Source organism: Hyperolius riggenbachi, chromosome 8 (assembly GCF_040937935.1).
Source record: "Hyperolius riggenbachi isolate aHypRig1 chromosome 8, aHypRig1.pri, whole genome shotgun sequence".
Taxonomy (NCBI): domain Eukaryota; kingdom Metazoa; phylum Chordata; class Amphibia; order Anura; family Hyperoliidae; genus Hyperolius; species Hyperolius riggenbachi.
In genome coordinates this window covers 38,811,034-38,883,122 of record NC_090653.1, presented here as the reverse complement: position 1 = coordinate 38,883,122, position 72,089 = coordinate 38,811,034, and the positions used below count along the sequence as shown (strand labels likewise).

Genomic DNA, 72,089 nt, shown 5'->3' with positions numbered 1-72,089 from the left:
TGAATATTAATCCCAGTCACCCAGTAACCAACTGTGCAAAGTTTGAGAACCCTTCCATTAACAGAGAAGAAGGGCTGCAGTTTACATTTTCCCAGGGAAATCTGTTTGTGACTCCACCCACTTTTTGTAACCTTGACACACAGTCACTCAATGCCCAAGTTTGTGAGCTTTTGGGTTCCTGGCATCAAAATTGTGTGAATGTAAGCAGTTTATCCAGCAAATAAATCTGATTGTCTGTTTTTGTCTCCATACCTTTAGTGAATTTTAACCCCAGTCACTTAACCAGCTGAGCGGTCTGGACGAGCTCAGCTCGTCCAACACCGCCAGCGGCTGCCGCTCAGGCCCTGCTGGGCCGATTTTAATGAAATAAAAAGCAGCACACGCAGCCGGCACTTTGCCAGCCGCGTGTGCTGCCTGATCGCCGCCGCTCTGCGGCGATTCGCCGCGAGCAGCGGCGAAAGAGGGTCCCCCCAGCCGCCTGAGCCCAGCGTAGCCGGAACAAAAAGTTCCGGCCAGCGCTAAGGGCTGGATCGGAGGCGGCTGACGTCACGACGTCGGCTGACGTCGATGACGTCACTCCGCTCGTCGCTATGGCGACGATATAAGCAAAACAAGGAAGGCCGCTCATTGCGGCCTTCCTTGTTTATTCTGGGCGCCGGAGGCGATCGGAAGATTGCCTCCGGAGCGCCCTCTAGTGGGCTTTCATGCAGCCAACTTTCAGTTGGCTGCATGAAATAGTTTTTTTTTTATTTAAAAAAAACCCTCCCGCAGCCACCCTGGCGATTTAATCAGAACGCCAGGGTGGTTAATGACCGACTGTAGCAAGTTTGAGGACTCTGCCATTAACAGTGTAGGATGGCAGAAGTTGAAATATTCCCCTTGAAAATCAATAGGTGAATTTTGATTGGATGTTGTAGGCTCCACCCACTAGTCTGAATATTAATTCCAGTCACCCAGTGACCAACTGTGTCAAGTTTGAGAACCCTGCCCTTAAAGAGGAACTGTAACGCCAAAACGGCCCCTGGGGGGTACTCACCTCGGGTGGGGGAAGCCTCAGGATCCTAATGAGGCTTCCCACGCCGTCCTGCGTCCCTCGGGGGTCTCGCTGTAGCCCTCCGTGCAGTCCGGGCAGCGGTGACGTCATTATTTACCTTCCTGGCTCCTGCGCAGGCGCTCTGATGCCTCTCGGCGCCGAAGTAGGCGGAAATACCCGATCGCCGTCGGGTCTGCTCTACTGCGCAGGCGCAAGTTTCCGGCGCCTGCGCAGTAGAGCGGACCCGACGGAGATCGGGTATTTCCGTCTATTTCCGTGCCGAAAGTCGCCACAGCGCCCCCGCTGGAGCCAGCAAAGGTAAATATTGAACTGACAGTCGGCACAGTCGCCGGCTGTTCGGAGGGCTGCGGCGAGACCCCCGTGGGACAGAGGACGGCGTGGGAAGCCTCATTAGGATCCGGAGGCTTCCCCCACCCGAGGTGAGTACCCCCCAGGGGAGGTTTTTGTTGTTACAGAGTCTCTTTAACAGTGTAAGAAGAGCTGCAGTTTATATTTTCCCATGTAAAAAAAGTCATACAGTCAAGGCTGACCAAGTTTATGAGGTTTGGGTTCCTTGGCATCGATAAGTTGCATTTTCTCATTGAAATTGAACAAATCTGATTGTGTGTTTGTGGCCCGCCCCCTTTTCAGAATTGAAACCTCAGTCTCCCAGTCACTGACTATACCAGATTTGAGGCCTCTGCCATTAAGAGTGTAAGAATGGCAGCAATGCAAATGTTCCCCTTGAAAATCAATAGGTGAATTTTGATTGGCTGTTGTAGGCTCCACCCACTTTCTTGAATATTAATCTTAGTCATCCAGTGACCAACTATGTCAAGTTTGAGAACCCTGCCAATAACAGAAAGGCTGAAATCAATCTAACAAATCTGATTGGCGGTTTGTGGCCCCACCCCCTTTAGTGAATTTGGACCCCAGTCACCCAAAGAATGACTGTATCAGGTTTGAGGCCTCTGCCATTAACAGTGTAAGAATGGTAGCAATGTAAATATTCCCCTTGACAATCAATAGGTGAATTTTGATTAGTTGTTGTATGCTCCATCCACATTTCTGAATATTAATCCCAGTCACCCAGCGGCCAACTGTGTCAAGTTTGGGAACCCTGCCATTAACAGTGTAAGAATGGTTGCAGTTTATATTTTCCCATGTAAAAAATGTAGTTGTTGGAGCTGCCACATACAGTCACTCAATTACCAAGTTTATGAGCCCTTGGGTCCTTGGTATCAATAATTTGTATTTTCACATTGAAATAAACAAATCTGATTGGCTGTTTGTGGCTCCACTCCTTTTCCTAAAATTAACCTCAGTCATCCAGTGACCAACTGTAACAGGTTTGAGGCTTGTGCCATTAGCAGTGCAAGAATGGCAGCAATTTTAATATTCCCCTTGAAAAATAAACAGGTGAATTTTGATTGGCTTTTTTAGGCTTCACCCACTTTTCTGAATATTAATCCCAATCACCCAATGACCAACTGTGCAAAGTTTGAGAACCCTGCCATTAACAATGTAAGAATGGCTGCAGTTTATATTTTTCCAGTGAAATTTGTTTTGACTCCACCCACTTTTTGCAACCTTGATACACAGTCACTCAATGACCAAGTTTGTGAGCTTTCGGGTTCCTGGCATCAAAAATGCGTACATGGAAGCAGTTTATCCTTCAATAAAATCTGATTGGCTGTCTGTGGCACAGCCCCTTTAGTGAATTTGGTACCCAGTCACCCAATGACTGACTGTAGCAAGTTTGAAGCCTCTGCCATTAACAGTGTGAGGATGGCAGAAGTTTAAATATTCCCCTTGATATTCAATAGGTGCATTTTGATTGGCTGTTGTAGGCTCCACCCACTTTCCTGAATCTTAATCTTAGTCACCCAATGACCAAGTGTGGCAAGTTTGAGAACCCTGTGATTAACATTGTAAGAATGGCTGCAGTTTAAATTTTCCCATTTTAAATGAATGTCTGAAATTTGATTGGTTGTTTAATGCTCCGCCTGCTTTTCCTGAATTTATAACCTTGTTCACCAAATGACCAACTGTGCCAAGTGTGGGGACTTTGGCTTGATTACTGTGAGAATGGCAGCCTTTTCCATTTTTTCCATTAACATGAATAGGTGGAATCTGATTAGCTGTTTGTATCTCCGCCCAGATGTGCAGGGGGGACGCGAGGCCCCCCGAACCTATCATGCCAGGTAGTAAGGGATCTGTATATCAAGTTTCATTCAAATCGGTCAAGCTGTTTTTGAGTGATCGCAACACGCACACGCACACACACACACACACACACACGCACGCACGCACGCACGCACGCACGCACGCACGCACGCATACACACACACACACACACACACACACTTTTCTATATATATATAGATTGTGTCATGGTTTTATACCGCTTTAATGCCAGGGTACTAAAACTTTGCACAGTTAGTCACTGGGTGACTGGGATTAATATTCAAAAAGTGGGTGGAGCCTACAAAGTCCAATCAAAATTCACCTTTGTATTTTCAAGGGGAATATTTAAATTGCTGTCATTGTTTGCACTGTTAATCGCACGAGCCTCAAAGGTGGTACACGAATTCAGAAAAGGGGGTGGAGCCACAAACAGCCAATCAGATTTGTTTCATTTCACTGGGAAAATACAAATTATTGATGCCAAACACCCAAAGCTCACAAACTTGGTCATTAAAGTGTACCAGAGCATGCGCAATAGACCCGGACCGACGTGACTGAGCCTATTACCGGGGCTGATCGCGGCTGTACGGCAGACCGCGGGAGGACAGAGTGGGACTCAGACGGGTTTATGTTGCAGGAGGAAGCTGCGGTGAGTATCAAATCTTTATTTTTAACAGCTTTGGTTTGGTTTACTTTAAAGGAATACTGTAGGGGGGGTTGGGGGAAAATGAGTTGAAGTTACCCGGGGCTTCTAATGGTCCGTCACAGACATCCTTTGCCCGCGCAGCCACTCCCCAATGCTCTGGCCTCGCCTCTGGTTCACGTCTGGAATTTCAGACTTTGAAGTCTAAAAATCACTGCGCCTGCATTGCCGTGTCCTCACTCCCACTGATGTCACCAGAAGCGCGTACTGCGCAGGCCCAGTATGGTCTGTGCCTGCGCCATGCGCTCCTGGTGACATCAGTGGGAGCGAGGACACGGCAACGCAGGCGCAGTGGTTTTCTGACTTTAAAGTCTGAAATTCCAGAAGTGAACCGGAGGCGGGGCCGGAGCATTGGGGAGTGGCTGCGTGGGCACAGCATGTCTGCAGGGGACCATTAGAAGCCCCGGGTAACTTCAACTCATTTTCCCCCGACCCTACAGTATCCCTTTAACCACTTCAGGACTCAGCCTTTACCCCCCCCCCCCCCCCTTAAGAATCAGTGCTGATTTAGAAGATCTGTGCTGGGTGGGCTCTACAGCCCCCAGCACAGATCAAACAACAGGCAGAGCGACCAGATCACCCCCCTTTTTTCCCCACTAGGGGGATGATGTGCTGGGGGGGTCTGATCGCTCCTGCCTGCGTGTGGGTGGCCGGGGGGGGGCACCTCAAAGCCCCCTCCCCCGCAGGATTCCCCCTCTCCCTCTTCTCCCTCCCTACCCCAGAGATCGGAGGCTACACAGGAACGGATCTGTCCTGTGCAGCCTCTAACAGGCTCCTGCGTGTCATGTGACAACGATCCCTGGCCACTGATTGACCGGGGATCGCTGATCTAGTACAACGCTGCTACTGTTAGCAGCGTTGTAAAAATGTACACAAAGCGGATTATTTCTACTTGTGTTTAGATTTAGCCTGCGAGCCGCGATCGGCGGCCCGCAGGCTATTCACGGAGTCCCCCGTCGTGAATTGACAGGAAGCAGCCGCTCGCGCGAGCGGCTGTTTCCTGATTAATTAACCTGCAGCCGGCGACGCAGATGTGCGTCGCTGGACCTCCAGCTACCACTTTGCCGACGCGCGTTATGAGTGCGCGGTCGGCAAGTGGTTAAGTGTTTGTGTGTTAGGGTTGGAAAAAGTAGGCAGAGCCAACCCCAGTCAAATACTGTACATACCAGGGCAACGCCAGGTCATCAGCTATTTTTATATATTTGTGTGTGTGTTTGTGTTTATATGTTTACATGGCAGCATACCATGGAAAGGCCATTACCCCACAGGATTTTGTAATTAGAATACATTTTGACAGGTGAGCCACCCCCTCCAGTATTTTTGTCCTCGTACTCACCTTATGCCTCACATAATGCTGTGATGCCTTATGCCATCCTTTTTTATTTTTCTTGTACCTTTATGTTGATAGTCTACCATGTGGGTTCAGCCTCTTCCACATGATGTTCTCCCATATGTTCCCTAAAGGATTCAGGTGTATAAACCCTACTGGAAAATAGGATGGCGTTAAGTGCAATGCTCCATAGCTAAGTTACGCCCTTGATGCTCTTTGCCATTGTGCTGGATAGACACTGGCTTGTTGGCAGCAGGGTTCAGTGCTCAATGTTCTTTCTCTCTTTCCATTTCTACCTGTTTCCAGGTTGGCACTATAGCAGGGCAGAGTGCGCTCCACTGCTTCAAGTGGTGGATGTGTGTCATGTGGCCGCTCCCCCCTAATGCACATTGGTTCCCAAGGCTGTCCATCATTTGATGCACGGCAGACTCCTCCCTCATTCTCTCCATTTGTCAGAATGGTTACAGGGAGGGATATTTAAACAGGGGACCAGACTTGCTCAGGTATTCATAGGCAGGTCGTGTTGTGGATGTCCTGCTGGAGCTTGTGTGCTAAGCAATTGTGTAGTAAGTGACGGGGGGGGGCGGGGGGAGAGTACGTACCAGATCATATATCTTTTCTGGTATTTAGTCAAGGTTTTTTTTCTTCTTGCAGTGATTAGCTGCCTGTATGAACCTTGTTATGCAAAAGGATGATCAGGACCAGATTGAAACTGAAAGGGTGTGTGGAAAAAAAAGGAAAAGGAAAATGTAGAAATAAATAAGGAGTGGAAATAATACTCTGTACTCTTTCAGCCCTCCAAGATGTTATGGAGGAAAATCTTCAGGATCATCATAGTGCTCTTCAAGACATCACTCCCCAACTCATCATTAACTACTTAATGACCGCGTCACGCCAATGGGCGTGAACGCGGCGGCAGCCCCAGGACCGCCTAACGCCAATTGGCGTCAGGTCCTGAAGCTGCAGTTTCCGTGGGTAGGACCGCACGCATGCGCGATCGTTCCTTGCCACTTCACGGTGCGGAGATTCGCGGCTAGCAGGCTGCTTGTAAACGAAAGGGGAAAGTATTCCCCTGCGGTCTCCAGCAGCGCTGTATGAGATTGGCGATCCCTGGCCTCTGATTGGTCGGGGATCGCCGTCCTCTCATAGGCTGATGTCAATGAGAGGTGGAGAACAGGACGAATCGCCGTCCTGCTCATTTCTACAGACGAAGGGGAGGGAGGAAGGAGAGGGAGTGGGACAGAGGGAGAGGGAGCCTCTATGAGGCTAAGGAAAAAAAGTGACAACAGCGATCGGACCCCTCCGGCAGCATGTCCTCTTAGGGACAAAAATAGGAAGCGAGTCCGATCACCATACTTCTTAGCTGGGCTGTGCAGGAGGCTGAAAAGCCTGCACAGCCCAGTGCTGCAAAAAAGAACCTGGTCTTTAGGGGGGGTTAACACTGCGGTCATCAAGTGGTTAATCATCACACAGAAGATATGAATATAGCAGATCACCGATAAGATATCACTCACACTCTAGATGTACTGCAATGAAGCAATACTGGGCAAGTGGGCATATGGCAATGAAGTGATTCCAGGAAAATTAGTAGGCCAGGAATTATATGACAGCACTTTAAAAGATCCTAAACCACCCACAGATATCTCAATACTAATTAGGCAGGCTGTTCAATAATCAATGAATGAATATGTTATGTAGCATCAATAGCTCCTCCTCCACCACATCAAACTGATATATACAGTAGATATACATACATACAGTAGATATATACAGTAGATATACAAATATACATCCACACTCTCTTTTAGATAGTGAATTAACAATTACCGTATATACTCACATATAAGCCGACCCGCATATAAGCCGACCCCCCAACATTTTCCTGAAAAAGCAGGAAAAAATGATTGACCCTCATATAAGCCGGGGGTAGGAAATGCTGGCCGTGTGATCCCCCCCAGTGTGTCCCAGTATAGTTAGTATAGTGCCCAGTATAGCTAGTATAGTGCCCAGTATAGATAATATAGTGCCCAGTATAGTGGGGTTCACTCAACACAAAATGTAGTTAGATGCAGTGAGGTGGGTTCACTCAACACAACAGCTAGGTAGATGCAGTGAGGTGGGTTCACTGAACACAAAAGGTAGGTATATGCAGTGAGGTGGGTTCACTGAACACAAAAGGTATATGCAGTGAGGTGGGGTCACTGAACACAACAGCTAAGTATATGCAGTGAGGTGGGTTCACTGAACACAAAATGTAGTTAGATGCAGTGAGGTGGGTTCACTCAACGCAAAATGTAGTTAGATGCAGTGAGGTGGGTTCACTCAACACAACAGCTAGGTAGATGCAGTGAGGTGGGTTCACTGAACACAAACGGTAGTTATATGCAGTGAGGTGGGTTCACTGAACACAAAAGGTAGGTATATGCAGGGAGGTGGGTTCACTCAACACAACAGCTTATGCAGTGAGGTGCGTTCACTCAACACAAAATGTAGTTAGATGCCGTGATGTGGAGTCGCTGGAGCGCACACGCAGGAGGCGGGGGAGTGTCTGTACTTCTGGCGTCATGATGCGACACCAGAAGCGAAGATTACAGGACATACTGCGCATGCGCGGCGCAGTATGTCTGGGTCAGGAGAGTCGGCCAGTACCGGGAGCTGTGGCTGATGAGCGGGACTCGACTGCAGGGAGCGAGGGAAGTGGTGAGTATGTACTTTTCTTTCCCTACACATTGCAGGTTTTATCTCTCAGCAGCCTTTCGGCTGCAGTATCCTTTAAGGTTCACTTAAAGTAAATTGTACCAGAATTTTAAAGTGCTTTTATTGTAGGTCACAGATATGTAAATGAGTTGGAGGAGTAAGCCAAGGTTTTAAAACCAAGCTACGGCCTCATACACCATAAGCCCTTGAAGAGAACCCAAGGTGAAAAGGAGGTATAAAAAGACATACTTACTCAAGAAGAGGCTTCCCACACTGTCCCCCAATCTTCTGACACAGCCTTGGACCTGCAAATCATGACCGTGCTCCTCTTCAAGCAAGAGCGAGGCTATACCCACACAGGCTCAGTACAGCTGTGCTCATGAATGAAGAGGAGGGTGGGTGCAAGCAGAAATCCAACAAGCTCTTGTTGGACCTCTTTGGGGGGGTCAATGAGTGGCAATGGTGGAACTGAGGATGGCAGTAGAAGCCTCTTCAGGATCCAAAAGGCTTCCCTCTTCTTAGGTAAGTATCAGATTTTTACCCGATGCTCGCCTCAGGTATACTTAACTATGGCAGGTGAAGAATCCAGGGAGGCAGATGTCTTACGTTACTGGAGTGAGAGCCAGTAGGAGGCAGGAGTAGACTGACATGATAAGGATCGATGGCGGACAAAGCCAACAGTGGGCTCCTGTGCAGAATAAATGTTGGGGGCCCCATGCAAGTGGGTGTGGTCATAACAGATCCAAAATGTGTGGATCCAAAAATTGTCAACATGTGCTGATGCCAACATGAATCAAGAGGATAATCTGGTCCTGACTGTGATGAAGCTGCATGTACCCGAAAAGGACACGGGGACCCTTCATGGGCCTGAGCCTATATCCTCCTCTGGTGAGGAATGGATGGTGTAGACAATATTAGTGCCAATGTGTGTTTCATATTCATGGCACAAGAATGAATACTACAGGAGGAACATTACATTTAGTCCCTCTCATGTGAGAACCTATAGAGACTCCCTCTGTGCACTGTGTGGAATGTTACGCTTTGCAATGCACTGCTAAGCTGCTGATCCTTATCACTCAAAATCTTACATCCTGTACAAAGTTGTTATTACAAAAACCAAACAAACCTGTTTCGCCTTCATGACAATCTATTTGTAAGTTTCAAGAGAAATTGATGCAAAAAGGGTCCTGACATCACACGGGGGAGGAGGGGCCTATTCACCACAATATCAGACACACAGATGTCCTTGATGATCTATTCAAGAAAAGAGTTCTCATGGGAAAGGGAGTATCAGCTACTGATGGTTACAGTTCCTCTTTAAAGAGACACTGAAGTGAAAACAAAATTATGTTATAATGATTTGTATGTGTAGTACAGCTAAGAAATAAAACATTAGGAGCAGACACATAAGTCAGATATTGTTTCCAGTACATCCAATTAGAAGAGATTGTGCTCCAAATGGAAAACCACTTAACCAGGGGCTCACAGCTCAAACAAAGTCACCGCTCTTTGATACACCAATGTTAGTTCAAACACACCACGCTCTTCGATCCCGTGACCCCCACTACAGAGGCCCACAGGTCAACCCTGGAATGTATTAAAAAAAACGCACATAGTGCTGAATAACGTTTTATAAAAAGGATCCTTTTCACCACTCCTTGCACTCCACCGGGACGTGCCCACCAATGGGATTGACAATCATACATCCCCCTCTGGGTATGCACTCACCATCAGAATACTTGTACTTTAGCTCATCAGTACTTAAAGTACTTCTCCACGTGTGTCCATTCAGTCCCGCAAAGTCCAGCTTCAGGTTCCAGTAAAAATGCTTTTTATTGTAAAAATGATCACCTGTGGGGGAGGAGCCTGGTGGCACGCTGATGTTCAGTGAGAGAGGAGACGATGCACGGCGATAGCAGGCTGTAATCCGCGGTACAGCCGCTGGCTGCTTGTTGCGTGCAAAACTTTACGCGTGCAAACGAATGACTTCACGCAAAATCATTAGTTTGCGTGCGTAAAGCTTTACGCGCATGATATCACGTGCAAAGAAGCTTTGTACAGGCGTGCTAAGTGTTAGCACGCTTTTGTGAATCAAGCCCTAGAGATCTGAAAGTCTGCACTGCAGGACCTTGAAAGTGATGGGCCACTCTGATATCCATGGAACGAAAAGACACAAGGGATATAACAATACCAGGAGCCAATAGTGTTGTATATGAACACACCAGAATTATTTAATAAAAGAGTATCACTCACAAATTTCAGGTTACAAGAAACTGCAACTACCGATATGGCTTAGGGGGGGTTCCCCACCTCCATTCAGGTCTGCCAGGATCCTCTGAAGGTCACTCTTTTGATAGTTTTAGGTAGATTCCAAATAAGAAATACTAAAATTACAATCTCTCAACAGAGGTGTAATAACAAAACTATGTGATGAAGGTGCCCAAAAATGTATAGAATCATTGAAAACAGTTTAAAAAGAATAGGTATGGTTGGCTTACCTCTCCTAAAGCTCTACAAATAGTTAAGGTGACTCGATAATCTTATAAAAGATTTATTGCACAGCAGGGTTGTCAAAAATGCTTGACAATGCGTTTTTGTGGGCTTTACCGCTTCCTCAGGTCAAATAGTAGCCACATAAATATAACAAAACATAGAGACCATACATGATTGCCTCATCAGCACCTATGAGGCAGTCATGCCAAATCTCTATGAATGTAGAAAGCTCTGGCTGGGATGGCATTTTGTTAGTCAGAAGAGGGCTGTGGAAGGCTGTGGTTCCATCCAGTCAGTCAGAAGAGGGCTGTGGCAGACTCGGGCTGTGGAAGGCTCGGGCCGAGGTTCCATACAGTCAGCCAGAAGATGGCTGTGGATTGGAAGGCTCTGGCTGGGGTGGCATTCAGTCAGTCAGAAGAGGACTGTGGAAGGCTCGGGCTGTGGGAGGCTCTGGCTGGGGTGGCATTCAGTCAGTCAGAAGAGGACTGTGGAAGGCTCGGGCTGTGGGAGGCTCTGGCTGGGGTGGCATTCAGTCAGTCAGAAGAGGACTGTGGAAGGCTCGGGATGTGGGAGGCTCTGGCTGGGGTAGCATTCAGTCAGCCCACCCCCATCGCTTTCTGCACAGGAAAACTGAGGACCAATGTGTTTTCCCCATGCAGATAAAAACACTTAGACTTAAAGGAAATGTCAGGCAATCTATGCTACCCCCAGATCTACTTACCCGGGTCTTTCTCCAGCCCCTTGCAGCTGACATGTCCCTCATTGCAGTTCTGCTCCCAGTACATACATACACACACACACACACACAGCCGTATTACTTTACTACATGAGAGCAATATGCTATATGGAGGAACAACTATGACATGCTGAACATAAGATATAGTATTTACTGTAACTTTGGCAAAACATTCAGAATATTACTGATTGATACTGTTATTACAAGAACTTGGACTCCATGTGAGACAACAAGCTCTCAATGAGGCAGCAACAGTCAGACATCAATCTCCACTCCACTGTGTTATAAAAGTAATCAGAGCCATAAGGTCATTTGCCTGTGTGTGATAAGAATCTAGGAATCCTTTTGGAGTGATTGCTGAAAAGGGATAGTCTACAACTTTTTTTTAAATGCGACTCCTTTGTTTGTAAGTGTCACAAGAATGACTACGTACCTGGGATAGGTGCGGCCGATTTGTAGAGGACAGCCTCCCCTGCGACTTACCACCCCCAGGCCCTGGAAGTGAAACAGGGACCAGTGGGAGACAAGGGGCAGGAGCGCTAGCGAGACAGCCGGTGTGACGTCGAGAAGCGTGACCAAACTGACTCTCAGGCACTCCCGCGGGGGTTGTGCAATGACCTTGCGGCAGGAGTGGTATATGCTGCAGGTCGTAACCCCAGAGGATGGTTGTTCAGTTGCAGGCTTCTTGGTCTGAGGTACACAGACTGAGTCCCTTAGTGAGGTAGATCCAGAAGCAGGCAGGAATCCAGTGCGGGAGCAAGTAGTTAGCCGGGCAGGGCTCGGTATTAAAGCGGATAGTCGGACAGGCAATGATTCAGCAACGGAGCGGGTAGTCAGCCAGGCAGGAGTCGGTATCAAAGCGGATAGTCGGACAGGCAAGGGTTCAGCAACGGAGCGGGTAGTCAGCCAGGCAGGAGTCGGTATCAAAGCGGATAGTCGGACAGGCAAGGGTTCAGCAACGGAGCGGGTAGTCAGCCAGGCCAGGTTCAGCATTCCAGGAGCAGGAGCAGATTCAGAGATCAAGCACAGGAGACACAACGAACGAACAAGCTGCAATACTACAGCACTGATCGTTGGTCTCTCCAGGTTTAAATAGGCCTTTGGACAGAAGTGACGTACGCGGCACGTGACGCACGCGTACGTCAGCATGCATCACGCCGCGCACGTTAATACACATGACGCCACGCATGCGCACGTCAACACGCATCACGCCACGCACGCGCACATCAACCAAAACACATGTACACGCGGACGCCCCGTACGGGCGCCCGCATGTCAGCACCCACATGGACGCGTCTCCACGCCCATGCCATGCTAACGCACATAGCGCCCGCGGGCACGGACAGCAAGACCCCCAGGAGCCCGGCCGCCCGCACCAGGACGCCCGCTGACACCAGTCTGTAGCCGCCGCCTTCCCTGGACACGTGAGTGACCGTGACAGTAAGGGTGTACATGAAGTCATCAGAACTTTGCTGCAGTGAGACAGATGTTTTTTTTTACAAACCCTAGGAAGCAGGGACAGTGTACAAATTCCAAAGTGTATATTGTTATATTGACTGCATGTGTCCACAACACAGATAAGGACTTTATCTGTGTTGTGGACACATGTAGTCAATATAACAATGGTGTGAGAGCAGAATACGTTTTTTCTCTCCATGCCCTTAGCTGTCAGTCTCTCAAACTTCTCCTCCCACGGGCCCCCTGTGGTTTCTGGGCCCCCCTGCGGAGGCATCCCTTGCAGGGTCTATTGTTACGCCCCTGCTAAGGACTAATGCTAGGTACACACTATACAATTGCCTGTTAGATTTTCTCTATGTGGCAGGTAAATCTAACAGAAAACTGTATAATGTGTACCTAGCATGACATCAATTCATCAAAGGCTGCTGGGTACACATTATATAATTTTCTTTTAGATTTACCTGCCAGATTTTTTCCAACATGTTGGAAAGGCAGGTAAATCTAATGCTGGGATTAATACACCATGACAGATAGATTTTCGATCATTTTTCTGATCAATTTCTCATAGAAGTGAATGGAATTTGATCAGAAAAACAATCGGGAAAACAAACGAACAGTAAATCTGTTAAAAAATCATTGTGTATTCCCAGCATAACAGAAAATCTAACAGGAAATTGTATGGTGTGTACTAGCATAAGAAGATACAATATTCTCTCAGGCTGCTTTGCATATGCAGACATCTCAACGCTACATAAAGCAAACAAAACTTTTTGTACTGCTTTTTTCCCTCTTGTCTTCAGTTTCAGATTTCAGTGATGCTATCATGACTCCTTTAACTCTATGCTGGCAGTGAGGAGACAAAGATGACAGGCTGTAAATATCCTGGAGAAGCTCCCATGTCCATAACAAAGCATCAGGAGGCGGTATTTTGGACATAACCTCTCAACTGCAAATAGTGTTGATTTTCCTAATAATGCATAAAGCTACTTGTAATAGACGGTGTAATATCCAAACAGCCCATGACAAAAAGAGTTGATTGCGGCAAAAAGCGTAGTTCAGCTAAGCATCTGTCTAATGCTGACTATCATAGCTGATGTGCAGCTGCCAAAATGAACGGCACTGTTCATCCTCCATTTAAAAATGAATATATTAGCAAATCTGCATTAATCAAAGCTCTGTGCATTGCATTCCTTTGTTTTTGCACTCAGGAGCATAATTAGAAACCACTGGGCCCTCCTGCGAAACTTTGCATGGGCCCCCCCTTCCGAACCAACCAAACAGAAATCATGCAGGCAAACCCCCACAAAATGGAAATCAGGCAGCCCCCCCCCCCCCCCCAAAAAAAAAAAAAATAAGCAGTCAATCACCCACCTATCCCCCACAAAGTTGAAATAACTCAGGCACCCCCTGACCCCCACCACTCCCAGTAACCATAAAACATATCAGGCAGGCACCAGACCCTGCACCCCCCTTCCCAAAATAGTAATCAGGACCAATCCCTTCTGCCTCAAAAAAATAAATGAGGCAGCCATGCAGTATATAGGTTAAAAAAAACACCACTGTCTCTAGTCCTGTAATCTCAGGCCAGCCTCTCCACCAGTCCTGTCCTCATCTCGACACAGCAGCAGCAGGCAGGCAGGCTGTGTCACAAGCCTGCACAGTGACACTGGCTGCAGGCAGGCTGAGTCTCACTTATGATGGCTTTCTTCCTCCCAGCCTGCACTGCGTGGTGTTGCAGGAGGGGTTATGTCATGCGTACTGTGTGATTGAGGGGGTGGCACCGGCGAGGATGGGGAAGCGAAGCGTCCAAGCTACCCCCTGTCCAGGAAGTACGCCTCCTCTTCCCAGGTCCTAGTGCCCCATTTCAGGCGGCATATCTTCTCTTCTTCTGGGCCCCCCTGCGCCTGCATGGCTTGCAGGCTCTATAGTTATGCCCCTGGGCTGTTGCGTTCAGTAGTCACAGAATAACTGAAACTAGGTTTATTTTAGGGATGGTTGGAAATGCCCATTTCCGATTCCACAGTCATTCCGATTTCCGCCAATGCCAATTTCTGTTTTCCTGATTTTTCCATTTTCCAATTTTTGAGGAGTCTTTTTATGCAACAGAGAATGTAAAAAATCCGAAAAAGGAAATTGGAAAAATGGAAATCGTAAATGTGATTGGTCTAAAATTACCGTGGTGATCCAATGTTCACAGAAAGGTTCTGCATTTTCTGATTGGTGCAATGTTTCCGAGGCCTGTGATTGGGCTAAAATTACTGGGTTGCATCAAATCGGATTTCCACTGAAGTCCAATTTCTGATTTCCATTTTCGGAATCTTGATCAGATATACTAATTTCCAATCGGAAATTTGGAAATTTCAATATCTCAGAATCTGAATGAGCATCCCTAGTTTATGTAGAGAGCTGGTGGATCCTGTAAATAAACAGTGGCTTTTCTCTGTGTCTCCAGCTAGGCAGAGCAGGAATCAACAACCCACAACAGTCTAGATAATCCTATGCAGTCTATTCTATACCTTTAATGGCAGCACCTATACTTGGCTACCTATACTGGCTGCACCTATACCTGGCTTCCTGTACTGGGAGCATCTATTCCAGGCTTCCTGTACTGGGGGCATCTATTCCAGGCTTCCTGTACTGGGGGCATCTATTCCAGGCTTCCTGTACTGGGGGCATCTATTCCAGGCTTCCTGTACTGGGGGCATCTATTCCAGGCTTCCTGTACTGGGGGCATCTATTCCAGGCTTCCTGTACTGGGGGCATCTATTCCAGGCTACCTGTACTGGCGGCACCTATTCCAGGCTACCTGTACTGGCAGCACCTATATCTGGCTACCTGTACTGGTGGCACCTATTCCAGGACAGAAAAAAATGGGATACCAATTAAGGATGCTCATTCGGATTCTGCGGAAATGCAATTTCCGAAATTCCGATCAGAAATTGCATTTCCGCATCGGAATGCGGAAATCGGTAATGCAAGTGCGGTAGGCAGATTTCCGCCAAAAATCTTGGACATTTCCACTGACATTAACATCGATTGCTCAAAAATTATACTTTTTTTTAAAAACTTTTTTTGCATCTTGTTCACAAGATTCTGTTTAATAAACCCTGAAAATTTGGTGTTTCTGGGACTTACTGGGGCTTTGCTATTAACCACTAAATTTGGCGGATTTTTACTGTAATTTAAAATGCAGAAAATCTGCATCTGCCTATTTTCTGCATTTTGCATTACAGTAAAAATCCGCCGAATTTAGCGGTTAATAGCAAAGCCCCCGTAAGTCCTAGAAACACCAAATTTTCAGGGTTTATTAAACAGAATCTTCTGAACAAGATGCAAAACAGTTTTCAAAAAGACCTTATCGTTTTTGAGAAAATCGATGTTAAAGTCAGGCGGAATTTCCACGATTTCCGGCGGAAATTCCGCATCTGAATGCGGAAATTGGTAGCGGAAAGTAGAATCGGTAATTGGCAATGGCGGAATGTGGATTTACCGCGGAATTGGAAATTGGAATCTCCGACCATCCCTAACTACATATCTGGTATCGTTGGGTTCAGCAGAATCAGGGCTTTTGCAAACAGTAACATTTTTGTCAGTAAATGGAAGTCTTCTTTGAAAAAACAAAAACAGCAGAAAAATAAATATTTTATTTCACCTTTAACATATTTCACCTAAAAAATGTTGTTATATTCCCATAAAAAGTAGCTGGCGATAGCAGGCCTTGTGTGTTGAAAAGTAGAAATCCGGCTCTGCTTGTCAGTATAATTAAAAAAAAATGCTTCCTATATCACATCTTTCATCCATTGTCCATGCACTGCAATAATCCATCAAACACCAAATAAAATACCGCATGAGGTAAAAAATCTTAGTGAATTGTCATGTGTTTTTTGGTAAATTACTGAACTGTTACCACAAGTGTGAAAATCTTAGTGATTTAAATAACTTACCATCATAATCAACCTTTGTAGGCTCTTTGCATACTCGAAATACATACTGATGATAAAGAGACTCAGAGCTAAGCCTTCCTGCCTTTTTTTTTACTTATCCGGGGCTTCCTCCAGCCCCATAAGCATGGATGTGTTCCTTGCCGACCTCCTGCGATCTCCCGTTCAGCCGCCATCAACTCCTGGTACGTGGCTCAGTCGGATTCAGTCTGACTGAGTGACATCAGCTGGGGCCTTCTGTGCTTGCGCAGAAGGCCCATCACTGAGCCGCTTACCGGGGAAGATTGCAACTGAACGGGAGATCGTAGGACGATGGCGAGGGACACACACATCCATGCTTATGGGGCTGGAGGAAGCCCCAGGTAAGCTCTGAGCCTCTTTAACCTCCCTGGCGTTCTATTAAGATCGCCAGGGAGGCTGCGGGAGGGTTTTTTTTAAATAAAAAAAAAACTGTTTCATGCAGCCAACTGAAAGTTGGCTGCATGAAAGCCCACTAGAGGGCGCTCCGGAGGCGTTCTTCCGATCGCCTCCGGCGCCCAGAATAAACAAGGAAGGCCGCAATGAGCAGCCTTCCTTGTTTTGCTTACATCGTCGCCATAGCGACGAGCGGAGTGACGTCATGGACGTCAGCCGAAGTCCTGACGTCAGCCGCCTCCGATCCAGCCCTTAGCGCTGGCCGGAACTTTTGTTCCGGCTGCGCAGGGCTCGGGCAGCTGGGGGGATCCTCTTACGCCGCTGCTCGCGGCGGATCGCCGCGGAGCGGCGGCGATCAGGCAGCACACACGGCTGGCAAAGTGCCGGCTGCGTGTGCTGCTTTTTATTTTGTAAAAATCGGCCCAGCAGGGCCTGAGCGGCGACCTCCGGCGGTGATGGACGGATATATTCGTCCATACCGCTGAGGAGGTTAAAAACAAGGATCAGATAAAAATGGTGCAGGACAAGTGCCTATAAAAATGGCGCAACAACAGGCGGTGATAGAACAAGCCGTGATTAGCGGCAAGAGGGTTAAATTACGGTTCCCGATAAATAGCAGGCGTCTTGTGCGGCAGGGAGTATGTAGAGGCAGGGGGGTTAGTGTCAGCGAGACCGAGTTTCTGAATCTGAGTGATTGACAGTAAAGATTTTATTTTATAGTCCATAACACCATTGTTTTCAGCAAAAAGGTAATACAGTATAAAACAGGGTTGTCTAACACCAGTCCTCTGCAGAAAAGCTAAAAGTAGAGTGGACCAATTTGGGTGTCCGCTATGCGAACTGCAGCTACTAGTAGTGGAAACCCACGCTATTAGTAGCTGCAGTTCACATAGAAGGCTGCCCCGGTGAGAGCCCAAATTAGCTCGGGGGTTAGGGTTAATTGAGGTAAGGTTAGTTGGCCAGGAAGTCAAGGTTAGTTGCCCCCATGGGGGAGGATGCAGGTTACAGTTAGGCACCACCAGGGTGTTTGAGGTTAGGCTCCACCAGGGGGAGGAGTTAAGGTCAGGCATCACAAGGGGGGCTGTCTGTGAGAGAAAGGTCAGGGCAAAGTTTGCGCTAGAGCTGCGGGCCGCAGGCTGATATCCTTAAATTCCTCCCTCCACCCTCCCTGCAGAGTCACGAGCGGGCAGAAATGGGAACTTGAAACTCACGTGATCAGCGAATCTAGTGTTGCGTCTCCATGGCAACAGTGTCACATGACGTCGGGACATGCCAACATAACACGCTAGCAGCCATCCTGTAATACGGCACATTCCACATCGTGTCATGTGATGCCCTGTTGCCATGGAGACGTGAGGCTGAATTCGGCGATCAGGTAAGTTAAGTTCCCCTGTTTCCGCCCGCTCGCGGCTCTGTAGGGAGGAAGGAGAGGAATCTAGCCGCTTGGTGGTGGGCTGGAGTAACAGAACATGCAGGCCATATTTGTCCCGGGGGCTGAAGTTTGCCCAGCGCTGGGTTAGGTCATGGAGAAATACAGTACCTGCAAATATTACCGATATTTCCCTATGTGATTTAAAGAGTAACTGTCGGGCATAAAATCAAAAATAAATTCTTTTTTTATCTGGTAAACAAGTCATAAGGATGCTAATCAGGCAATCCAAAAGTTAAAATCACTATTACTTTTCTTGTTGATAAATTATCATTCCCCAGTTTACATGACTTATTTGGTACACAGAAAATTTGATACACGAAAGAGAAGTTGCAGGGCATGCTGGGTTGTCTTTTTTTGCTTCCCTACTTCCCCTCAGACTTAACTAATGCAGCCCGATTGGCTGAAGCCTCTTTCACTCCTATTTTCCCCTTCCACACCTCTGTTCCTCTCTGATTGGCCAAAATTTCTCAGGCTGAAACAATGCACTTTCTATAGTGAAGGGTGGGCAAATCAGGCATAGCAGACTAAGGCCCGGTTCACATTGGCGGTCGCCGTCCGGAATCGCCGGGCCGGAGCCAGACCGCATGCGGAACGGACGGAACGGACGCACGGCATAGCAATGAAAGTCTATGCGTCCGTTCACATGCGTCCGTTCCGTCCGGACCGGAGCCGGACCGGATCCGGACTCCGGCGTAAGACCCAACATGCTCTATTTTTTGGTCCGGCTCCTCCGGCTGACGTATCCGGACTGTTGCATCCGGCCAATAGAAACCAATGAGAAACAGAGAGCGCACAACACACTGGCTATAAAAACCGGACGTTCTACCCCACTTCCTATGCGTATTGTAGCGGCGATTTTGGATGGGGACACATGGGCAAGCATTTTGGAGTGGAGCAGCAGTGACTTTAAACGTGCTGGAGATGTTGGCAGTATGTCGGAGGTGGAGGTGGGTGCTAAACAGCGGAGGGCCTGATTCCACAGGTCCACCTTCTGCTGACCTCCCAGACCCCAACATTTTTATTTTATTTCTACTATCTTTTGCCAAACGGATCCGGATCGCATCCTGATGAACACCTGATGCAACCTGACCGGATCCGGATCGGATCCAGATCAGAACCGTACGGTTCCGGTCCGGATCCGGTCAGGTCATCCGGTCCGTTTGGCAGAGAACCGCAAGTGTGAACGGGGCCTTAGGGCGGATATTACATCACAACTGGCTTCAAGATAGCCACAGTTAATATGGAAACTGCCTAGAATAGGATTTTCTACTTTTCCTTTATAAGATTCACAGGAATCATAATGTGGACAGTGCAATACATATGTTATGTAAGTAGAAGTAGTATTTATCTACTGATATTTATTTGTTTTTTTTTTCCTGAGATAGTATTCTACTTCTTTAAGTAGTAGAATATTGGTAAATCTAGTACTAATATTCTACTATCGACTATCATCTTCACTTTAAAACAACTTTTCAGCACTTAATGGGCTTGATTCACTAAAGCGTGATAACTGCTATCACAGCAGTTATCATGTGATAACTGCTATCACAGCAGTTATCACGCAAACTGGCACTCGCAAAAGTTTTCACGTGAAAGACATCACTTCACGTGATGAGCTTGATTCACTAAACTGTGATACAAATATCACACGTTATCAAAGTTATCACGCTACCAAAGTTATCACACATTGGACTTGATTCACTAAACCGTGACAACTCATCACGGCTGCACTAGCGTTTCCACGCGTGTTTTTGCGCGATCACGAATCTCACGCAATTGCAATTTTTTGCACGCAAGCGCAAATTTTGTAACGCAATCATTGGCAAAAATTTGGGATTGCGCGCCAAACGCGAAACCGCGCGGCCGCGATGTGAGTGAATCAAGCCCAACGTGTGATAACTTTGGTAACATGATAACTTTGATAACGTGTGATATCTTTGATAAGGTGTGATATTTGTCCTATCACGGTTTAGTGAATCAAGCCCATCACGTGAAGTGATGCTTTTCAAAGTGTTTGTGTCTGCGACAGCAGTTATCACGTTTTAGTGAATCAAGCCCAATAATTGAAAAAGTATCAAAATTGGTGAGAAGGTAATATTAAAATGATGTGAATATTTTCCTATTTGCTGGTTGTTGAAAATACATTTTATTGTCATGGTGTGAACATAATGACAACTAGGAGAAAAATTAGAAGACAAAGTTGATTGCATATGGGCCCTTATCTGATTCATCCGTATCTGTTAAGTAAAGATATGTGAAAAAGTGAAGATTTCAGCACATGAGAATCTATGAAATTAAATCTATATTTAAAAAAGTCAATTTACACCAGTTTTTTAAGGTCACATTGGCTTTATATGTTGTCACTGTCCAGATTCTCCTCAAGGTTGACTACCGGACACCTGAAAGAAAAAAGAAAAATAAGATTTATTGGACATATTAGCAACTATCCTGTGGTCATCATCTTTAGGGAGGGTAGATGTGGGGAGTTTGCAGTGAAAATGATGGAGGTCGGAGGACATTTATTTTGGGAGACCTAAGTTGGTGCGAAGAGGTGGAGCAAAAACATTGTACAGAATGATGGTGTGCCAGGAAACATGGATGCAGAAGTATGAACAGACACAAGGGGCCTGTTGTGTGGAACTGCGACATCCGTCAGACAGTGCACGGCAACAGACTGCACACGGCAGTATTACCCTTACTTCCGGCAGTGTGTACTGTGATGTGCACTATTCGGGGATGCGGAGTTGCAGTCGGAGTAATTTTTGGAGTTGGAGTTGGTGGTTTCATAAACTGAGGAGTCGGAGTCGGATGATTTTTGTACCGACTCCACAGCCCTGGCGCTATTAGCACGATGTGCAGTGCTCGAGTAGTGCGCCTGTTGCTATGGTAACAAGCGTTACTAATGGTAACACTCATTACCATAGCAATGGTCGCGCTACTCGAGTGCTTACACTAATAGCGTAACTCTTGGTACACACTGCCGGAAATAAGGGTAATGTTGCCGTGCGCTGTCTGTGCATTGCAATATTTTTGCAGTTATGTGCACCAGGCCCACGGGCCCGTATTCAATTCACTTTTCTCCTGTGTTATCTCCTAGGTGATCATTTTTCATCTTGTGTTAAAAATAACTGTTCAGCACTCTGCAATTGAAAAAGTACCAAAAAATATGTGAAAAAAGTACTGTCAAAATTATTCTGAGATTTTTTTATTGCCTGCTGGTGGTGGCTTAAAAGGCACTTTATTGAAAATGGCCCTTATTCAATTTTCTTTTCTCCTAGGAGTTCATTTCTCATCTCTTTAACCACTTCAGGATCACAGGTTTTTGTTCCCTTAAAACCAAACAACTTTCACATTTCAGCGCTCCTCCCAATCATTCAGCGATAACTTTATTGTTACTTATCACACTGAAACGATCTATATATAGTTTTTTTTTCGCCACAAATTATGCTTTCTTTGGGTGGTAGTTTTTGTTATGAATTATGTTATATGCATTGTAAAAGGAACAACAAGGAAAAAAAAACCAAACAAACAAAAAAAAAAAAAAGATTATTTCTCACTACAGCTTTAAAATAAAATGTGCTTTAGTACATAAAACCCACACATTTTATTTGCCCATTTGTCTGGTTTATTACAACATTTAAATTGTGTCCTTAGTACAATGTATGGTGATAATATTTTATCTGTAAATAAAGGAGCATTTTTCCCTTTAGGGATTTTTAATACTTTTTCACTTATTACAAGAACTTTTTTTTGCAAAATTAACAGTGATATACTCTCATGACATCCGTATTAGAAGATTCCCTAAGGTAACCATATATGTAAAAAAAATTAAATTATGTAATTTAAAAAAAAAAAAAAATAACAAGTGTTTTATTTCTATAACTGTGGGGCAGGGTTGAAAGGGGTTAAAAGTAATAAAATAAAAAAAAAATAATAAACTTTCTATGTAAAACAGTATAGTGGCATAAATAGGTGTATTTTACTTTTTGGCCACAACATGGTGCTACTGAGGCCGTGCTTCTATTAATAGAACACAGCCGAACACGGAAGTGTCGGGTCTCAGAGCTTGTATGACATTTACAAGCTCTCAGAAGACACAGGAACGGTGATCAGGATTGAGAATCAAAAGATTCTCACATCCTGATCACAGATGGAGGGGGCTGCGACGGTGGATCAACTGTAAACAGCGCGGGGATCGTGAACGCAACGTTAAGGCAGCAGTACGCATATCTACCCCCCTGATCCGCATGTGTAGTTTAAAGGGGCGTGGATATGCGGACCAAGGGTCCTAAAGTGGTTAAAGGAAACATCGAGGATTATAAAAAATAAAAAAAAAAGAAAGAAACGTTTTACTTACCCGGGGCTTCCTCCAGCCCCTGGCAGCCAATATGTCCCTTGCCGCAGCTCTGCTTCCAGCTGGTGGCCCAGGGTCCCTTACAGTGCAGATGCCGACCTCACCAGGTCGGCATCTACTGCACCTGCGTGAGTGCCGTTGGTGATTTCGCTCGTGTGGTCTGGAGTGCTCTGCACAGGCACAGTACTTCTGCATCTGCCATGCGCAAAATGCTGCAGACCTGATGAACGCAGTCACTTGCGGCACTGGCGAGGTTGGCATCTGCACTGGAAGGAACCCCAGGCTACTGGCTGGAAGCAGAGCTGCGGTGAGGGACATATCAGCTACCAGGGGCTGGAGGAAGCCCCGGGTAAGTAGATTTCTTTTGTTAAATTTTAAAGTAATTTTACAGTACTCTGTAATTGAAAAAGTACAAAAAGTAGGTGGGGTGGAGTAAGAAATATTCACTGCTGATTACATGGGGAGAAGAGGGGTTAGGATGCTATGTGCCATGCAGGGAGACAGAGGCAGCTACGCAAGGGAAGACAGAGGCACCCACACTGCATACCTATGCATACTGCATACCTATGCATGCTGCATAACTATGAAAGTGCTGCATGTAGAAATAGGTGCAAAAAAAAAGGTGATAGAATTTAGGTAATCTTACCGATATTATATTATCCACCATAGTAGAATATCGGTAACTTTACCACTATTTTACTATGTCCTAGCCTAACCTATTCTCACACAGAACCCTCTCTCTTTATACCTAAAACTAATCTTAACTCCTCAGACGTCTAACCCTTAACCACTTGCCGACCGCACACTCATACCGTGCGGCGGCAAAGTGGTAGCTGGAGGACCAGCGACGCAGATCTGCGTCGCCAGGTGCCTCCCTAATTAATCAGGAAAGGCCGCTCGCGCGAGCGGCCATTTCCTGTTAGATCACGGAGCGGATCTCCGTGAATAGCCTGCGAGCCGCTGATTGCGGCTCGCAGACTAAATGTGAATGCAGGAGACGCATGTCTCCTTTGTTTACATTGTACGGCGCTGCTGCGGCGCCGTAAGGCAGATCGGCGATCCCCGGCCAACCAGTGGCCGGGGATCGCCGCCATGTGACAGGGGACAGCCTGTCACTGGCTGCACAGGACGGATAGCGTCCTGTGCAGCGCGGATCAGCAGGGGGATAGGTAGGAGAGGGAGGGGGGGACTTTCGCCACGGAGGGGGGCTTTGAGGGCCCCCCCCCCCCCCGAAACATGCCGGCCCACCGGAACGATCAGACCCCCCCCTGCACATCATCCCCATAGGGGGGAAAAAGGGGGGCGATCTGATCGCTCTGCATGCCACCTGATCTGTGAGCACAGATCACAAAAACCAGCGCTGGTCCTTAAGGGGGGGGTAAAGGCTGGGTCCTCAAGTGGTTAAAGAGAATCTGTACTCTAAAATTCTTACAATAAAAATCATACCATTCTATTCATTATGTTCTCCTGGGCCCCTCTGTGCTGTTTTTGCCACTCCCTGCTGCAATCCTGGCTTGTAATTGCCAGTTTTAGACAGTGTTTACAAACAAAAGACATGGCTGCTAACCAGCATGTGATAGGCTGAGAGAAGCTCTGTCTGTGACTCATACAGAGCCTGGAGGGGGCTTGGAGAGGGTGTGTATAACTTCTACCTATCACAGCAGAGCAGCACATTCCTGCCTGAGCCGACAAAGCCGGCAAAGGAAAGAAGATTAGATTATATAACTGAGATAATACAGTCACTGTGCAACTAGGAAAGGCTGCAGTAAGACAGACCACATTAGAACAGGCATAGGAACTTATAGGATAGAAGAAATAAGGCTGAACATTTTGTTACATAGTTTCTTTAAGACCCCCTCACACACCTAACTCAAGACCCCCCTCCCCCTCACCTAATCCTTAAGTTCTTCCCATGTCTAACCCTTAATACCCCACACGGACACCTATCCCTTAAAAACCCCCTCTCCCCATACTTAACCCTTAAGATCCATCCCCCTTTCCCTTAAGACCCTCTCTCCCCACATCTAACCCTTAAAACCCCTCCCCAGTGCTTCTCTAATTAAAATATCAGCATTGAGGGGAAATTTGGGCGCCCGCGGTGCCCGATAAAGCCCTGTGCCCATTGCCGCTAATGTCATTTCTCCGCTATAAAGAGAATCCTGGGGTATACTGTTAAATTTGGGTGCAGGGCAGGGCACCGGTTATGGGCTTGCACCCATAACCGGTGCACAGCGCCCAAATTTAACAGTATGCCCCAGGATTCTCCTTATAGCAAAGATTTTACATTAGCAGCATACAGGCGCTTAAATCTCCTCACGGCTTAACTGCCATAACCGATCATACTGTGGGGTGGGGGAATCTGGCCATACTGGCTGTAAATGGGTTTGACTTATACTTGGGTATATAAAAAAACATTGCATTTAAGAAGGTCAGATAATATGGAGGAAAGAGTACAGACAGAAGTTTTCTGAACTACTGTATGCTGAGATTGTACACTTCTGATTTGAGAAACATCTTACGATGGCAAAATAGAACTTAGCCTTGTCTTTTTGTTTCATTGTATATTTTTCTTTATTAACCTTAAGCAGGGAAAGTATAAAAATCTGGATAACAGTCCACGTAGTTTAATGGAAATGTATGCAAAGATTAGATACTCACCTGCAAAAAATAATTGTCTTTGGCTCTGCTGCCCTATTGCACCTGGATTGCCGATATCGGATCACAAACCAAGCTATGCCACAGACCAAGGAGCAGATTGCAACCACAACTCCTACAATCCCACCTGCCGAAATACTGTGACTCGTCTCTAGAGGAAAGAAGAGAATGACATCAGTATTTAAATTTACCAACACAAAATATACAGTATATGCTAATACCTGCATTTATATCGTACCTCCTAAATAAATGATTTGGTCTGACTTGATAACGTTCTCTGAGTCTGGTTGGTTAAGTCCTCCAATGGTTCTTCTACTTCCTGCCTGGCAGAACACAAAGGATAGCCTTGGGGCCTTACTGGTCCAACCCAGTACCAGGGTCCGATACTATCCCTTTTGTTGTTTACCATATATATGCCACCATTTGGAAAACTCATCCAAAAACACGGTGTGACATAACACTGGTATGCTGATGGAACCCAGCTATATTTGTCATTTAAATACAACACAAACACAGACCACATTCTAAAAATCAACACATACTTGACTAAGCTTCAGGAGTAGATGAATGACAACCAGTAGTGCTCATCCAGATTTTGGATATCCAAACTACCCAGATAATCCAAACTTTTTCCACTATCTGAATATTGAATAGCAATATGGATATTTTTTAAAATCCGAATTGAATATCTGGGCAAACTCTGATTTCCCATCTAAAATCCGGAATCCGTCCACATAGATGGATAGATAGAGAGAGAGAGAGGGAGAGGGATGTCTATCCGGAAATCCGAATCCGACCGGATATTGGGTTCGGGTATCCGAATTGAATTCGGATTCCAAAATCTCAAACTCGGATATCCGATTCGGATCGGGTATCTGGATCCGAATTCAATCCAGATAGTGAAAAGGGGTATCCGAGCAGCACTAAAGACAACTGGCTTAAACTAAATGCTGACAAAACAGAGGTTCTTTTATAGGAGGTAAGCACCTAACAGCAAAGCAGCTCCAGACACAATCACTCAACACCACTGAGGTTAGGGAACTCAGACCTTACTAGCTCCAACACTGTGCGCAGCTCGGATTTACTGATTAATGGGGAATTAAACTTCAGGATCAGGAATCAAATTTAAGCTGTGGTGATACATTCCCTCTTTCACCTAAGGAATATTGCAAAAATTAAGCACCTCATTCCTTCAGAGCAGGGGTCTCAAACTCAATTTACCTGGGGGGCCGCAGGAGGCAAAGTCAGGATGAGGCTGGGCCGCATAAGGAATTTCACAATCGCGGCGCATCACCGCCTCTGCCCACCCCTCACTCTTCCTTTACAGAGAGGGGCAGGGAGAGGTGGCGATCCGTGCGGCGATTGACGTCAGGAGGGGCAGAGCTGAAGCTGAAAGCTCTGCCCCTTCCAGGAAATGCCGGCGGATTGCCCCCGGGCGATTTTGGGGCTCTGCAGCCCTCGTTTAGCGGCGGGGATGCGGCGGATTACTTGGAAGCACTGAAGCAAACTATAAGGAAGCTTTTGCCGGCGAGGGCCACAAAATATTGCATCGAGGGCCGCAAATGGCCCGCGAGTTTGAGACCCCTGCTTCAGAGAATCTTCCAACCCTAGTTCATGCCTTCATCACATCACAGTTATACTATTGCAATGCCTTCTATGCAGGCCTTCCAAATAAAAAAATGACACCACCAGCTGCTAGTACAGAATGCTGCCACTAGACTGCTAACAAGCCAACCCCACCATTGCCACATAACACCAATCCTTTGCTCACTACACTGGCTATACATAAAATGGAGAACCATTTTCAAAATTGGCATGCTAACATTGATCGAACACAAAAATTAATGAAAATGGAGAATACAATAGTAAAATGAAAACTTCCTCACCAAACCGGACCATCAGTGGTTCTTTGAGGCTGCTGTGTTCCACTTTACAGAATAGTTCAGTATCTTTATTCTGAACCATGTTCAGGACCACCTCTGTCTGGAATGTACCGTCTCCATTGGGTAGGGTCACTGAAGATAGGGCTTCTTCTATTTCGACTTTACTATTTTTCCACAAGCTCACATTGATGGGTTCTGGGTAAAATCCAGTCACCATACAGATCAACTCATCTTCTGAGTTTCTGTGTCGGTGAGCAAAGAAAACCTCTGGCTGGACTGAAAAAAAAAAAAAAAAAAAGTGATAGATTTACTTAAAATTAACCTGTCAGACCTTTTTTCCATTCCAGTGGTTTACCATGGAAAATCTGTGATGATGTGGACTATCATGTCCAGAAAACAGGCACTCCAGAAAACAGATGGGCATTGGACATGGATGAGGGGAAGCCAGGATGTGGACTTCAAATGTTTTATCACCTTAAAGCAGAACTTTTTTAAATCCAGTTCAGGCATGCCAAATACCTTGTGGCATCCCATATGGAGATGCTTGGAGATGCCTCAGTGCAGTACTGTAAATTAGGACATGCCTGAAAGTGCATTAGTAATTCAGCCCCATAGTGCATTTCAACAATGAGAGGTGGTCTTGTTGACTAATTTAAGACTAACCCTTACCTTCGATGCAACCAAGAGTCAGCATAACTCCAAGAGTTATTTAAGTAAACTTCTTTATTCGATCATCCTTATAATCATATAACTTGCCACATCAGCATTGACATCAGAACAGCTAATGCATGCCCGACCGATCTTTAGCCATGATCTTTAGTCATAGCCCAAACTCCACTAATCTCCTTAACCCTTACCTCCCCCTTAAAAGTTAATTCCTTCCTGAAACCCAGCCCTAAACTCCCATCCTTAACATTAACCCCACTTTGATGAAACCTCATTCATACACTAAACACTAACCTCAAACTCTAACTGGTTAAATTAACCTTCCTCTACCCTATCACCTAAAAGTAACTCTCAAATTCTAGGTAACTAGCCCTAACCCATAACCCCTTGCAGCCAAGAATAGCTCTCGGCTCTTTAGCCAATGTGTGAGAAGTCCAGGCACTAAAAATAATGCATCTGAGGATGGAACCTGCATATTTCCACTGATGCTAGCTCTACATAGTCTCCGGGCTAGTTGAGATGGACACTTGAACCAGCTGCCTGGCGTCTCGCTTCAAATGCTTTTCTGCAAGGACGTAGAAAAGCATTTGATAACTTCTAGAGGTGCTTCCTATCATTTGAATCTTGTGATGCATTTTGATCTCCTGCAAGGACAAGGAAGCACTGCGGTTACCCAGTCCTGGATGCTGGATGTAACTCCAGGGAAAAACAAAGACAATTGAGCCGTAGCTATGACTATGAGTGGGCAAGGGGGGGCACATGTCCCTGGGCGTAGCACTGTAAGGGGGCGCAGAGCATGGTCATCGCACCCCCAAGTGAGAGGCAACTCACTGGTTGCCCGAAGTGCCCCTGCTTCTCTCCCTCCCTCTGCAGAGGAGTGCAGAAGTGTTAACAGCAGCAGAACAAGAGGGGCACATCTGGCTAACAAAAGGGGGTACATCTGGCTATATAAACATGGGGAAGGGAGGCACATCTGGCTATCTAATGCTGGGAATGCACCATGAGGTTTTTTGGCAAATAGATGGCTCGATAGATTATTTCCGACAGGTCCGATCTGATTGTGATCGTTTTTCTGATCGATTTATTCACAGGAATGAATGGAAATCAGAAAAACCATTGGAAAATCAATTGACCAGTAAATCTGCCCAAAAAAAACCTCAATGGGCTCGATTCACAAAAGGGTGCTAACTCCGTTTGCATGCCTAAAAGCTTTGGGCATACTAGCTAGGCAATTAGCACGCACAAAGCTTTTACTGATCGCGCGCAAAGTTTAGCACTGCACGTTGCGTGTGACACGTCGCACCAGGTGTGACCAAAACAGTGCACCGTGAACGCCTAAAAAGTCACACCCGGTGCGGCTGAAATGTCGCACCATGCAACGTTTCGGCTGCACCGGGTGCAACTTTTAAGGCGTACCCGGTGCAACATTTTGGTCGCACTCGGTGCGGCGCTTCGCACGCACCGTACAGCACTAAACTTTGCACACGCAAACTTAGCATGCAAAACGTAGCGCTTCCTGAGAAGCTTTAGGCGTGCTAAGGGGCTTTTAGGCATGCTAGTTAGCACCCTTTTGTGAATCAAGCCCATTGTGTATTCCCAGCATAAAAGTGGGGAAGGGAGGCACATCTGACTGTCTAAAGGGGGGTGCATGTGTACATTTGGCTCCACCCATGACCACTCCCACATTCTGATACACTGCCATGCCCAATTTTTCCAGAGGGGGAGCAAAAACTGTCTTTGTCCCCGGGCGCTGAAAAGCCTAGCTACGCCTCTGGACTGAGCTTGGTAATTGTGCAAATTATGGTAAACGATTGTGCCGGCAACTGCCCATTCACTTGAATGTGCAGTGTTTAAACAACAAAACACATGTATGTTGCATAATACAGCTTGTGAAACAAAATATATAGAAATGATTTTATAAGTATCATTGGAAGATTTCCAATATCTGGATTTGGACATGTACATTAAAAGGGCCAAGACTTGTGGTGCTCTGGACACGTAAATTTTTGTTCCCATTCCACCCAATTTTGTGAGCGGCAAGATCATAGCCTTCATTAGTTTTGCCGAACACAGTGACCAGCACATGCGCGTGTTCTTCAAAACAGTGTCTTCTGTGGTGGCCAGAAAAAGACTGTTTGTTGGTGGGTAGAAAAATGAACGTCTGCAAGCAGCCTCTGTACTGCCGGTGTTCAGCAGTACAGAGGTAGCAAGATATGTTTTCTCCCGCTCCTTATACGGAGTGTATAAGGAGCGGGAGAAAACCTATCTTGCTACCTCTGCAGACCTACACTCCTGCTTAAAGGACTTCTAATGTGAAGTCACAAATCTATTTTTTACTCACCTGGGGCTTCTTCCAGCCTCTCGCAGCCATCTGAGTTCCTCGCTGTAGCCCCAGTCCTCTGCATCGTCCCGCTGGCCACCCATGAAGATCACGACCCATCAGCGGGTCGTGCCTTTTGTTCCTACATGGGCATTCGTGCCCGCATGTCCATGACATCTGGCGCGTACTGCGCCTGCATACTGAGCATCCACACAACTACTGCCAATCACTGGTTGCTGCTGAACCCCTATCCATCTTTAGAGATGGCCCGAAGGGGTCGCCGGCGAACTGGTTTGCATGAACTTTGGTGGTTCGCGTTCATGGAGAACCGCGAACACTTAGCGAGTTCGACCCACCCCCTATACCACATAATTGGGCTAAACTTTGACCCTCTACTTCACAGTCAGCAGACACACGGCAGCCAATTAGGCTGCATTCACCCATGGACCCCCCCCCCCCCCCCTAATAAAAGACAGCAGCGTCGGCCATTTTCTCACTCTGTCTGCTGCTGCAATTAGTAAGAGAAGGGAGAGACATTGAAGAGATAGGGAAAGCGATAGTTAGGAGGCCTATTAGCTTGCTCCTTGCTGATATTTGTTGCTGAAAAGCACCACAAAAAGAGCTCTTTTGAGAGCTAATGTTCTTGTGATGTGTTTTTTTTGTGTGGCCCACTGACACTTGTATATACAGCCCTGTCTGTCGCAACTGGCCCTTGCTAATTACTATACTGTGCCAGGCCCAGCACATTCAGTGCATACCTTTCACTGCACCTGTGTGACAGCACACTGTTTTATATACTGGTCAGTGTATACCTTTCACTGCACCTGTGTGACTGCTGCACATTGTATTATAATACCAGTCACTGCATACCTTTCACTGCACCTGTGTGACTGCTGCACATTGTATTATAATACCAGTAACTGCATACATTTTCACTGCACCTGTGTGACTGCACAGTGCATTATACCACCAGCAGTCACTGCATACCTTTCACTGCATCTGTGTGACAGCACTCTGTTTTATATACCATACCCGCAGTCAGTGCATACCTTTCACTTGAATGGATGGAAGACTTGCCCTCCATAACAGATTCTCGTTATAGGATTTCAAGTGTATTCATCTCATCATTATACAGCAGTCAGTGCATACCTTTCACTGCATCTGTGTGACTGCACATTGTATTATACCAGCAGTCAGTGTATACCTTTCACTGCATCTGTGTGACTGCACATTGTATTAGTCAAGTCAGTGCATACCTTTCACTTCATCCCCCCCAATATGGACAAAACAACAGGCAGAGGCAGGCCACCCGTCAGGTCTGTTCAAGGTCGAACTGTTGTGATTTTGTGCGCCCCATAACCAAAGTACAGTGTTCATAAGGCATGTGCCATCAACTCCCAAGATTGTCAGGACATAGTTAACTATTTAACACAGAACACCCCATCTTCAACTCGTGGCAGTGTCCGGCCGCATGTATCACCACCTATGGACAGCCAGCCAACATGCCCTTCAAGTTCAACAGCTGCTGCCACCACCGAAGTGCCATCATCCCAGAACTCACCGGTGTGGAAATTTTTGTGTGTGTCTGCCTCAGATGACAGCAAAGCCATCTGTACTCTCTGCCACCAAAAATTGAGCCGTGGAAAGACCAAGACCCTCATAGGGACTAGTGTTGATCGAACAGTGCTCGACACTGTTCGTTATTCCCCGAACATTAGCGTGTTCGGGTTCGGGTCAAGCACAGCCGAGCACCGGATGGTGCTTATCCGCGCTTTTCGGTCTCCTCCGCTCGCTTATTGGCACCTTTGCAGGCAGCCAATAAGCGGTGATGATGCTTTTGCCACAGCTATGGTCACACAGCCTAGCTGGCTGTGACCATAGCTGTGATTGGCCAGGCGGGTCACGTGGTCGGGTAGATAAATACCCGAATGTGCGGCTGGCTCTGCCATTCGCATTGGGGTTTAGCTTGGGGTAGGTAGGAGCTAGCTTAGAATTTTACTGTTGCTTATTGTTGAAAAAAATTGGCCTTAAGCGTGCAGTTTTACCCCATACACGTTTTTTTTGGGAGTTTTATTTGTCAAGTATAATTGGCGCACTGCTCTGCAAACATGAGTCCCTGCTTTTATTCTGAGCCTAAGATCTATGTGTAAATTGCCTCCCCCCCCCCCCCCCACCCCACTATTTCCAACCCATTTTGCAGAAGTTTCCCTCATTTTGCAAGTTTTTTTCAAGCCTGCAAAGCAGGCATGCTCGGGTCCCCATTGACTTGCATTAGGCTTGGTGTTCATCCGAATATCCTGAACATCTGGACCATGTTCGGCCGAGCAGACCCGAGCCCGAATAACTAGGTGTTCGATCAACACTAATAGGGACAACTGCCTTACGAAGGCACATGATGAAAAAGCACAAACTGCAATGGGATAACCACCTGAGAAAAAAAGCAGCAGACAAAAGCAAAGCCACACACCGCAGTGGAAGATACCAGGCCGCAATTTCTCAAAAGAGGCGATACCCAAACTGTACCAGGATGTTGAAAGGCAAGTGGTGTCATCTCTGGCACACAGCGTTGGGTCAAGAGTCCATCTGACCATGGATGCCTGGTCTGCAAAGCACGGTCAGGCCTGCCCGAAGACTAAGTCGGTCCCCACACAGCATCTCTGCCTGCAGGCCGCTTGACTGCCTTTTCCGCCACCACCAGCAGGGTCCAGGACTTTAGGTGGATTCCTGAATTTTTAAGGCTGCTGCTAGCAGCGGCCGCTAACAGAAAGAATAAATATTTTTCCTGGTGCGTGTACGTGCCTAATTTTTCTGGCTGCACTGCGGCTGCAACTACAAAACAAAAGGCATGTACATGTGTCAATTCCCCTTTGCGATGGTTACCTTGCCGCGGTGAAGGGGCTGGCGTATCACAATGAAGCAATGACCTATATGAGTGTGAGTGTGTTGATAAGGTCATTGCTTCATTGTGAACAGACCAAATTCGATCAGCTGGACAGTCACTGTTCTATCATTGAGCTACCTCAGCCTGGCGACCATATGGGCTGGAAAACCAGTGGTTTTAAACCACCATCGCCTGCACGCTCGCCATGGTGCGCACCAGTCTAGCATGGCCGTCACTACACAAACAGCTGTTTGCAGTGCGTTACACAGCGAGTTTGGTCTGTCAGTGTGAAGCAGTACACTAATTACACTAACTGATTGATGTATACACATGCAAGATGTTTTAAAGCACGTTAGGCCTCCAATTTAGCATGCAATGTGATTTCTGCCCTTAAAACGGTGCTCTGCGTCAAATCCTGATTTTTTTTTTCCCCCGAGACTTTTAGCGTGTACCCCACTCCAACATGCCCCCCCCTCCAGGTGTTAGACCCCTTGAAACATCTTTTCCATCATTTTTATGGCCAGAATTAATGTTTGTAGTTTTGAAAGTTCATCTGCCCATTGAAGTCTATTGCGGTTCGCGAACCCGAACTTTTGCAGAAGTTTGCGGTCAAGGTTTGCGAACCTAAAATCAGAGGTTTCGAGCCATCTTTAGGTAGGATTAGATTGTGAGCTCCTCTGAGGACAGTCAGTGACATGACTATATACTCTGTAAAGTGCAGCAGAAGACGTCAGTGCTATATAAACACATAATAATAATAATAATAATAATAATAATAATAATAATAATAATAATAATAATAATGAGGTAGGACATTAGACTATGACTATGGTAGGATTAGATTGTGAGCTTCTGTGAGACCAGTCAGTGACATGACTATGTACTCTAAAGTGCTGCAGAAGATGTCAGTACTAAAAAAATAATAATGCCCAGAGCTTAGTCCTGCCCTCAACTACTTAAAAGATTGCTTTTGACTCTGCCCCTGTTCCGTTCAAAATTTTTGGTGTCCTGCTTTTGGGCCTTTTGTCCGTCAAAAATAAGAAATTAGGTTGGCAACCCTGGTCAGTAGCTTACAAAGCAACCACTTTTGTGGTTAAGTTTCCATAATGGTGACATTTGTGACCTTTTTCTACTGTCCAGACTCTAGGGCTGTGCAAAAAAAGTATGGTGCTAAAATAATAAGAAGAGAACACAAAGAGCCCAATATAGTGTAGTATGTACTGGTAATAGAAGATTTATAGAGCAATTCAAAATGTAATACTCACAAACTAGGGTTACCATTAGGCAACCACTGCAAAGGCAGGTGGGGAGATTGTCCTGACCCCACTCAGGAATAAGAAGTCGCTCTCTGTAGTAGAAGAAGGAAGTGGGTACAACCCTCCACCTAGGGTGGCCTCAATGTAGCAATAAGATAACAGAGGCGCCAAAAGGATAAAAGGGATTAAATGAGCTTAAAAAACAATTTGGTAATAGGAGGCAGTGGTGGACTTACCCCCTCCAAGGCGAACACGACTGTAGATTTTCAGTCAAAAAATTTTTGGAGTACCCATTAAACGTTTTTTTTACTAAAAGTCTACAGTCGTGTGTTCTGCTTGGAGGAAGTAAGTCATTTAATCCCTTTTATCCTTTTGGGGCCTGTTATCTTATTGCTATGGTGCTAGAAAATTGTCCTGTACAAAGCCACATGGACACTGTCGTTAATGGCATACTAGATGCTCAGATAGTTATCAGATGAGATATGGGGTATCCTTTTAACCCTGAGAATTAGCAGAACAGATTTTACTGTTTTTTTTTTTGGGGGGGGGGGGGGGAGGAAGGGGGGGGGGGGTGATACCTTTAACGACAAACAGAATCAAAAGCAATATTTTTTTTTTTCAGTACCAAAATAAAAATCTTGTAAAATTAAAAACAAAGTGACAGAATTTAAACTAGAATATATAAATTGTCACCTTAGGGACTCAGCTTTTAAAAGATGTATGCCATGGGGGTATATTACTGTAATACTGTATTTGCAAATAAAGGCTTGCAGTTATCGATAGGGAACAATGAGAAAACGAAAAACACAATACAGAAAAATACACCCTTATTTCCCAACAATATATTATCCCCATACATTGTACTAGGGACATCATTTAAACGCTGAGATTACCAGGACAAGTGGGCAAATAAAATGTGCGGGTTCTATGTATGGTAGCATTGTTTATTTTAAAACTATAGTGGATAGAAATGGAGGAATAGTGTATTTTTTCATTTTTTTCTAAATTTTCCCTTTTAAATGCATAGAAAATAACATAATTACTAATAAAGAATATCACACACAAAAAGCCTAATGTGTGGTGAAAAAAAACAAGCTATAGATCATTTTGTTGGGATAAACAGTGATGAAGTTATTGGGGAATGAAAGGGAGGAGCACTGAAATGTGAACATTCCTCTCATCCATAAGGTTAAAACAACTTGCAGGCTGAAATGTTTAAGCTATATTGGCTAAGTACCTCTTTTTAAAAAATGATCACGTTCTGTTATGCAGATAAATTGTCACTTACTTCTCCTTTCCAGTGCTGCTTTGCCAGATAGCAGGAGGTTTTCGGCCAGTTTTTTGCATGTTTCCGTCAAGAACGTTTGGACGGTCTTGGTGGTGACCGTATCTGCGTTTAGGATGATATTTATCCAGGGGGCGTATAGAGATGGGGAAGCTTTCCAGATTAACTGACTGACATCTAGATGTACAAAATCCTCACCATTAACAGCCAGATTGAAGAACTTGGACTCCTGTGTTCCTGGATCGGAGGAGCATCCAGCCAGGGCTTGCACTATTAATGGACCTGAAAGTGGACATTTGAGTTAAAAACCTCAGCATGCCAAATTACTGTCTACTGACTACATGACCCATAGAAAGTAAGGCATCTATTTATTGTGCTTCCTACTGTTGGAATCACATGGCCACACCTGATTGGCCTGATCACCAGCTGAATCCAGAAAGCAACAATAAGCTATAGTGTAGCTTGCCAAGTACATTCGGTCCATAAAAACAGGTATTTCACCAGTTTGTACTTAGGCAGTGTAATTACACATCAGCTTGATAACTGTTAAAATCTGCCTTGTCCAATTTCTGTGTTCTCTTTGACACAACTAGTCTGTTTATCATTTTAACCCTGTGTGGGTATCTAACATTGCCTGAGCAAATGGTCTGTATGATGTCTGTATGTACGCAGCTCAGATATTCTGAATCCAATCTAGACTTCAATTTTCAATGTTTATTCAGGATCTGTTTTTTTATGTTTGAGTTGTTCCTGTGTCCAGCCTGTAGGTGTCACTGTTATATTATCAACATTGTACAATATATCAGGATCTCTTTTAGCCCTTGGGTTGTTCATCCTCAGTGGCGGCGCTACACTGGGGCTTACCCAGGCTTAAGCCCAAAAGCCCTCAAGCAGGTGTTGTGGCAGTGGAGAGAGAAGGAGTGATGGGCACAGCGGTGGGGAAGGGGGGATGTCTCCTCCCCTTCCCTCACCTTGGGGCTCCCCCTCTCTCGCTCCTCCATCCATCCATCCCTTAGTCAGGATTTGAACCCAGATCTCAGTGTGTAGGAGGTATCTGTCTTACCCTCTAGACCACCAACCACACTACATGCTAAAGCTGGCCTTTAATGTACCATTGTGATCAATTCAATCAAATCCTGGCTAAGGTATGTAAGCTGGCTTTTAAAAAAAAGTACAAATCCTTAATCATGCTACTTTACCGAGCATCCCTACTGGCTACATATACTGGGGATAGCTATACGCTTGGCTACTGGCTACCTATACTGGGGACACTGGCTGTCTGTCATTATGTGCATTTACTGGTGAAAGGCTGTATCTCATCACATGCATTTCCTGGTGAAAGGCTGTCTGTCATTGCATGCATTTACTGGTGAAAGGCTGTCTGTCATTACGTGCATTTACTAGTGAAACGCTGTCTCTTATGTGCATTTAGTGAAATGCTGTCTCATTACACGCATTTACTGGGGAAACGCTGTCTGTCATTATGTGCATTTACTGGTGAAACGCTGTCTCTCATTATGTACATTTAGGCTAGGTCCACACTAGACACAGTTGCAGGACGGACACTGCAGTCCGGATCAGGGGGAAGATTAGGGGAAGTACCACCGTACTGCAAACTGATGAAAGTGCATCAGTTTTGCATCAGTTTTGCATCAGTTTCAGTTCAGTTTTTCCCTGAGAGAAAACGTCTCTATCATTAGGAAGGAGTGGGAGGATTTTTTTGGGCCAATCATATAGCTCAGGCTATCCGTTTTCACATCAGTTTTTTGCCTGTGGAGCTGGAGATGCGTTTTCTCATTACTTTCACTACCCCACCGTGTATCCGTGGTCCTGATCCGTTGCGTGAAAATGCAGCAGATCCGGACCTTCCGTTCAGGTTTTGAAAACGGGTCCCCGCAAACGCAGACGGATCCGTTTTTTTACTTGGGTGAGGCTGGCTGCTATTTTGAACATTAGTATCCGGGACTCCGTTTTTCATCAGGTTTGAAAAACGCAGCTACAGATACAATACAATACAATAACATTTCTATAGCGCTTTTCTCCCATAGGACTTAAAGCGCTTAGGCTCTCTCAGATTCAGTAATTAGTAGGATGAAGTATTCACACAACAAAAGTTATATTTCTGCAAATGCCAGACTGAACAGTTGGGTTTTCGGTCTGGATTTAAACACGTCCTGGGATGGGGCTGTCCTGATCTGTTGAGGTAAGGAGTTCCAGAACGTAGGGGCAGCATGACATAAGGCTCTGGGACCAAAAGTTTCCAAGTGGACTCTGGGTATGACTAGATTATTAGAACCTGTGGATCTGAGAATGCGGGGATTGCTACGCAGCTGTAACATATCTTTCATGTATCCAGGGCCTAGATTATTCAGGGATTTAAATGTCAGTAGGCCGATCTTGAATAGGACCCTCCATTCTATAGGTAGCCAGTGAAGGGAATGCAGGACTGGCGTTATGTGGCAGTGACGGGGTTGGTTGGTTAGCAGTCTGGCAGCAGTATTCTGTATCAGCTGTAGGCGGTACAAGACCTTTTTTGGAAGGCCAGTGTAGAGGAGCATTGCAGTAGTCCAGTCGGGATGTGATGAAGGCGTGGACTAAGGTTGGCAGATCTTCTGGGGTTATGAGGTGCTTGATTTTTGCAATGTTCTTCAGGTGAAAATAGGATGATTTTACCACAGCAGAGATTTGAGTTCTGAAGTTTAAATCCCCATCAATTAGAACTCCCAGGCTATGCACATGATCAGAGCTGCGTAGATCCGTGCCTCCTATTCCCAGTGGTGAAGACTGCAAGTTAAGTTGTTTTGTTATCATGCTCTGCCCTACAATCAGAAGGAATTCAGTTTTGTCTGCATTTAGTTTCAGCCAGTTGTCATTCATCCATTGCTGTAGTTCATGTAAGCAGGCGTTTATAGTTAGAGTTGGGTCTGTCACACCAGGCTTGAAGGAAAGATATAGTTGGGTGTCGTCTGAATAGCAGTGGTATGTCAGGCCATGTTTTTGGATTAGTTTTCCCAACGGTAGCATGTAAATCGTGAAAAGCAGGTGAGAGGATTGAGCCCTGGGGCACCCCATACTTAAGTGTTACAGGGGTGGACAGGAAGGGCCCCATAGACACTTTGTGGGTTCTGCCACTCAAGAAGGATTGGAACCACTGAAGTACTATGCCATCAATGCCGCAGTATTCCTGTAGCCTGTTCATCAAGATGTCATGGTCAACTGTGTCAAAGGCTGCAGAAAGGTCTAGCAGTATGAGGATCGAGCACTCTCCTCTGTCTCTTGCCATGAGCAGGTGGTTGCATATTTGGATGAGGGCAGTTTCAGTGCTGTGGTGTTTCCTGAAGCCAGACTGGAATGGGTCATAACTGTTATTTTGTAGGATTCTGGCTTCTAGCTGGAGGTATACAGCTTTTTCAATTAGCTTGCCCAGAAAGGGGAGGTTAGAGACAGGTCTGTAGCTGGTCATTGCATCTGGGTCCAGGGAGGGTTTTTTGAGGAGAGGACTGATGATTGCTTCCTTCAGTAAAGCAGGAAATATCCCTGATTGTAAGGAACAGTTAACAATTTTGAGGAATACCGGTACGAACAGGTCGGGGCAGTTCAACATGAACTGTGTTGGGCCAAGATCCAGGTCACAGGTAGTTAGGCGGACGTGAAGGAGGATGCTTGATGTGACTTTCCGGACCTAGTGTGGACCAGGTCTTACTGGTGAAAGGCTGTCTGTCATTACGTGTATTTACTGGTGAAACGCTGTCTCTCATTACGTGCATTTGCTGGTGAAAGGCTGTCTCTCATTACATGCATTTACTGGGGAAATGATGTCTCATGTACATTTACTGGGGAATAAACCTCTGTTCAAGGCTTGGATTTCTGAACTACAATACAAAGGCCTCGATTCATAAAAGTGCTGTCGAGCGGGGAAAGTCGAGCGGGGAAACACCGCTCTCGGTATTTCCGCCTTCAGGGTGGTAATTCATAAAAATGTAGCTAGATGTGACAGGCGTGCGGAGATATTCCACTGTAGGCAGGCGTTAGGCTGTCGGGAGACATGCGGAAACAGGAGAAGCAGGCGGAGTCCCTCCGTGCGGTGTTCTCTCTGCAGCTGCTTGGGAGGTCTGTCCCATTCACTGCACTGTATTCCGCACGCTTCTCGCCACATCAGAGGTAGCAGTAATACCCGTCCGCATACCGCTACCTCTAATCTTTATGAATTGACTACTTGTTACTTTTGCTATGATAATCACAGCGCAAGGCGGTGATTTATCACTCTGCTCGCGAAAGTCGGCTTTTCATGCGGAAAAAGCCTTTATGAATAAAGATTCTGCTGTGTGGTCGGTAAAGTGTGCCGTTTTCAGCATTCCCGCATGCGGGAATGCTTTATGAATCGAGGCCAAAGTGTATTAGTGACTAGGATAACTTTTATCTCTTCTCCTTTCCTGCTACATTCTAATGCCATATGATGCCTTTTAATGCTTGTGTTCCTATATCTGTAAATTACTGCTAATGGGGAAGTGTTTACTACTAGAAAATGGGCCCAAGTGGGATACACGCCAAAAGTCCTGGGGAAAAAAATCAGGATTTGATGCACAGCAGCGTTTTAAGGGCAGAAATCACATTGCAATGCTAAATTGGAGGCATAAAGTGTTTTACAACAACATCTTGCATGTGTATACATCAATCAGGTAGTATAATTAGTGTACTGCTTCACACTGACAGACCAAACTCACCGTGTAATGCACCGCAAACAGCTGTTTGTGTAGTGACGGCCATGCTGGACTGGTGCGCACCATGGCGAGAGTGCAGGCCTTGGCGATTTTCAAGCCCATATGGTCACCGGGCTGAGGTAGCTCATTGACAGAACAGTGACTGTCTAGCTGATCGAATTTTGTCTGTCCACAATGAAGCAACGACCTCATTATCTGGAGTGTTCCCCCCAACACACTCATATAGCCAGTTATTGCTTCATTGTGATACGCAAGCCCCTTCACCGCGGCAAGGTAACGATCACGAAGGGGAATTGACACATGTACATGCCTTTTGTTTTGTTGTTGCAGCCGCAGTGCAGCCAGAAAAAGTAGGCAGGCATGTACACGTACCAAAAAAAATTAGTATTGTTTTTGTTAGCGGCCACTGCTAGCGGCGGGCGGCGTCCTTAAAAACTTAGGAATCCACCTGGAGTCCTAGACCCTGTTGGTGGTGAGAAGAAGGCAGTCAAGAGGTCTGCAGGAAGAGATGCTGTGTGGGGAATGACTTAGTCTTGGGACAGGCAGTCACATGGCGGGTAGGCAGAGATGCTGTGTGTGGGGACTGACTTAGTCTTCGGGCGGGCAGTAGCCCTCTGCGATCCATTCCTCATTCATTTTGATAAAGGTGAGGTACTGAACACTTTTTTGACCTAGGCGACTTCTCTTCTCACTGACAATGCATCCAGCTGCGCTGAAGGTCCTTTCGGACAGAACGCTTGAGGTAGGGCAAGCCAGAAGTTAGAAGGCATATTGTGACAGCTCTGACCACAGGTCAAGCCTGCACACCCAGTAGTCCAGGGGTTCATTGATGTTGTCTAGGTACACAGTTAAGGCCAGGTACTGGGCTACCTGCCGTTCGAGGCGTTGGTGGAGGGCTAAGGCGAGACATTGGACTAAAGAATGTCCGCATGTCCGACATCACCATGAGATCACTGGAGCATCCTGTCCTTGCCTGCGTAAACATGGGAGGAGGAGCAAGATTACTGGAAGTGGCACCTTTGTGCTGTGACATCACCCTTAAACACACTGTAAAGCATACTTGCCAGCTTGTGGTGCAAGTGCTGCATCCTTTCCGCCTTCTGGTGATTTGGTAACATCTCCGCCACTTTGTGCTTATACCTTGGGTCTAGTAGCGTGGCCACCCAGTACAGGTCATTCCCCTTGAGTTTTTTTATACGGGGGTCCCTCAACAGGCTGGACAGCATGAAAGACGCCATCTGTACAAAGTTGGATGCCGACGTACTATCCATCTCCTCTTGCTCTTCCTCAGTGATGTCAGGTAAGTTCTCCTCCCCCCAGCCACGAACAATACCATGGGAAAGGTGAGCAGCACAAGTCCCCTGCGACACCTGCTGCGGTTGTTCTTCCGCCTTTTCCTCCTCAAAAAAACAAACAAACAAAAAAAAAACACCTTCCTCATCTGACTCCTCTTCCCCAGATGACTTCTTCCTCCTCCCTCCTCTGTGCTGCCACAGGTGTTGAGGAAACATCTGGTTCTGCTGATGATTGTTCCCACTCTTCCGCCTCTTCCTGTTCACGCTCCTCCACAGTTTGATCCACCACTCTACGCACGGCATGCTCCAGGAAGAAAGCATATGGGATCAAGTCGCTGATGGCCCCTTTAAAGCGACTCACCAGGTTGGCACCTCCTCAAACGGCCGCATGAGCCTGCAGGGATTTTGCATGAGTGTCCAGCAGGGGTGCTCGGATACTATTTAAAATCCGAATAGATTTGGATCCGGATATCCATATATCCGGATCCGAATCGGATATCCAAATCCAAACTTTTGGGTATCTGAGTAGAATCGATTATCCGAACCAAATATCCGGTCGGATTCGGATATCCGGATACAAAACCGGAATTGGCCTTTAAAATGCTTCCAAAATGTTTTGGAAGGCAAAATATCTCTCTCTCGCTCTCGATATCCGGAGTCCGATGAGCACCACTGGTGTCCAGTACTTCGGCCAGAACAATCCCAGCTCCTCAGAGCATGACCATTCACTATAGTTGTACAGATACTGGTTGACGGCTTTATCCTGTTGTAGCAGGCAGTTAAACATCAGGAGTAGAGTTGGGCCGAACCTCCGATTTTAGGTTCGCGAACCGGGTTCGCGAACTTCCGCAGAACGTTCGGTTTGCGGAAAAGTTCGCAAACCGCAATAGACTTCAATGGGGAGGCGAAATTTGGAAAAAAAAATTCTGCTGGCCACAAAAGTGATGGAAAAGATGTTTCAAGGGGTCTAACACCTGGAGGGGGGCATGGCGGAGTGGGATACACGCCAAAAGTCCCTTGGGAAAAATCTGGATTTGACGCAAAGCAGCGTTTTAAGGGCAGAAATCACATTGAATGCTAAATGATAGGCCTAAAGTGCTTTAAAACATCTTGTATGTGTATACATCAATCAGGTAGTGTAATTAAGGTACTGCTTCACACTGACACACTGGCGGGTTCACTGAACAGAACAGGTATACAGTGGCGGGTTCACTGAACAGGTATACAGCGGCGGGTTCACTGAACAGAACAGGTATACAGTGGCAGGTTCACTGAACAGAACAGGTATGCAGTGGCGGGTTCACTGAACACAACAGGTATGCAGTGGCGGGTTCACTGAACAGGTATATAGTGACGGGTTCACTGAACAGAACAGGTATACAGTGGCGGGTCCACTGAACAGAACAGGTATGCAGTGGCGGGTTCACTGAACAGAACAGGTATACAGTGGCGGGTTCACTGAACACAACAGGTATGCAGTGGCGGGTTCACTGAACAGAACAGGTATACAGTGGCGGGTTCACTGAACACAACAGGTATGCAGTAGCGGGTTCACTGAACAGGTATATAGTGGCGGGTTCACTGAACAGAACAGGTATACAGTGGCGGGTCCACTGAACAGAACAGGTATGCAGTGGCGGGTTCACTGAACACAACAGGTATGCAGTGGTGGGTTCACAGAACAGGTATGCAGTGGTGGGTTCACAGAAGAGGTATGCAGTGGTGGGTTCACAGAAGAGGTATGCAGTAGCAGGTTCACTGAACAGGTATGCAGTGGGCTCACTAAACAGAACAGGTATGGTGGGCTCACTGAACAGAACAGGTATGCAGCCAGGAACAAGCTATGCCTAACTAATCTTTCCCTATGAGAGACAGTCTGCAGCAGCTCGCCCTACTCTCACTAATGCAGGCACACGAGTGACCGTAATGGCCGCCGCTGCCTGCCTTATATAAGGGTGGTGGGGCTCCAGGGGCTAGTGTAGCCTAATTGGCTACACTGGGCCTGCTGACTGTGATGTAGAGGGTCAAAGTTGACCCTCCATGGTGCATTATGGGGCGAACCGAACTTCCGCAAACATTCGCCTGCGGGACGCGAACGCGAACCACGGAAGTTCGCATGGAACCGTTTGCAGGCGAACCGTTCGGCCCAACTCTAATCAGGAGCATTGAATTCCAGTGAGTTGGGCTATCGCAAATCAAGCGCCGCACTGGCATGTTGTTTCTCCGCTGAATATCAGACAAGCGTGCCATGGCCGTGTAGGACCGCCTGAAATGCCCACACACCTTCCTGGACTGCTTCAGGACCTCCTGTAAGCCTGGGTACTTAGACAAAAATCTCTAAATTATTAGAATCAGCACATGTGCCATGCAGGGTACATGTGTCAACCTTCCCAAATTCAAAGCCGAAATGAGATTGCTGCCATTGTCACACACCACGTTGCCGATCTCCAGTTGGTTCGGGGTCAACCACTGATCCACCTGTTTGTTCAGAGCAGCCAGGAGAGCTGCTCCAGTGTGAATCTCCACTTTGAGGCAAGACATGTCTAAGATGGCATGACAGTGTCGTACCTGGCATGCAGCATAGGCCCAGGGGAGCTGGGGGTGTGTAGCTGGAGAGGAGATCACAGCACCAGTAGAGTAGCACTGCCACTCAGACAAGGAGGATGACGACAGCAAAGAGGATGTAGCAGGAGGAGTAGGAGGAGAAGGAGAGGAGGTAGCAGCAGGCCTGCCTGCAAGCCGTGGAGGTGTCACAACTAGGTCTGCTGCACAGCCAAGTACTCCCTGCTTGCCAGGGGTCACCAGGTTGACCCATTGTGCTGTGTAAGTAATGTACCTGCCCTGACCGTGCTTTGCAGACCAGGCATCCGTGGTCAGATGGACCCTTGACCCAACGCTGTGCCAGAGATGACACCACCTGCCTTTCAACTTCATGGTACAGTTTGGGTATCGCCTTTTTTGAGAAATAATTGCGGCCTGGTATCTTCCACTGCAGTGTCCCAATCGCCACAAATTTTCGGAAGGCCTCAGAGTCCACCAGCTGGTATGGTAACAGCTGGCGAGCTAACAGTTCCGCCAAGCCAGCTGCCAGACGCCGGGCAAGGGGGTGACTGGCAGACATTGGCTTCTTCCGCTCAAAGGTTTCCTTCATGGACACCTGGCTGCTGCTGTGGGCAGAGGAGCAGAAACCGCTCAAGGTAAGAGGTGAAGTGGAGGAGGGTGGCTGTAAAGGTGCAAGGGAGAAAGCGGCTGAAGATAATGCATAAGAGGAGAAGGAGGGTGGCTTTGCTTTTGTGTGCTGCTTTTTGCTCAGGAGGCTCTATTGGTGAAGCCGCACTCTCTGACCAACCATCCAATCAGGAATGGTGAGGTGTGCAGAAAATCTGGTTCGGACACCACAGGATCAAAACATCAAAGGAAAATCGTAATGATCTGCACCACCTCTAGCAAAATATCTTCATTTATTGTAAAAAGACATAAAAGTTAAAAGACAGAACTGTAGGGCAGGACAGTCCACTGTTTCAGGCTCCTGCCCATCTTCAAGTTGCCCAGTTCTAAATGTTACACACTCAGGTGTTCACATATATACAGGTAAGTATCCAATATACTAATGAGAGGACCTTATGGGGAACTACTCATTTAAATGTTAAGACCATACCCACACCGAGGACAAGGATTCTGATTGGTCACAGCGTTCAAACAAACAAAGCACGAAAAGTGTATTAAACACAACCATATACCTCAGATCAGAATCTTTAAAAATACTTATAAAATCACCTGCGCTGTCATGGCACTCAGGGAGGCATAGATCCTTATAATCTGCAGCATTAGTGGAAAAATACAGTCTGACAGCTATAGAAATGTCTACATATACACACCCTTTGGAGATCAACCACTCTAAGTAAGGCGTTTTCAGCATCAAAAATGCCTGTGGAATGGAAGGTTGGATGGTAACCCTATAACGTCGATTATGGGAAAGATCGAGACCATTGTGAAGGAGGCATTGAATAAAGGCCTCATTGGGGACTATCTTTTCAGGTTTCTTATCAGTCGACATCCTTCCACTCCACTTATGTACACTCTTCCTAAAATTCATAAGAATCTTTGTTCTCCTTCGGGTAGACCTATTGTTGCTGCTACTAACTCTGTTTTTTTCTCCCCTAGCTTGATTCCTTGACCGGATTTTGCAACCTTTTGTTTTTGGATTACCTTCTTTCATCACGGACACAGAGGCTTTTTTGAATGAGATACGTGGTTTTGAGGAAGTGAGTGACCAATGGCTGCTGGTGACTCTTGACATTGAGAGCCTCTACACCTCCATCCCATATGATGGGGGTGTAGAGGCTGTCAAGCATTACCTTTTTACATCCTCTGACTTTGACGACCCCCAGAGATCCTTCTTGTTGGCTCTATTAAATATCATTCTCGGGGAAAATTATTTTCTTTTTGATGGTCATTTTTATCTGCAGTGCAGGGGCACGGCTATGGGGTCGAGTGTGGCCCCTGTCTATGCTAACTTCTTCATGGGACTTTATTAGTCTATGCATCCGTTTTTTTTTCCAAAAATATTCAAAATGTTGGTTTTGTTATATAGACTATTTTTTTTCTGCGCGGGGCCACACCTTGTTGAATTTGTTGATTCCCTGCACTTCAGATGCCCTGAGATTAAGTTGACCATTAATAGTGACCTTTTTCAGATTTCATACTTGGATACTTTGGTGATTAAAGAGGAGCTGTTAGGTATAAGGTCTCAGAAAAAAAGCACATATATCAGTAGCTAAAGATTGGCTGTACTTACATTACATATGCATTTCACTGTCCACGTTTGGATTTCACAGAATTGTTATATAGTATTTGCAGAGAATGATGCTCCTGACAGCTCATGGCAGGTTCCATGTTTGTCTGTCTCCTATGAAGCCAAATATGTCGTCATGTCCTGCCTGCTTCCTGATGATTCCACTCAGAAAAAATACAACACTACTGTGCAGTGAATATTAATTAGCCATGTGGCTAGGAACAATAGCGGACTCATGCAGTATACTCTGCCCGGAGATTTTTCAGTGCTGCCTGTTGTAACATGAGCCTGTAACTTCTCACTAGCAGCCGAGGGGAGGACCCAAGCAGCCCCAGAATGCTTTGCAGTATGCTATGCGGCCTCTCCTCTTAAGAGCTTAGGTCTAACATCCTTGCTGTTCAGCACACATCAAAAGAAAGAGATTTTTAACTTCAGTATTGCCTTTTTGGCTTCCTTCTAAACTGTTTAACACAGGAGCTTTTGGAGCCTGACAGTTACTCTTTAAAGAGAGTGGGAGGTTGGTGACTGACCTGACTGAAGAAATAGATAGAAATGCTATTCTCCACTATAATAGCCTTCACCCACAACATATGATTCATAATATTCCAGGAGGCCAATTTCAAAGTATTGAGCATATCGGAAAGGATGAGAATAGACAGGACTTGAGAATATCAGAGATGGTGGGCCGGTTTAGACGGAGAGGTTATCTTGACCATCTATTAAAAGAACAGCTTGCTAGAAGTAGGGGTGCTAGAGGTAGGAATAGCTCTATAAATAGGAATCTCAGCGTCTCCTTTATATCCACTTACAGTACGGTTAGCAGACAAGTTAAGACGTGTGTGAGACACCATTAGAGTATTTTGAGAGATTCTCTCCCTCATATAAAAGAATTTCATCAACCCCCTATGTTTTGTTATAAAAGAGCACCATCTTTACGCAGCCGATTGGTTCACTCTGACATCATGAATAAGAATAGTTGACCAAGACAGTGTGGCACATTTCCGTGTCTGCCACATCTGTAATAGCTTGATTAGAGGTGATTATTTTCGTCACTCTACAAGTTGCAAACGCTATAATATATATGACAGGTACACCTGTGACTCTAAATGGGTCATTTACTTACTTAAATGTCTCTGTGGTAAGTGTTATGTCGGTCAGATGACACAAAGACTTAAAGAGACTCTGAAGCGAGTATCAATTTACTTTTTTAACATGCAGTATTGTTAATCAGTATAACCGCTGCTAAAATGCAGCTATCCAGCGGCAAAATGAGGGGTCTTTACCCCCCAAATCCCTCCTGCAAAATACATGACTTTCTCGGTCGTGGATTTTGCTGCTCATGGAGGCAGAGCTATGAGCTGCAGCTCTGCCTCCATGCGCGTCAATCGCCGCACAGATCTCCACCTCTCCCCCACCCCTCTCTGTGAAGGAAGATTGAGAGAGGCGCTGATCAGCGGGGATTGACGCACTGAGAGGCAGAGCTACAGGGCTTAGCTCTGCCTCTTCAGGAAGCACTCCCCCCCCCCCGAGCTTACAGATGGGATTTGGGGGGTAAAGACCCCTCGTTTTGCTGTGGGATAGTGGCGTTTTAGCAGGGGTTATACCACTTAACATGACTGCCTGTTAAAAAAGTACATTTAGACTCGCTTCAGAGTCTCTTTAAGGATCATATAGCATCACACAAATCTGAAATCCGTAAGAGACGTATGGATCAGGCTGTCTCTGAACATTTTATGAGACTGGGTCATAATGTGAGTCAACTTAAGGTCTGTGTCATTGACAGTGTCAACCTGGATGACAGAGGGGGCAATCGCCACTCTAGACTTTCCAAAATAGAATCCAAATGGATTAGGGAGTTGGACACTGTCAATACAGGCCTTAACCTCCTGAGCGGTATGGACGAGCTGAGCTCATCCATTACCGCCGGAGGGGATAGCATGGCCCAGGGAGATTTAAAAAAAAAAACAAAAAAAACTTTTTTGTACATCATGTAGCTAGCACTTGGCTAGCTACATGTGTTGTCCGATTGCCACCCCCAATCACCACGATCGGCGGCATTATATGTACCCCCCGCCGGAGCCCGCGCTGTGGCAGCCTCTTGCATCACCACCAGGCGTCGCTATGGCAAGGATGGGGACTACGCATGACTTCGATGACGGTAGACGTCATGTCCGATCATCGCCATAGCGATGACCAAAGCTGCATGAAGAAGTTACGGCTCTGGCGGGATCCTGGAGCAGTAAATATAGCCGGCGGCGATCGGTGGTGGGACACACCACCGGGGCAATCAGGGGACACATGTAGCTAGCCTAGTGCTAGCTACATGGTTTAAAACAATATTTTTTTAAATAGCCCGTGGACAAAAGTCTGCATCAATTGAACTCCAGGGAGGTTAATAAAGAGTATAATCTACAACTAGACTGATAGGAATTTCTTTGCTCATAATGATAGAGAGAGAGATAGAGATAGAGAGATAGAGATATATAGCTTTTTAAAGTTTCTGCTTTATGAAATATAGTTCATTTTTAAAAAAAAAAAATTTATTTCTTGTATTCACAGGATTCGCCTATGTTGCTGTGGATTGAGGGGCAGGCAAGGATATAGTGAGTTTTTTTCTAAAAAAAGTTTAGTAGTGATAGTTTTTTCAACAAAAAAGTTCTTTACATAATTCGCGTTTGCATATACACCCTCTGATTAATAAGTTGTATCTATCTGTTGGCATTTCACGTTGCTAGGCAGTGGGGAGGCAATCTCTCTCCCCATTGGCTAGCGTTCTCTCGTGGTCAGAAGGTGTTCCTTATGTGCTGCAATGATGGCGAGCCTGTCCGTGTTTCTGGCTATTTTATTGGTCAGCGCTAACCGCCGCCCTATTGGCCGGCGATTTTGTTTACTTTTTGTAGCACCGCCCCTTTCGCGAGTACGCTTTCCGTTTGGTCAGTGCTAACTGCCGCCTGGTTGGCTGGCGGCTTTGTTTATGAGCATAGTCCCGCCCTTCATAGGAGTTCATTTTATTATGCGGCTCGCATTTGGATGCTATTATTGGTCGGCGGCTTGCCCACATTGCACTGCCATTGGACGGTGACCTTATTTTTGAACTCAAACATTATTGGTCAGCGGTTTTTTACCCCCTTGTCAGATGGTGATGATTCGCCGTATGCTAATGTACTTACTCAGAGTGGTTGATCTCCAAAGGGTGTGTATATGTAGACATTTCTATAGCTGTTAGGCTTTATTTTTCTACTAATGCTGCAGATTGTAAGGATCTATGCTATGAGTGCCATGACAGCACAGGTGATTTTATAAGCATTTTTAAAGATTCTGATCTGCGGTATATGGTTGTGTTTAATGCACTTTTCATGCTTTGTTTGAACGCTGTGACCAATCAGAACCATCGTCCTCGGTGTGGGTATGGTCTTAACATTTAAATGAGTAGTTCCCCATCAGGTAGTCTTCTCATTAGTATATTGATCCTGATTGGATACTTACCTGTATATATGTGAACACCTGAGCTTTTTCTCTGGTGGTCATCCCATTGCAGTTTGTGCTTTTTCGTCATGTGCCTTCATAAGGCAGTTGTCCCTACGCGGGCCTTGGTTTTTTCACGGCTCAATTTTTTGGTGGCAAAGAGTACAGATGGCATTGCTCTGCTCTCATCTGAGGCAGACACACACAAAAATGTCCACACCGCTGAGCCCTGGATCGATGGCACTTTGGTGGTGGCGTCAGCAGCTGACGTTGAATGGCATGTTGGCTGGCTGTCCATAGGTGGCGATACATGTCGCCGGACACTGCCATGAGCTGTTTCTGACGATGAGCTCCTCCTGCTTCTTTTAGCAACTCGTCTCCTACTACTCCTCTCTGACTCCCCCTCTGAACTGTCCCCCTTGTCATCATGTCTATTACGATCCCACATGACATCCATGGCTGTATCATCATCGTCGTCATAATCATCCTCCACAGCTTCGTTTGTATCAGACACCTCATAAACTGCACCAACAGCAGGTACATCATCATCCTCACACCTTACGTCCATGGTGCCACCTAACTCAGACATATGTGGTGGTGTAACTTTCTTAGCGCCTTCATATTGTTGGAACAATAATGGCTGTGAATCAGTTAATTCTCCACCAAATAACTCCTGCAAAGTGTCAAATGCAGCGGATGTTGTACTTGTAGTAGCGCTGGTGGCTGCGGAAGATGAGGTATTCTGTGTTAAATAATCAACTATGTCCTGACAATCTTGGGAGTTGATGGCAAGTGCCCTATTCTGAGCACTGTACTTTGGTCCAGGGCCACACGAAATCACGTCAGCACGACCTCGAACAGACCTGCAGGGTGGCTTGCTTCTGGCTCTACCTCTGCCTGTTTTGTCCATATTGGGGGGGGGGGGGGGGGATGAAGTGAAAGGTATGCACTGACTTGAGTAATACAATGTGCAGTCACACAGGTGCAGTGAAAAGGTATGCAGTGACTGGTATTACAATACAATGTGCAGCTGTCACACAGGTGCAGTTCACAGGTATGCAAGGGCTGGTATATAAAACAGCGTGCGGTTACACAGGTGCAGTGAACAGGTATGCAGTGACTGGTATTAATACAATGTGCGGCGGTCACACAAACAGGGACAGTGAACAGGTATGCACAGACTGATATCAATACAATGTGCAGCTGTCACACACACAGGTACACTGAACAGGTATGCAGTGACTGGTATATAACACTGCGTGCTGTCATGCAGGTGTAGAGAACGTGAACAGGTATGCAGTGACTGGTATTACAAATGTGCAGCTGTCACAATCACCGGTACACGGTACAGTTATGCAGTGACTGGTAAATAAAACTGTGTGCTGTCATGCAGGTGCAGTGAACAGGTATGCAGTGACTGGTATAAATACAATGTGCAGCTGTCATGCAGGTGCAGTGAACAGGTATGCAGTGACTGGTATAAATACAATGTGCAGCTGTCATGCAGGTGCAGTGAACAGGTATGCAGTGACTGGTATAAATACAATGTGCAGCTGTCACGCACACAGGTACAGTGAACAGTTATTCATGGACTGGTATTTAAAATTGCGTGCTGGGCAGGACCTTATAAGCGTTTAGTGGTACCTAGGAGAGGATGGCCCTGCCCAGCCATTTTGGTTTGTGAATGGGCAGTAGTCATCTTCCCTAACCAAGTTGCTAAGCACACCAACACTCAGCCTTTCTACAGACCGAATTACTCGGTTAGGGGTTGTCCTTTCTACTCCAATTCTCTGCTTCTTGCTCTTCACTTTTCACAGGCTACCATAATTTCAAGATCTGTGTTGTCATGATAATACTTTCTTATTTGCATTGTATTCGTTTTACTTCAGGTTTGTAAACAACAATATACTGTATGGTTCATTACTGTAACTGTAATGTTATTCTGGTTCTTTGTTTAAACCAATAAAAATTATTGAAATATAAAATTGCGTGCTGTCACAAAGGTGCAGTAAAAGGTATGCAGTGACTAGTATCAATACAATGTGCAGCTGTCACACACACACACACACACACACACACACACACACACACACACACACACACACACAGGTACACTGAACAGGTATGCAGTGACTACTATATAACACTGCGTGCCGTCACGCAGGTGCAGTGAACATGAACAGGTATGCAGTGACTGGTATTACAAATGTGCAGCTGTCACACTCACAGGTACACGGAACAGGTATGCAGTGACTGGTATATAACACTGCGTGCTGTCACGCAGGTGCAGTGAACATGAACAGGTATGCCCGGACTAGTATTACAAATGTGCAGCAGTCACACACACAGGTACATGGAGCAGGTATCCAGTGAATGCTATATAACACTGCGTGCTGTCACGCAGGTGCAGTGAACATGAACTGGTATGCATGGACTGGTATTACAAATGTGCAGCCATCACACACAGGTGCAGTGAAAAGGAAGCACTGTATGTGCTGGGCCTGGCAGAGTAGAGCAATTACCAAGGGCCAGCTGCGACTGACAGGGCTGTATATGCAAGTGTCAGTGCGCCACACACACACAAAAAAAAAACAGATCACAACATTAGCTCTCAAAAGAGCTGTTTTGGGGTGCTTTTTAGCAAGAAGTATCAGCAAGGAGCAAGCTAAGAAGCCTAACAACAGCCTAACTAAGCTTTCCCTAATCTCTGCAGCAACGCTCTCCCTTCTCTCACTACCTACGCAGCACACAGAGTGAGAACATCGCCGAATGCAGCTGCCTTTTATAAGGGTATGGGGGGCTCCAGGAGGGAGTGTAGCCTGATTGGCTCCGCTGTGTCTGCTGGCTGTGATGTAGAGGGTCAAAGTTTAACCTATTGATGTAGTATAAGGGGCGGGTCGAACTCGCATAAACTTTGTGTTCTATCGCGAACGTGAACCACCGAAGTTCACGTTAATAAGTTCGCATGCAAACCGTTCTGGCCATCTCTAATCAGGAGACACAACGGATGCCACCATACACAGAGTATGCCAGAAAGCTGCTAGGAGCTACAGGAAGGATAGAAAATAGTGCCTGGAGGCTCAGTAAGCATTTTCTGCTGCATGGGAGGGAGGGGGGGGGTGCTTTTTCGGCCGTAAAGAGGACCTCTATACAAAAAATAAAAATCAGTCAGTGCTGCTGTAATGAAAAGTTTTATTTACCTCCAAAGCCTTGTCCCATTAAGCCCCGCCCCCCCAAGACCCCGCATCACTGCAATTCTGTCGCTTGGCCCGCCTTCCCTCTTCTCCGAGAAAAACGCCAACGCCAAGCTATTTACTGCATTACATTGCCAGGCGTTTTTTCTCGTAAAAGAGAGGGGAGGTGGGGCCAAGCTGCGGAAGTGTAGTGATGTGGGGTCTTCGGGCGGCTTTGTGGGACAAGACTCCAGAAGTAAATGTAGCTTTTCACTACAGCATAGCTGACGGATTTTAATTTTTCGTATGGAGTTCCTCTTTACACAAACTACAACCGGCGAGCACACGTATCCGGGGCAGAGCAGGATCATACACCTGTCAGGCTAGGCAACCCCTTGGGGTCTAGTGGGTGTTAAGGGGCCCACCTGTCACCTTCTTTGACCTCTCTTTGCTTCAGCTTACCAAATGGAGAACAAGGAAGGGAAGCCCAAATCTACTACCTTGCATAGGGCCCCATTATATCTGAATCCTTCTCTGATCTGGCATCAGGCAATCCCCACTTGTGCTGGATACAGGGGACTTTGCTGTATATAGCTTTTTTTGTAAAAAAAAAAAAATGACTATTGTAAAAATGATACATGTTTAATGACTAATAGTAAAACATTCCATAATGCAAGCTTTCAGGGAGTAAGTCCCCTTCTTCAGGCTTACATAGAAAAATGCTGTAATATGTACGAACAAAGGCGCCAAGCAGAGTAAAACAATGTTCTAAAAATGATAAAAAGAGGGAAGTCAATGTGGACTTGCCTCCCTGTGGTAGTGGACATATACTCAAATGCAGAGTAAAAATATATACAATTTATTCACAACTCCATAAAATCGCAACACGTTTCGCGGTCAACAGTCCCGCTTCATCAAACAGTATAGGAGCATATAAAACTGGTTCAGGTCCATAAAGAGTGTGAGCGCCATAGAAAAATGTGTCTCAAAAATGGACCAAAAGGGGGACAGTATGTTGTGGGGTCTTAGGAACCCTTTCTCCCAATGTTTTGTGGTACCTGCATGACAATTTTAAGAATTTCAGTGAATTGTACCTTTTACTCCAAAGTACTGCAGTTTTCCGATGACATGCTCGTGGAACTCATTAAAATAGTTGATTAATAACATGTCTAAAACATTCCAGGTAAAATCTGACAGGTTCCCTTTAGACCAGCTCTGGGTGAAGACGATCCCCTCAGATGCATTGTGGAAGGAGAGGATCACAATCCCACCAAACTGTGCCGTACCCCAGGGGTACATCTCCAGGTCATATGTAAATTCTGTCGTCTGCTCGAACACCAGCTCATAGCACCCTAAATACAAAGACAAAACTCGTCATAGGACTGTAGGGAACGTTCTAATGTTAAATATAGAGCACACCCACCAGCATATATTAATACAGTATAGTTCTTATTGAAAACAATCACTATTAGGTTTTTTCCTAAAGAAATATGTCAGCTGTATTATAAGAGTGAACAGAGGCGCTAGCAGGATAAAAAGGTACTAAAAATTCCTCAGGAGGTGGTGGTGGTGGACTCGCCTCCTTGAAGTAGACAAGATACTGTCAGCCTATCCAACCTATTGTTTTGCTTACTACACTATATTGGGCTCTCGGTGTCCCCACTTTTGTTTAAAGTCAGCTGTATTAAACAACTGAGGTGAAAATAGACTGATGAGATAAACAATTGTATCTAGTGGTGCTCATCCGGATTCCAGATATCCAAACTACCCGGATAATCCGAACTTTTCCAGCTATCCGACCTCGGATCCGGATTCCAGATAGCTGGCCGAATCCGGAATGCGGTATCCGAATTTGCAGCGGTATCCGGATAGGAATTTGGATATCCGGTCAGATATCTGAATTCGGATAGCGTAACCACGGAGATGACATCCATGACGTCATTGAGCCAATCAGAGGGCTCCCAGCAGAAGCCTTAGCAACCAATCACAGAGGGGAACCCTGGCCAGCCCCTCCTGTATATAAAGCGGCGGCCATGTTGAGGGAACTCGTCCTTGCTTGTGACTGCTCAACAGGGCCGGATTTACCATAAGGCACTGTAGGCATGTACCTACAGGCGCCTGGTAATGGAAAGGCGGCTCACTTCCCTTCTCAAGCGCCTCTCTCCCTCCTTCCCTATACAGACTCCAGAGGGGAATAAAAATGTGAGGTCACTCACCCGGCTCTCAGCATTCTACTGAAGAGATCTACCTTCAGTCAGAGGCGTCTCTAACTACTTAATACTGAGAATACCTCTGGTTACCAACTACAAAGGGGCACCTGTAGCTACTTACACATGGCAGGGGAAGTAAGGGAGAGGTGAAAACTGGGCCAGCCAGTACACTTGCGGCGCAGTTTGGCGGGGGTTTGTAGGTCCATGTAAGGTGGAGTCTAAGGTGCCAGGCTCTTGTGATGTAAATCCGGGCCTACTGCTCACTAAGAGACATTTCCAGTGCTGTTTGGCTAAGCAAGTGCTTTATACTGTGATAAAACCTAGTGTTTTTGCACAACACCTGTACTATACCACTCTTTGATTGTTGTTTAGTTAGCTAGCTTGTATTTTGATTTTAGTTTGTGTGACAGTCAGAGTCAGACTCTGTGCTGCAGCAGCTCTGCTAGTTAGGTCCTGTCTGTGTCTGTGTGTGCTGTTGTGCACACAGGCAAGGCCGGCTATTAGCCTTAGCTACAGTATAGGTTAGGACATAAGATTACTGTGTTATTGTGTAGTTATTTAGTACTGCAGTGCTAGTTAGTTGTTAGCTTACTAGATAAGACAAACAACATTTATATCACACTTTTCTCCTGGCGGACTCAAAGCGCCAGAGCAGCAGCCACTAGGGCGCGCTCTATAGGCAGTAGCAGTGTTAGGGAGACTTGCCAAAGGTCTCCTACTGAATAGGTGCTGGCTTACTGAACAGGCAGAGTCGAGATTCGAACCCTGGTCTCCCATATCAGAGGCAGAGCCCTTAACCATAACACCATCCAGCCACCCCACAGATTACTGCAGTGCTGCTGTGCTGAGTGTCAGTGTGGCAGATAGACCATTAGTGTGCACTGTCTTCTACTCTGCTGTCTGTCACTCCATGTCCATATTTAGTCGTAATATGCATAGTAAAACATTGGTAATTATTACCAATATTTTATTACAACTAAACCTAACCCTACTCTCACACAGAATCCTCCCTCTAGTGATGCCTAACCCTAAGACCCTCACTGTCAGTGCCTTACCCCAAGAACCTCCCGGGCCGACCTAACCCTAAAACCCCCCATCCTGACACCTAACCCTAAAACTCCCTTTTAACGCTGCAGATCATGTTAATGTAAAAAGTGATACATTTCTAAGATAATTTCATAACAATTATGTATAAAATTATAATTCCCAAAATGAATTTCATAATAATGAATAAAGTTAATTTACAAAATTGTCAAAACAAATTTCAAAACAATATCTTTCAAAACGCTACTTCTCAAAATGAAAACTTTGTTTGGACAGGCCAGGCACCAGTTATTTATCGAAAGCAGGAAAATTGCGTGCATATGAGCAATGGACAAATCGGGCGCCACCATTAACTCTAATGTTAAATATTGGCTGCAAAACTGAACAAAGTGTGTGTGGTGTGTGGTGTGTGTGTGTCACTCGAAAACGCCTTGACCGATTTCAACAAAACTTAGTATACAGATCCCTTACGACCTGGGATGATATGTTCTGGGGGTCTCGTGCCCCCCCCCCCCTTGCACTCCTGGGCGGAGCTACAAACAGCAAATCAGATTTCACCCACTCATGTCAATGGAAAAATGTAAAAGGCTGCCATTCTCACAGTAATCAAGCCAGAGCCCCCAAACTTGGCACAGTTGGTCACTTGGTGACTGAGGTTACAAATTAAGGAAAGTGGGTGGAGCATATAGTGGCCAATTACATTTCAGTCATTTAAATGGAAAACTGTAAACGGCTGCCATTCTTAGATTGTCAATCACAGGGTTTTCAAACTTGGCACAGTTGGTCACTGGGTGAATAGGATTGATATTCAGGAAAGTGGGTGGAGCCTACAACAGCCAATCAAAATTCACATATTGGCTTTCAAGAGAAATATTTAAACTTCCAAGCTTTGAAAACTACATAAAGTTCAAGGAGTCTTCCTGCAATGGATAATAACCAGTATACGCTCACCAGATGTTAAGCTGCCTTTTTTAGGATCAGCTAATATCGCTTCTGGCCCAGCCAGTATGCAAGGTTTCCTAGGTGCGTTCTGCCTCTTCTTGTATCCTCAGCATGGGGGCATAAAACAGAAAAAACACTCAAATTGTGTGATACTGTTTTCATAAGACTATTACTCATAAGCCACACCAGTGCGCCCAGATCTTAACAAAACACCTCGTGCTCCTCCACCGTATACTCAATGAAGCCTCTCACCAAATATCATGGCTGACCCAGCACAGACCAGCAATCAAACTTCACAGATACTTTCCACAAACCTCCTCCAGCCTCAGTGTCCCTAAGACTCAAACAGGGACCAGTATAGTGTAAAACAGTTTTTTTATTAAAAAATTTAAAAGTAGTGCACTCACAAACAACCAGTACAAATGCGCATAGAAAAGTTCATCGAGCTGGTATTAGCGTCCCTCGCTCCGCCTAAGGAGCCTAAGGAGCGAGGGACGCTAATACCAGCTCGATGAACTTTTTTTTTTTTTTTTTTTTTTTCATTATTCAAGAAGTTTTTATTAAGAGATAATAAAGTTGGTCATACAAAGTAGATAAGCTGTGCCAGATCCTTTAAACAATGGTTTACATGAGTACAATACATACAGCTCCAATATGTATATAAAGGACAATATACATCACATTGTTCAATACAGATAAAGTCTAATATGATATATGCTTATTATTAATTGAGTGAAAATAGTATTACAGTGTGGGCTAGGGTTCTTTAAGATAATCTCTTGCTTGACTTTTACTTTACCCAGTGGGCAGCCAAGCAGAGAGTATCCATTATTTGTGGGAATACTATGTATTCTAGTGGTACCAGTGGGCCAGAACGGACCCCCACTAGAACGTTGATTTGAATTCTGATTTTATACAGCAGTCTATCTTGTATTGATTGTAGTCTGGAGAAATGTATTAAGTATAGGTTACGTATGAACGGATCGGCTGGAACTGATAGTAAACTAACTTGTTAGATTTTAGTCGGAGAAGCATGGATATAGGCAACAACATGAGCCTAAACATAAACACAACAGATAGTTGCAGACCCAGGGTTTTGAAAGAAAAGTGTACCAAGGGAGTGGTCTAATTTGGCACTCTATTCTGTTATTTTAGGAGATTTTATACCATATGTTATCTAGGGAGGGGATACTCAGGCATTATTCATTGTATTGATCAGTCCAACTTAAAGGAATATTGAAGTTGGAGCAGTCAATTGCTAGTCTAGTTCTTATTTTTTGTTCTAAAAATATATTGTTCTTCGTGTGTGAAAGGAGCAGATAGGGTGATATTTTCTCTTGGGATTTCCAATTACTTGTTATTAGATGAAGTGCAGTCAGTATTAGATGGATGATCGAGGGGCTTATTTTTGCGGGAATCGGCTCTTCCTGTATGAAAAGAAGGGCGAATTCCGGTTTAAGAATGAAGTTCGGTTTATGAATTTTACGAATATATTTTTCTACATGGTGCCAGAGGTGAGCTACAAGTGGACAATGCCAGAACATGTGTAGGTATGTACCTGCAGAGGATTTGCATTTCCAACAGATTGGGGAGTTAGTAGCAGAGAATGTGGCTAATTGTCTAGGGGTTATGTACCATTTAAATAGTATTTTCTTTGCCATTTCCCAGTGTGAGTTACAACGGGAGATTTTTGATATTAGGGTGTTAGCAGTTATTAATTTGGCAGGCGAAATTTCGCTATTGAGGTCTAATGACCACACTGTAGCATACCTGTTAAGGGGGGAGATGGCTCCTGTTGTGAGATATTTATACCAGACAGAGATACTGCCTTTGAAGTAACCTGCATGATTTAACATGTTCAAGATGGAAGGGTGGATTTTTGGGGAGGAGATTTTGTCCTTTTTGATTGCGTGGAAGAGTCTGTGGTATGTAAATGTTTGGGATAGTGGAAGATTGTATTGTGTTTGTAGGTCTGAGAAGTGTTTAGGCTGTGAGTCTTTGAGAAGATCTTGTAATGATATAATGCCTGAGTTTATCCAAGGTCGTAGGTTGATATTAGTGATATAATGTTCAAGGGCTTCGAGGGCAACTGGTAGAGTGGTAGATTCATTGGATGGAGGTGGGTGTTTGATAAAATATTCCCAGGATCTTAAAGAGGCTTGTATAGATGGGTAAGGGGACTGAGGAGGTTTTGCGCCTATATATATACTTGTTAGTATAGCTCTTGGATTTGCCTCTAGGAGGGTCGTGTCGAGTTTGACCCATGGTTTTGGTGAGTGTGTATTCCACCATTGTTTTGTTAGTTCTAAATTGGCTGCATGGTAGTATCTTTCGATATCGGGCAGACCCATGCCCCCGTGGTGTTTTGGGAGTGTCATTACTTGAAAGGAAGTTCTGATTTTTTTTTCCTTGCCATATAAAGGCATTTATAACTTTTCTCATTTCTGTAAACCATGATTTGGGAATTGGGATCTGTAAAGTGCGTAGTATGTATAAAATTTTGGGTAGTAGGAATAGTTTAAAAGCAGCGATGCGGCCCGACCAAGACATCCAGAACTTTGACATTGAGGTACATTCCTCTTTAATTTCTGTTAGTAGTGGACTGAAGTTGAGTCTAAATAGTTCAGATGAATTATGGGAGAGCTTAATACCTAGGTAAGATACCGCCCCGTCTGCCCAAGAGAACGCGAACATCCCCTTAAGTTGAGATATTGTTTCAGCGGGTAAATTCAGGGGGAGTAGAGCTCGATGAACTTTTATATGCGCATTTGTACTGGATGTTTGTGAGTGCACTACTTTTACATTTTTTAATAAAAAAACGGTTTTACACTATACTGGTCCCTGTTTGAGTCTTAGGGACACTGAGGCTGGAGGAGGTTTGTGGAAAGTATCTGTGAAGTTTGATTGCTGGTCTGTGCTGGGTCAGCCATGATATTTGGTGAGAGGCTTCATTGAGTATACGGTGGAGGAGCACGAGGTGTTTTGTTAAGATCTGGGCGCACTGGTGTGGCTTATGAGTAATAGTCTTATGAAAACAGTATCACACAATTCGAGTGTTTTTTCTGTTTTATGCCCCCATGCTGAGGATACAAGAAGAGGCAGAACGCACCTAGGAAACCTTGCATACTGGCTGGGCCAGAAGCGATATTAGCTGATCCTAAAAAAGGCAGCTTAACATCTGGTGAGCGTATACTGGTTATTATCCATTGCAGGAAGACTCCTTGAACTTTATGTAGTTTTCAAAGCTTGGAAGTTGTGACATATGAACTCTTGTGGGACTTTATGTATTTTAATTAAGATTCAAGGACAGAGGAACATTTATTGTGGAAATATACTGTTGAGCGCTCTGTTAATTGTATATATGTGGATTTAAAGTGACACACACACTTAAATACAGGAGCGACCCAGAGAGAAAATATTCATAATATTGTTAGGACAAGTGATTGAGGAGCGCACACTATAGGTTAATAAATATTTAAACTGCTGCTATTCTTACACTGTTAATGGCAGAGGCTTCAAACTTGCTACAGTCGGTCATTGGGTAACTGGGGTTCAAATTCATTAAAGGAGGTGAAGCCACAAACAGCCAATCAGATTTCTTTGCTTCATAAACTGCTTCCATTAGCACATTTTTGATGCCAGGAACCCAAAAGCTAACAAACTTGGTCACTGAGTGACTGTGTGTCAAGGTTACAAAAAGTGGGCGAAGCCAAATACCAATTTCATTGGAAAAATATAAACTGCAACCATTCTTATACCGTTAGTGGCAGGGTTCTTAAACTTAACACAGTTGGCCACTGGGTGACTGGGACTAATATTCGGAAAAGTGAGTGGAGCCTACAACAGCTAATCAAATTTCACCCATTTATTTTCAAGGTGAATATTTAAAATGCTACAGGGGGTCATTAATTCTATCACTGGGTGACTGGGGTTCAAATTGGAAAGGGGTGGAGCCCCAAACAGCCAATCAGATTTGTTTAATTTCTATGGGAACATACAAATTATTGATACCAAGGACCCCAAAGCTCATACACTTGGTAAATGAGTGACTACATGTCAAGGTCAGAAAAAGTGGGCGGAGCAAACCACTACATTTTTTACATGGAAAAAATATAAACTGCAGCCATTCTTACAATGTTAATGGCAGGGTTCTGAAACGTCACACAGTTGGTCACTGGGTGACTGGGATTAATAAACAGAAAAGTGAATAGAGTTTACAACAGCCAACCAAATTTCACCTATTGATTCTCAAAGGGAATATTTACATTAATTCCATTCTTACACTGTTAAAGAGTACCCGAGGTACTTTTACATACAGTCACTTAATGACCAAGTTTATGAGCTTTGGGGTCCTTGGCATCAATAACTTGCATTTTACCATTAAAATTCACCAAATCTGGCTGTTTGTGCCTCCCTCCTTTTCATAATTTGAACCCCAGTCACTGAATGACAGACTGTACCAGATTTGAGGCACACACAAACACTCGATGACTAAGTATGTGAGCTTTGGGGTCCTTGGCATCAATAATTTATATTTTCCCATTGAAATTAAACAAATCTGATTGGCTGTTTGTGGCCTGCCCCCTTTTCAGAAATCAGAATTTGCCATTAACAGTGTAAGAATGGCAGCAATGTAAATATTCCCCTTGAAAATCAATAGGTACATTTTGATTGGCTGTTGTAGGCTCCACCCACATTTCTGAATATTAATCCCAGTCACCCAGTGGCCAACTGTGTCAAATTTGAGAACCCTGCCATTAACAATGTAAGAATTGTTGCAGTTTATATTTTCCCATGTACAAAATGTAGTTTTTGGCACCGCCCACTTTTTCTAACCTTGACATACAGTCACTCAATTACCAAATTTATGAGCTTTGGGGTCCATAGTATCAATAATTTGTATATTCCCAGTGAAATTGAACAGATCTGATTGGCTGTTTGTGGCTCTGCCCCCTTCCTGAATTTGAATCCCAGTCACCAACTGTACCAGGTTTGATGCTTATGCCATTAACAGTGCAAGAATGGCAGAAATTTAAATATTCCCCTTAAAAATCAACAGGTGAATTTTAATTGGTGTTTGTAGGCTCCACCCACTTTTCTAAATATTTATCCCAGTCACCCAGTGACGAACTGTGCAAAGTTTGAAAACCCTGCCATTAACAGTGTAAGAATTGCTGCATTTTATATTTCCCCAGTGAAATTTGTATTTGGCTGCACCCAGTTTCTAACCTTGACATAAAGAAACTGAATGACCAAGTTTGTGAGCTTTCTTTTCCTGGCATCAAAAATGAGTGAATGGAAGCAGTTTATCCACCAAAGAAATCTGATTGGCTATTTTTGGCTCTGCCTCTTAAGTGCATTTACACCCTAGTCACCCAATAACCGACTGGTGCAAGTTTGAAGCCTCTGCCATAAACAGTGTAAGAATGGCAGCAGTTTAAATATTCTCTTTGAAAATCAATAGGTGAATTTTGATTAGTTCTTGTAGGCTCCACCCACTTTCCAGAATCTTAATCTCATTCGCCCAGTGACCAAGTGTGGCAAGTTTGAGAACCCTGCGATTAACAGTCTAAGAATGGCTGCAGTTTACATTTTCCCATTTAAAATGAACGGCTGAAATTTGATTGGCTGTTTTATGCTCCGCCCACTTTTCCTGGATTTGTAACCTCGGTCACACAGTGACCAACTGTGCCATGTGTGGGGACTCTGGCTTGATTACTGTGAGAATGGCAGCCTTTTCCATTTTTTCATTGACATGAATGGGTGGAATCTGATTTGCTTTTTGTTTGCAGCTCCGCCCAGGTGTGCAGGGGGGCCGCGAGACCCCCAGAACATATCATCCCAGGTAGTAAGGGATCTGCATACCAAGTTTTGTTGAAATCGTTTGAGTGATTGCGGCATACACATACATACACACACACACAATTTTATATATATAGATTTCACTAATGAAAATGAAGACTTTAAAATAGTCAAATATCAGTAAGTGTTACATATATTCTGCTATCGGCTACCTCCCGACACCCGGCGTGTAATAACCTTTACAGCTTCAGCAAAAATAAAAAAATAAAAAAATGGTATTCTTTTCGCATTAATGTTTGTGAAAATAGTGTTTACATTCGTTTTTCGAGCGAAAATGCCATCAAAAATAAGTTTTACACTTTTTCGTAGTAAACATCTTTGTGGTAACATATAGTTTTTCTGCATTTTCGCTTTTTTTACATTAAAAATGTAGATTTTTTTTTTTTGAGAAGCTATTGTTTTGGGAAAATTTTCTCAAAAACAAAAATAGCCTTTTCGATTTTGAAACTGAAAAATCACAAGCACCACTGCTGATAGCTGTGCCCTGCACTTACCCAGCATACCCAACACCATTATTCTCTTACCTGCAGCTGTGATACAGCCCAGCAAGAAGCAGAACCAGCAGACTGGCATGATGTTGCTGCTACAGGTGGTGTCCGTCTCACACAGAGTAATGCATATCCTATGGCGGGTATATAGGAGGAATGAGGAAGCACTGGCATAGTTTAGCTTTTGTGTATTGAGTACAGAAACCATGCAATGTCTCACCTGGTGTGCATTCTGTGTTGCAATACACTTACATATTTCCCATCAGCACACAGCTACTACCAAGTCTCATGACATAAAAAACACACCTCACCTTGCAAACTAGAGTATAGTAGAGGAAGACCATCAGTATAGGTAGCCAGAGGGCCCCCAATTTTGCCCCCTTTCCAGTGTAGGTAGGCAGAAAGATCCCCCCAGGTATAGGCAAGCAGAGGGACCCCTCCTCCCTTGCGTAGGTAGGCAGCAGTAGCCCACTATACATAGGCATGAGCAACCCCTTCCCTCCCTGAGTATAGGTAGGCAGAAGCATCCAGCCCCCGTATAAGTAGCCATAAGAACTCCCTAAGCATAGGTAGGCAGTAGTGTTGGGCGAACACCTGGATGTTCGGGTTCGGGCCGAACATGGGCCAGATGTTTGGCATGTTCGGCCCGAACCCCGAACTCAATGGAAGTCAATGGGGACCCGAACATTCCGCAATACGGCCCCCCTATGGGGTCGCAGGCATAAGGGGGGAGCATGCCCCGATCGCGGGGGGGGGGGGGGTGTCGGAAATTCCCCCCACCCCCTCCGCTAGCGCTCCCCCCTCTGCCCGCTTCCCCATAAAAAAAGTTTGTTAAAAGATAAATAGTACCTGGTGGTGGCTGCTGCAGTGGCTGGCTGGCAGTGGTGTGAGTGAGGAGGAGGAGTCCGAGTAGGACGCCTTGAGTGACGCGTACCCTCGTATGCGTCATCACGTAGAGGACGTGAGGTCAGAGAAAGGGCGGAAGTACCACAAGGGTACTTCCGCTGAACCGCCCGCTGCCCGGCCTCAACGCGTCCTACTCGGACTCCTCCTCCTCACTCACACCACTGCCAGCCAGCCACTACCAGGTACTATTTAACTTTCAACAAACTTTTTTTATGGGGAAGCGGGCAGAGGGGGGGAAGCGCTAGCGGAGGGGGTGGGGGGGAATTTCCGTCCGACCCCCCCCCCCGCGATCGGGGCATGCTCTCCCCTTATGCCTGCGACCCCATAGGGGGGCTATATTCGGGCGAACAGGGCCCTGTTCTGCCGAACAGGGGCCCTGTTCGGCCCTGTTCGGCCGGGCATTGAGCAGTTCGGGCGAACCTGAACTAAAAGGTCGAACACCATCAGGTGTTCGGCCGAACTCGAACATCACCCAAACAGGGTGATGTTCTGCAGAACCCGAACAGTGGCAAACACTGTTCGCCCAACACTAGTAGGCAGGAGGACCCAAAGCAGGTGGTTTCAGCACTCATCGTTGAGCGCCAAAGCTGGGCACTGCTATAGCACAAGTGCTATACTACACGCCCCATGCAAGGGTAATTCAGAGTTCAGGTGATCCCTGGACCCCAGATTACTGCCTCCTCCGAGTTGCTATGTTTTGGAGTGTTAATATATTATGCCATAGGAAATGTTAGCGGTAGCAGGGTGAACCGTCATTTGGCTCACCCTGCTCCCAGTCCACCGACTGCATACCTATACATACGCAAAGGACCCTCATAAAAAAGGTAGCCACTGCCAGATTTGACCTCTCCCATGCAGAGTATCAACAGTGGAAGAATAACAGTGGAAGAATAAGTGACTCACCTCCTCAGGATCCTCCGATAATCTGTCTTGTCCAGACATCTGCTGCAACAAGCACCCAAACAATCTACCCCCTTTGCCCCTCTCCCATGTAGAAATCCGCAGCTGGAAGCAAAGCCGGGTTAAGTCTCCTACCCCTGCCTAATCCCCAAGTGCAGAGTTCAATCTATTACCCCAGCAATCCCCTCCTCCACCTCTACCCCCAAACATATGGATCTAGCGATTCACAATCTGGTTCGCTCACCTGTAAACCTCTGTGCGCACACCTCTCTGCTCACCGACTCCATACAGGACATCTGCAGGTTGACAATCAGGTCTCGTGTCTGTTTGCTCTCCGTAAAATATCCTAAGATGTTACCGCTCAATACAATCTCCAGGCTGCCATCTTCCTCTCGCTCAGCGCGGTCTGCCGCCATCGTGATTCTGAACTAGAGACGCTCACGGCTCCCACCTAAACACACAGAACATTATGTTGCTAGTTACAGTTGAATGACTTCTGTATGAGCACAGCACCATCGCAGGAATATATTCTCCTCCACATCACACATTGCAGAAGTCTAACTTGGTCAGGCTGATCTGGCTCCTGATTGGCTGCTACGGATGTCAGAATATGCCAGCAGCTGCACATACAGAGGGGGTTATTCAGTTCCAAACACATCCAAACACCAGCAGGAAGTATGCGGCCCCTTTCACACTGCATGCGTTTCCATCTGATTATTGAGCCACATGCAACTGCAAGGACACCCGCGCTGATCCCAGATCCTGAGAACAGCTGATCCCGAGAACAGCTGATCCCATTCACTGAATGTGGCATTTCTGCTATAATGCCATACAACACCATTCAATACAACTTTTACTGCCGGTACAATTGCAAAGTACAAGTGCACAGGAAAACAATTGCCCCCTTCCTACACACTTTATACTGTGAGAGGGCCCTTCTTGTCTGGTTCAAAAAGAGTGGGGAGAGACAATATAGTGTAGTAGGTCCTTTGAGGTCCCTTGTCTTAGCCATGACTGTCCACAAACCAACTGCAGAGAGCCGCTGATTTTCATCTGTTGAGTAGATTACAGCAGCTGTTCCAAATTAATCAGGGTAATTAGGAAGCTTTAGAACAGCTTGGACTATTTGGAATGGTATAGAACTTTGGATTTCCCCTCAGACTGTGACGGTTTGAAGGGTATGATTAATTTTGGACTGGTAACTTTTTGTTTAAATGTATGTTATTTTCCCCCACAACGGGTACATCAGCTTATCTTTTGGGAGACACCTATGTCCTTTCCCATCAAAAAAAATTACTTGTTGGTTGAATAAAAGTAACAAAGTTAAAGCCTTGTTAGCAGTTACCTGTGATTAGGAGTGGCTGAACATCACAAAACATTGTGATGCCCCATTGACTAATGATTGGCAAATTTCTAAAACCTTCTCAATTGAGAGATTGAGAGGCAAGAACCACTGGTGACGAGCAGTGGAGACTGATATCCCATGGCAAGAGGGAGGAGCAGCAGATTAATATTACTGCAGCTGCAATAGAGACTGGGAAGCAAAGGTTTCATTTGAACAGACACACAGCACAAAATAGCCTTTTTATGCACTACCTGTCTACTCAACAGCACTCCAAGAGTTCAAAAAATGCACTGCAGGTATCCACATTATTTTTGAATTCTCAGTAAGCAGCTGACATGCGCAGGCCTGGGGTGCCGACGCTGCGGACCGCGAGTCGGGGCCGGCGAGGCACCTCCAGGCCGCAGGCCTGGGGTGCCGACGCTGCGGACCGCGAGTCGGGGCCGGCGAGGCACCTCCAGGCCGCAGGCCTGGGGTGCCGACGCTGCGGACCGCGAGTCGGGGCCGGCGAGGCACCTCCAGGCCGCAGGCCTGGGGTGCCGACGCTGCGGACCGCGAGTCGGGGCCGGCGAGGCACCTCCAGGCCGCAGGCCTGGGGTGCCGACGCTGCGGACCGCGAGTCGGGGCCGGCGAGGCACCTCCAGGCCGCAGGCCTGGGGTGCCGACGCTGCGGACCGCGAGTCGGGGCCGGCGAGGCACCTCCAGGCCGCAGGCCTGGGGTGCCGACGCTGCGGACCGCGAGTCGGGGCCGGCGAGGCACCTCCAGGCCGCAGGCCTGGGGTGCCGACGCTGCGGACCGCGAGTCGGGGCCGGCGAGGCACCTCCAGGCCGCAGGCCTGGGGTGCCGACGCTGCGGACCGCGAGTCGGGGCCGGCGAGGCACCTCCAGGCCGCAGGCCTGGGGTGCCGACGCTGCGGACCGCGAGTCGGGGCCGGCGAGGCACCTCCAGGCCGCAGGCCTGGGGTGCCGACGCTGCGGACCGCGAGTCGGGGCCGGCGAGGCACCTCCAGGCCGCAGGCCTGGGGTGCCGACGCTGCGGACCGCGAGTCGGGGCCGGCGAGGCACCTCCAGGCCGCAGGCCTGGGGTGCCGACGCTGCGGACCGCGAGTCGGGGCCGGCGAGGCACCTCCAGGCCGCAGGCCTGGGGTGCCGACGCTGCGGACCGCGAGTCGGGGCCGGCGAGGCACCTCCAGGCCGCAGGCCTGGGGTGCCGACGCTGCGGACCGCGAGTCGGGGCCGGCGAGGCACCTCCAGGCCGCAGGCCTGGGGTGCCGACGCTGCGGACCGCGAGTCGGGGCCGGCGAGGCACCTCCAGGCCGCAGGCCTGGGGTGCCGACGCTGCGGACCGCGAGTCGGGGCCGGCGAGGCACCTCCAGGCCGATCCTGCTTCTTGTCTTTACTCTGGACCCCCAAAGGTTCTGTTCTGTTCTGTTCTGTTCTGTTCTGTTCTGTTCTGTTCTGTTCTGTTCTGTTCTGTTCTGTTCTGTTCTGTTCTGTTCTGTTCTGTTCTGTTCTGTTCTGTTCTGTTCTGTTCTGTTCTGTTCTGTTCTGTTCTGTTCTGTTCTGTTCTGTTCTGTTCTGTTCTGTTCTGTTCTGTTCTGTTCTGTTCTGTTCTGTTCTGTTCTGTTCTGTTCTGTTCTGTTCTGTTCTGTTCTGTTACTGCCTCCTCCGAGTTGCTATGTTTTGGAGTGTTAATATATTATGCCATAGGAAATGTTAGCGGTAGCAGGGTGAACCGTCATTTGGCTCACCCTGCTCCCAGTCCACCGACTGCATACCTATACATACGCAAAGGACCCTCATAAAAAAGGTAGCCACTGCCAGATTTGACCTCTCCCATGCAGAGTATCAACAGTGGAAGAATAACAGTGGAAGAATAAGTGACTCACCTCCTCAGGATCCTCCGATAATCTGTCTTGTCCAGACATCTGCTGCAACAAGCACCCAAACAATCTACCCCCTTTGCCCCTCTCCCATGTAGAAATCCGCAGCTGGAAGCAAAGCCGGGTTAAGTCTCCTACCCCTGCCTAATCCCCAAGTGCAGAGTTCAATCTATTACCCCAGCAATCCCCTCCTCCACCTCTACCCCCAAACATATGGATCTAGCGATTCACAATCTGGTTCGCTCACCTGTAAACCTCTGTGCGCACACCTCTCTGCTCACCGACTCCATACAGGACATCTGCAGGTTGACAATCAGGTCTCGTGTCTGTTTGCTCTCCGTAAAATATCCTAAGATGTTACCGCTCAATACAATCTCCAGGCTGCCATCTTCCTCTCGCTCAGCGCGGTCTGCCGCCATCGTGATTCTGAACTAGAGACGCTCACGGCTCCCACCTAAACACACAGAACATTATGTTGCTAGTTACAGTTGAATGACTTCTGTATGAGCACAGCACCATCGCAGGAATATATTCTCCTCCACATCACACATTGCAGAAGTCTAACTTGGTCAGGCTGATCTGGCTCCTGATTGGCTGCTACGGATGTCAGAATATGCCAGCAGCTGCACATACAGAGGGGGTTATTCAGTTCCAAACACATCCAAACACCAGCAGGAAGTATGCGGCCCCTTTCACACTGCATGCGTTTCCATCTGATTATTGAGCCACATGCAACTGCAAGGACACCCGCGCTGATCCCAGATCCTGAGAACAGCTGATCCCGAGAACAGCTGATCCCATTCACTGAATGTGGCATTTCTGCTATAATGCCATACAACACCATTCAATACAACTTTTACTGCCGGTACAATTGCAAAGTACAAGTGCACAGGAAAACAATTGCCCCCTTCCTACACACTTTATACTGTGAGAGGGCCCTTCTTGTCTGGTTCAAAAAGAGTGGGGAGAGACAATATAGTGTAGTAGGTCCTTTGAGGTCCCTTGTCTTAGCCATGACTGTCCACAAACCAACTGCAGAGAGCCGCTGATTTTCATCTGTTGAGTAGATTACAGCAGCTGTTCCAAATTAATCAGGGTAATTAGGAAGCTTTAGAACAGCTTGGACTATTTGGAATGGTATAGAACTTTGGATTTCCCCTCAGACTGTGACGGTTTGAAGGGTATGATTAATTTTGGACTGGTAACTTTTTGTTTAAATGTATGTTATTTTCCCCCACAACGGGTACATCAGCTTATCTTTTGGGAGACACCTATGTCCTTTCCCATCAAAAAAAATTACTTGTTGGTTGAATAAAAGTAACAAAGTTAAAGCCTTGTTAGCAGTTACCTGTGATTAGGAGTGGCTGAACATCACAAAACATTGTGATGCCCCATTGACTAATGATTGGCAAATTTCTAAAACCTTCTCAATTGAGAGATTGAGAGGCAAGAACCACTGGTGACGAGCAGTGGAGACTGATATCCCATGGCAAGAGGGAGGAGCAGCAGATTAATATTACTGCAGCTGCAATAGAGACTGGGAAGCAAAGGTTTCATTTGAACAGACACACAGCACAAAATAGCCTTTTTATGCACTACCTGTCTACTCAACAGCACTCCAAGAGTTCAAAAAATGCACTGCAGGTATCCACATTATTTTTGAATTCTCAGTAAGCAGCTGACGGCCGCAGGCCTGGGGTGCCGACGCTGCGGACCGCGAGTCGGGGCCGGCGAGGCACCTCCAGGCCGCAGGCCTGGGGTGCCGACGCTGCGGACCGCGAGTCGGGGCCGGCGAGGCACCTCCAGGCCGCAGGCCTGGGGTGCCGACGCTGCGGACCGCGAGTCGGGGCCGGCGAGGCACCTCCAGGCCGCAGGCCTGGGGTGCCGACGCTGCGGACCGCGAGTCGGGGCCGGCGAGGCACCTCCAGGCCGCAGGCCTGGGGTGCCGACGCTGCGGACCGCGAGTCGGGGCCGGCGAGGCACCTCCAGGCCGCAGGCCTGGGGTGCCGACGCTGCGGACCGCGAGTCGGGGCCGGCGAGGCACCTCCAGGCCGCAGGCCTGGGGTGCCGACGCTGCGGACCGCGAGTCGGGGCCGGCGAGGCACCTCCAGGCCGCAGGCCTGGGGTGCCGACGCTGCGGACCGCGAGTCGGGGCCGGCGAGGCACCTCCAGGCCGCAGGCCTGGGGTGCCGACGCTGCGGACCGCGAGTCGGGGCCGGCGAGGCACCTCCAGGCCGCAGGCCTGGGGTGCCGACGCTGCGGACCGCGAGTCGGGGCCGGCGAGGCACCTCCAGGCCGCAGGCCTGGGGTGCCGACGCTGCGGACCGCGAGTCGGGGCCGGCGAGGCACCTCCAGGCCGCAGGCCTGGGGTGCCGACGCTGCGGACCGCGAGTCGGGGCCGGCGAGGCACCTCCAGGCCGATCCTGCTTCTTGTCTTTACTCTGGACCCCCAAAGGTTCTGTTCTGTTCTGTTCTGTTCTGTTCTGTTCTGTTCTGTTCTGTTCTGTTCTGTTCTGTTCTGTTCTGTTCTGTTCTGTTCTGTTCTGTTCTGTTCTGTTCTGTTCTGTTCTGTTCTGTTCTGTTCTGTTCTGTTCTGTTCTGTTCTGTTCTGTTCTGTTCTGTTCTGTTCTGTTCTGTTCTGTTCTGTTCTGTTCTGTTCTGTTCTGTTCTGTTCTGTTCTGTTCTGTTCTGTTCTGTTCTGTTCTGTTCTGTTCTGTTCTGTTCTGTTCTGTTCTGTTCTGTTCTGTTCTGTTCTGTTCTGTTCTGTTCTGTTCTGTTCTGTTCTGTTCTGTTCTGTTCTGTTCTGTTCTGTTCTGTTCTGTTCTGTTCTGTTCTGTTCTGTTCTGTTCTGTTCTGTTCTGTTCTGTTCTGTTCTGTTCTGTTCTGTTCTGTTCTGTTCTGTTCTGTTCTGTTCTGTTCTGTTCTGTTCTGTTCTGTTCTGTTCTGTTCTGTTCTGTTCTGTTCTGTTCTGTTCTGTTCTGTTCTGTTCTGTATAGATAGATAGACACACATACCTATACATAGACAGATAGATAGACACACATACCTATACATAGACAGATAGATAGACACACATACCTATACATAGACAGATAGACAGACACACACACATACCTATACATAGACAGATAGACAGACAGACACACATACCTATACATAGACAGATAGACAGACACACATACCTATACATAGACAGATAGACAGACACACATACCTATACATAGACAGATAGACAGACACACATACCTATACATAGACAGATAGACAGACACACATACCTATACATAGACAGATAGACAGACACACATACCTATACATAGACAGATAGACAGACACACA

The 72,089-nt window shown here is 46.3% G+C and overlaps 1 protein-coding gene across 1 annotated transcript; it reads right to left on the bottom strand.

Moving 5' to 3' along the window:
* Positions 1–20,581: 20,581 nt before the first annotated feature.
* LOC137527285 (antigen-presenting glycoprotein CD1d-like) lies at positions 20,582–65,941 on the bottom strand. Its single transcript, XM_068247794.1, has 8 exons — positions 65,770–65,941; positions 54,268–54,525; positions 50,385–50,522; positions 35,728–36,006; positions 27,320–27,592; positions 25,437–25,584; positions 20,749–20,823; positions 20,582–20,661 (listed from the first exon to the last, which is right to left on the bottom strand). Exons 1-7 carry the CDS (start codon positions 65,939–65,941, stop codon positions 20,775–20,777), a joined length of 1,317 nt encoding a protein of 438 aa, XP_068103895.1. The 3' UTR covers positions 20,582–20,661; positions 20,749–20,774.
* Positions 65,942–72,089: the final 6,148 nt, after the last annotated feature.

What these genes read in the sequence shown, in the direction of transcription:
- LOC137527285 (XM_068247794.1), bottom strand. Translation starts at nt 65,941, where the DNA reads ATGGCGGCAGACCGCGCTGAGCGAGAGGAAGATGGCAGCCTGGAGATT. An exon ending in GCAGTACTTTGGAGTAAAAG is followed by an intron (nt 50,523 to 54,267) that starts GTACAATTCACT and finishes CTGTTGGTGCAG; the next exon opens with TTTATGAGGTGTCTGATACA. An exon ending in GGGGGAGTCAGAGAGGAGTA is followed by an intron (nt 36,007 to 50,384) that starts GTAGGAGACGAG and finishes GTCCACTTTCAG; the next exon opens with GTCCATTAATAGTGCAAGCC.